The sequence below is a fragment of the Phocoena phocoena genome, chromosome 20 (assembly GCF_963924675.1).
Source record: "Phocoena phocoena chromosome 20, mPhoPho1.1, whole genome shotgun sequence".
In the NCBI taxonomy this organism is placed as follows: Eukaryota; Metazoa; Chordata; class Mammalia; order Artiodactyla; family Phocoenidae; genus Phocoena; species Phocoena phocoena.
In genome coordinates, this window is record NC_089238.1 from 56,171,848 (window position 1) to 56,242,834 (window position 70,987).

Consider the following 70,987-nt stretch of genomic DNA (forward strand, 5'->3'; position numbering starts at 1 on the left):
CACTGCCAACGATCAGGGCAAAACGTCACTGAATTTCTCTACCTAAAATCTGCTTGCTGGCTCTGAAGGTCTAAGGGTTACTACATCTTAACGCTTCCCCCCAGTCCTCCTAACTCCGTAGTAGAAAATGTCTGGATGCCTTTGCTCCTCGGCTCTGGTAGGGGTCCTGGCCAAAAAGCAAAGGGATGAGTAGATCTGATAACGTGCACAGCCCCATCCTGCTACCACCTGAGGGGAGCGCCTGTGTCTGCGGCTGTTTTGCCTTTGGGGAGGAGGACGCGGCACACAGGTTAAAGGGACGCCTGCCCAGGGGTGCAGCTGTGTCACTGAGCTAGAACTGCCTGCCTCCCCCCTGCCCCGCCTCTGAGCTGCTCCATCACTGCTTCCCCATACTCCCACCGACCTGTGAGGGTCTCTGCATATTCTAAGGCTCAAGAAGTAACAGGACAATCAATATAAATACAAACCCATAAGGCACCATGAATAAGAAAAAGGAAACAAAGTGTCTTTTGAAAACAAAAGATTGGGTACTATGTCTCTGCACCACTGAGACATGGTACCCAATCTTGGGGGGTTTTTTGTTCCATTTAGTAATTAGTTTTATAATCTGAAAACACTTATTCTGAAAGAGCATGGTAGCATCAGAGCCTCTTCGGTTTGGGCTTAAAAACTGACAGAGAAGTATGGAATCCCTGAAGCTTTTCGTTCAGCTGTTTCACACTGAGTTTGAAAGACAGAGTTCAGAAGTGCACCACATGTGCCCTAGAACCGATCATGCAACTTCTGTGTCAGTACTTTTGTGAACAGTCCTTCACGACCTGTGTCTTCCCACGGCACCTGGGAGAGACGGCTGCCGTCTGCCCTCTGAAGGGGGTTTCGCTAAACCTGTGCGGGATGGGATCCCTTCCAAAAGTGAGTCGTGTGGTTCTGCGTTTAATCAGATCCTTAGCGACAACCCAGAGCTTTCCCCCAAACTTGGCGCCACATGTATAAACAAGCCACACTGATGTGAAATATCTTAATCCATTATCTCAGATAAGTGACCGAGACAGGCTCTTCAACAGTGTAGTCTACATTCTAAAGGAAACAGAACACTTAACTGGCATTAACGCGCTCGTAGATTATACACCCTCAGGGAAACTCAAAGAACATTAAAAGGAGCCGACACCTTCAGCAAAGTAGCGAAGCATTAAAGTATTCTAACAGGAAGTCTTAAGTTTGTATGTGGGATGGTGTCTCGTCAAGTAGCTCACAATGCTGTCACATCTCCAAAATTAGACTGCATACCCCCCGCCCCTTTCCCTCTGGGCCACGGCTTAAAGCGTAGCAAGTTCCAGGGACCTGCCACCAGATGGAGATGTTCAGCACCGCGATGCTGTTCATCGTACAGCGTGGGTTAGCCACTTTGCAGCAGCCCTGTCCTCTTCCAAGTAACCACAGTATCACCTTTACTACTTGCAGTAGCCCGTCCCCAACTTTCTGATCCAGCGCTTAACCTTAGCTCCTTCGCTCCACCTCGACCCGAGGAAGACCGTGCTCATCCATCAGTCGTGTTACTCTGTATGTACCTATGCTTAACTGCTAGAACAGTCAACCAGTACATGGAAGGAGGAGGACCAGTGCCTCGGTCACTCTGGGGGGCAGTTTAGATGCTGTGAAATCAAACCTGTTCTAAGTGTACTTGTTTGAATTAACTGTATTGTAATATTATTTGTTGAATGTAGTAATTAGGTATTTATGAATATATTGCTGTAATTTCTGACAACATCCAAAAAATAAAATCTTCCTAAATCATCTTAAGCGAAAAATCTTTTCTATGTTATAAGGCCAAAAAATAAAAATGAGAGCTCAACAGTTACACAGCTTTAAGGTAAAGTGTGAAGACACATTCGACTGCGCCTTGGCCAGGTTTTAAGAGAAGGGGATTCGGGGGTGAAATCTGAGATACACAGGACTCCTAAACTGCCACAGCAACATGTGGTTTCATTCTAGAACATTCCCCAGATTAACTCTGAAGGATTCTGCATAAGAGAGATGAAAAGACAAGTCCTGTCATCTCTTAAGTGATGGAGACCAGGTCTTCTGGGTCCTCATCCCTCCACGTGCGGCCCTTCGGTGCTTAAACAATAGCTGCTTGAGCAACCTGAAGTAAGTTTGTATTTTAAACACTGAAGGGTAAAAATACCAGCAGATATTCTTTAGGCCCAGTTGATCACACACATGTACCCTTCGTAACCCTCGAGATGGCACGTGACTGCTTTTGACTGACGGCGCTAGCACTGGAAACCAGCTGGTTACCGAACCTACTCATTACATGACGAGACGATCTCCCCCGCCGCCCCCCGCGTTAATGTACTTTTCCGTAAGGGACTGAGCAATGCTAGCGCTTAAACTTTTCCTCCTAGGGAAAAAAACCAATACCGTTACCTGAGCCACTGCTGCCTAAAACTGTCTTCCCCTCAGTTCATCAAGCACCATGTAATAGGCCCCACTTTTCCCCCTGGGGTCGTGTCTTCAGCTTCACTCACACACTCGATAACATGGAACTGATTTTCTCCCGAGTTTCCTTTTGCTGATAAGCAACCCTTTAGGGCCTTACCCAGAAACAGCCAAGAGAACAAGAGATACCCAGAGTGTCGGTCGGAAGTTGACAGTTGCCTGCTAAACCTCTCAAGTTTGGTCCATCAGATCATTCTAGCCACTTGGGCTGCTCCTTTGCGTGGCAGTTACGCAGGAAAAAAACCCAACAGAGATGTGGGTTGATTCCATCTTTATTGTGTATCAGGGCTTAGATGATAAATATGGGTTGCTGTCACTCGCCACTCATCTGCTGTCCTCCTCCGTGTGAAGAGCCTCTAGCAGACTAAGTTTAGCCCCAGAGATGAGGATCAAGAAGGGAGAAAAATGGCCGCGGCCACGTTACCATCCTGCTACATCTCCATCTTAAAAGCAACACCGGACGGCACCGAACACTCACCTGCACACGACAGTCCCGTGCAGGAGACCCAGAGCTCTGCTAGGGAAATCATTCGTTCTGCCAATGCTTTTCTCATTTCCCCATGAAAGGACAGCTGGCTTCCAGATACAGACATGGAGTTCCAGAACGTCTCGAGGACTAAGCCCAAGCCTGTTGCTTGCCAACAAGGTTATGAACCCATCCCTTGCTTCACTGCAGTTTTTTGCATACATTCAGAAGTAGTTCTAGAACTCTGGAAATGTGAGTACCTCTGTCACGTCTCAAGCACTCAGGCCACCCGGTGAGCCTCCTGCTGGCAGACACGGGCCTCTACAAACCGGTCTCTGCCTACAAGTCCTGAGACTGGGAGCTGTCAGAAGGTTGCAGGTTCGTGCGGAGTTTGTACATGTGATTGAGCGCTTGTGTGAGGAAAGCCCCACTGGTGTTGATCTCCATCAAGGTCAAGTTATCCAGCTAAAACACAAGGGCAAACAGACCGGGTTGGTTGAGTCTTTGATTTCACGAAAGGTTAAATCTACTGGATAAAAATAAGGAACCAATGAGTAATAATTTTCTGAAAGCCCCGCATGGCTAGTTATCCCTTCCCGCGATGCCCTAAGCAGACAAGATGCCACGGGCTGTCCCACAGAGCATCCGGTCTCCGTGGGCGGCCCACCGCATGCCCACCTTGGCGTGTGCCTCCTGCTGTCTCACGAAGCTGTCAGCAGACACCCGGAGCTTGGCCGTGCGAGTGTCCCACACGTCCTTGATCAGGGTCCGGATCTCATCTGCTTTCGGGATGTTGTCTGACGCACTAAAGGAAGCAAAAGGTGAAATAAGTCGCATCAGGAAGCACTCAGTGAACTAAGGCAACTTCCAGGTAGAAGTGGCTTGTATAAATGCTGCTCGGATTTAGGCAAAAATACACAAGCTGTTCTAGACTCAAAATTGGTTTCACTTTTTCAGTTTTTTTAAATGTAAGGATTTCTAGCGGTTAAGCTTGGTGCCAAGAAAATTCAGCCGTGATCCTCACCGAGCTATCTGTGCTCAGTTACCTGTCCCTGGGCAAGCTGTGGTACAAGGACTTCTGTTATTCACCAAAAAACATGAGATCTTGGAGAAGCAGCTCTGAGTCGGTCCTCCCCTGACTCAGGATAACTGAGTGTTCTATGCTACAGAATTTCCATCGAGAATGAATTTCTTTCAAAGGCTGGCTCAGCGGTCATGACCGCTAATGCTAATACCCCATCTGTTATCCAAGGGCTACAACCCACTAGGGAAAGAAGACGAAGGCTCTGTGCCAGGCATTTCTATCCTCAGAAAATCCCTGAAGGATAGGGACTGTCCCACTCTACAGAGAAGACAAAGATACATTTGCAAAACTCACAGAACAAATCGCAAATCAGCATCAACAGCACACGTATACACAGCAAATTCGAGGTAACAGTTTGACTGGAGTCAGCGGGGCCGCACTGAGAGCCTTCCTGTGTGACACATTTCTAAACTAAACTAACCTTTGAAGGAAGAGACAAACTAGAGGACAAAAGCAAAAGTCAGCATCACTCATCACTAGGCATCCTAGGATGAGCTGACAAGGCTCTCTCCACAGGCTAAAATTAGCTCAAGATGAGTAGATAGAGAATCAGTAGTATACAACTGATATAGATTTTAAGATCCAAACATTTGGATCTTATGCTCTGAACAGCAGGTTAAAGAACAAAGGACCCCAGCTCCTCGTGAACTGCACTGCAGAACCGAGGTCCCTTCACTGAATGCATGGCTCTAAGGAATTATAAAACAAGGGTTTCGACAGGAACTGCGTACGTAACACACTGAACTTCAAAAACTGAAGATGAGCCGGCCTCCCCTCTGCTCCCATATTCTCCCTTCTGAGGTCACACTCCCCTACGATAGCAGCCCTCTCATATCCTCCGGATGACGCCCGCCTGCCCGAACACCCTCCTGGGGACGCCGCATCCACCGCCCTGCCCTCACTCAGTCCACGCAGGTCCCAACAGCCCTGCTCCACAAATCCAGGCCCTTTCACCTTCTGTCCTTCTACCTACACTGCCCTCTCCCCTAGTAAATTTCCCCTCAGCCTCCAAGCCAGGGATCCCTTCTCTGGCAGCACCAGGCATGAGGGTCGCACCCCGACATACTCTGAACAGCATCAGCACACACTGCAGGGTTACACCACATCTGTCAACAGGGTCGCATCTCCTCCCCTCGAAACTGGAACTCAAGCCTACATGACCATGTCCACTACCTGGTGGGACGCTTAGCATGTTGAAAATGTTGTGAACTACACAACTGCAGCCACATGTCAACTCAAGGACAAGTCCATGTTGTGCAGATTTTCACTTGAATTCCACAGGTGGGCCCCCAGCCCCTGCTGCTCTTCGGGAGGCAGTAGGGAGCTTCCAACTTTGGTTCTGGTTCTGCTCTTGAATCCATCAATGAAAAGGTGCTCAGGGCTTCAAAAGCTTGACATTGTGCAAATTACATTCTAAGTAGCCATACTTGCCTGCCCCCTGCACTGATGCATTCATTCATTCCACAAACATGCGAGTACCAGGCACTATGCGGGGGCAGGCGAGACAGTCCCTGCCCATGAGACCTGGGGGCGGAGGTGGGGAAGAGCACAGGCACAGCAGTTAGAGCATTACACCTGACAAGTGCTATAGAGGGGTGCAGAGCTGCCACGAGGACTGGTACACGTAACCTGGGAGGGAGGACCTGCTATGCTAAACCCGAGGAGGGAGCAGGGAACAGGTGGACTCACTGGGCAGAAGGACGGTGTACACACACACACACGTGTGTGCCTGTGCACTCTGAGGACCTGGGCATGTGTGAAGAAGTGAAGGAGGCCAACGTGAGCCTGCACCCTAGAGAATCGGAGGGAAGGACTGCCAAGAGTGGTGCGAGACGGGAGAAGGGAACCAGGCCACGCGGTGCTTCGAATACCATGATCAGGACTTCAGACCCTAGAGAGGCTCCGAGGAGCAGGGGACTCACGTGGCAGCTGTATCTTTGCAAGGCCGCTCTGGCTGCAAGGCGGAGAATGAATTAGAAGCCCATGGGGAGCCTGAACTGGGTGAGGGGAAACAGTTTTGCCCCAGTGGACCTGCCTTCTAGCCCAGGGTTGAAGGAAAATGTGACCCCTGGCCCTTTCCTGTGCAAGACATACAAGAACGCAGATGCACAGGCCCAAAGGAGAAAAGGGGTGCAGCTCGACTAATAAAACATTTGCAGTTAAGAAAAAGGCTACTGATGGAGATGATACGCTGATACTAGAGTCCAATATCAAGTGACGGGTAGGACGCAGAATGGAAAGAACCACGGGATTCACCAGGAGAGGGAAGGGTGGAGAAAGGGAAAAAAAAGAAACAGGGAGAGACAGAGCCCGGCCAGTGTGTGCGTGCCCACAAACGACTCCCAGACTACTGACTGAGGACCTGGGGGCCAAAGCTACCACTTCCCTCGGTAATGAGTGTGGAACACGAAAGGAGGTGGGCTGGGAACTGGGGGTTCCATCGTGCATGTGGGTTCGAAGAAGTGAGAGGTACTTACTGATTTAACAGGAGTTTGGTGAGCTCCATGTAGTAAAGGCTGGGCATAGGGGTAAAAGTTTCTTCCTTTCGTTCATGATCCCGAATCTCCTCCAACTTTTCTGAAATTTAGAAGTGTGTACGTTTTACCATGCCCATGAGCAAAATATAGTTTTAAAACCTTCCAAATTTACCAAGTACCTATATTACCTAGTCAATCAACTAAAAAGTACATTTAAAAAAACCCCACTTTTTGAAATAACGTATCAGTAACTAGACATCACTGGGCCGATTTCCTCAAGCACTTCTCTTAGAGAAGGTGGTAGATTTGGGTTATTGTTATTGCTGGGTATATGACTGAAAACAGTATGTCAGAGTCTGAAGTTCTTTTCTTAGGTAAAGAGTGAAGTATTCTACCTCTGATGCAAGCAGTGATGACAGTAACCAGTGACCGGAAAAATTTACTTTTACATTAAACGCTGTTCAGCAGACAGCAAGAGAACTTACAACTAATACAGAGCTGAACGCCCCACGTCTGGAATCAAACCGCTGAGTCCAGTTCCATCCACAGGAACCATCTCCACACGCCTCACCCCTCTCCGCTTCTGTCCTTCCTCCTGGCCTGAGAAAACCCGAGTCCTGAACCCGCCACTGCACGCTATGGCGAAGGGACACGCAGACAGAACTCTGCAGTGGGGCCTCGTTTGAAATGACCGGCCACGCATCTCCAGGGGCCCTCAGTGCTACCCTGCAATCCTTACACTCCCCTGCTCCAGACACCCTCTCACTCTCCATCCTGCCCGCCCTCTCCACGCTTTCTCCCCAACACCTTGCAGGGCTCCGCACACTACCGCCACCGCATCCTTCTAAGGGGCGCGCTGGACCTTCTCTCACCCGCACAGAACACCGCTTCGGCATCTGTCCCCACTCCTGAGTGATCCCTCTTGCCCTCGCTATCGGAGCCGTCCATCAAACTCGGTGCAACATCTTCCAGCTTAAAAAGAAAACTCTCCCCTGACACCAAGTCCTTCTCCAGCTACCAATCCATTTCTCATGCCCTTCACAACAAAACTTCAAGAGTTCCCTGACGTCGGCATTAACTGTTCGGGTGGGCGACTATCCCACCCTCTGACACGGCTCACCGAGGCCACCACCTCTGCTCAGCCAAACCCAACGGCCACATCTCAGGCCTCGTCACGTCTGACAAGGGCCAGTCCCCGGGGTGCGTTTATCACTTGGCTTCTGGGATACCACTCTCCCCAAGTTCTCCTCTCATCTCCCCGACTCCTCCAGGCCTTCCTGACCTCAACACACTGGAGGACAGACCTCCTTCCCTCACCCCTTCTCCACCGCCTACACCCATATCCCACGTGTTCTCATCCCACTTCATTTAAACGCCACCTATGCTCTCATGACCCCTTCCACACCTAGAATCCCAGCTCAGCCCCTCCCCTGACCTCCTGACTCAGATGCCCCACTGCCCACAATATTGCCACTCGGATGTCTAACAGGCACCTCCAGTGTCGCATGTCCAAACCCCCTCCCGGCTCCCACCCTGGTCCACACTGTCCCTGCGATGTGCCCAGTCTCAGGAAAGGGCAGCCCCACCAGCAACCCCAGTGGGCACCCTTACCTCCTCTCTTTGATCCCATGGTCTGTCCTTCAGCAAATCCTGCTGACCCTTTTCTTCAAAATACGCCTAGATGCCAACCACATCTGCCTGCTTCCATCAACTCAATGGGCAAGCCACCCTGAGCTCTTGCCGGGCTAACCCCCTACCGCCCCCTCCCCACACTCATCTCCACACCGCAGACTGAGTCTCTTTCTTTTCCACATCTGAATCAGAGTATGAAACACCTCTGTTCAAACCCTGCAACGAATCAAAAAGACCGACCATACCCAGTGACGGCCCGGAGTGCAACAACAGGAGCTCATACGTTTCTGCTGGGGTTACAGGAGTGGCTCAACCACTCTGCAGGGCTCCTGGGCAGCTTCTAACAGAGCGAAGCACAGTCTGCCCTACGAGCTGCCAGTTCCACGACTCCAGGTGTTTATTTACCCGAGAGAAATAAAAATACATATCCGCAAAAAGACTTAGACACGACTGCTCAAAGCAGCCTTCTTCACAGTAGCCTAAAATGGGAAACGACGCAAATATGCACCAACAGAAGGATGGGGGATCAAGCTGCGGAATCCTCACGCAACGGAGGAAACACTACTCAGCGGTAACAGCGATAACAGCATGACGTAATGACACGTGCAACAAGGGCGAATCTCAAAGACACTGGTGAATAAGAGAAGTCAGAAGAAAACTGACATGCCAGACGATTCCATTCCCACGCCGTCCAAGAACAGGTGGACCCAATCTGCAGGGGCAGGAGCAGCAGCTGGCTCCTGGGCGGGACCCACAGGCGACTAGTGATTTCCACGCCTCGTCACCGCACGACTGCCCAGGCGTACGAGGCCTCAGGCGGACTGTCTCCGCACCTTCTCTCTGACTCTGGCCCTCCCGCGACACAGGCTCTTGCCCTCTATCACCTGGGTTAGAATAGGCCAAAAGTGACAGAAAGGGATGCAGTGCCAACAGAACCAGGGCCTGGTGGGAGGGCGGGGAGGTCCCTGCTTAATAAAACGCCCTTCAGAGCAGAAGGGACTGGAGTTTCCTGTCACGTTTCAGGACCACCAGATTCACACACCCCTTTGGGACAGGAAGTAAAGACAAAACGCGCGAGCAATCTTTCTTAAACTGTATTTGAGTGCACCTGGCTCCAAGTGTCCTAGCTTCTAGGAGGCAGGTCCCCCCGGGTGATTTCCAAAGGGAAGGGGATAATCAAAATCTCTCAGAGGCTTTTCAAATTTCATATGCCCCCCAACCCCGACCCCAAATAAATGTGACATTCATTCTTTACTAGTAATGAGCCATTCACAGCTCCGAGGTGAGAAAAAGACCGCGACGGTTCAGGAGGAAGACCGTGTGCCTCTGATGCGGTATTTTCTTCTCGGTTTTTTGCCAACAGCTTTACTGAGGCGTAATCAACACACCACGCCACTCGCCCATTCAATGGTTTTCCAGTATATTCACAGAGCTGCGCACCCATCACCTCAATCAACCTCGGAACATTTTCATCACCCCAAAAGGATCCCCATAATGGTTCCATCACCTGCTCAAACACTCCCCCTTAGGCAACCACTCATCTTCTTTGTCTCCGTGGATCTGCCTGCTCGGAACAATTCACATAAATAGAAGAATACAATAGTTGGCCTTTGCGTCTGGTTCTTCTCCCTCTTAACGTAACGTTTTACAGGTTCATCGGGACTTCCCTGGTGGCGCAGTGGGTAAGAATCTGCCTGCCAATGCAGGAGACACGGGTTTGAGCCCTGGTCTGGGAAGATCCCACATGCCACGGAGCAACTAAGCCCGTGCGCCACAACTACTGAGCCTCCGCTCCAGAGGCCTGTGAGGCCGTCGTGCCTAGAGCCCGTGCTCTGCAACAAGAGAAGCCACTGCAATGAGAAGCCCACGCACCACAACGAAGAGTAGCCCCCGCTCACCATAACTAGAGAAAGCCCACGCGTGCAGCAATGAACACCCAACGCAGCCAAAAATATAAATAATAAATAAAGGCTCATCTATGTTTGCACCCTGTGTCACAACCTCATCCACTTAGGTGGCCAAAAACAATATTGCCTTGGATGGACGATGCCTTATTGTCATGCACTCTCTCTAAGGTAAGGTAACTACTCTGCTCCTCATGCTGGTCTATGGGTTTAAAAACAATTTTTGGATATCTTTACTTTTATTTATTTATCTTTGGCGCACTGGGTCTTCGTTGCTGTGCGCGGTCTTTCTCTAGGCGCGGCGAGCGGGGGCTGCTCTTCGTTGTGCTGCGCGGTCTTCTCATTGCGGTGGCTTCTCTTGTGGAGCGTGGGCTCTAGGCATGCGGGCTTCAGGAGTGGTGGCACACGGGCTCAGTACTCATGCCTTGCAGGTTCTAGAGCGCAGGCTCAGTAGTTGTGGCGCATGGGCTTAGTTGCTCTGTGGCATGTGGCATCTTCCCGGATCAGCGCTCAAACCTGTGTCCCCTGCACTGGCAGGTAGATTCTTAACCGCTGCACCACCAAGGATGTCCCTAGACTTTAAAATAAAGACTGTTACAAGAGACAAAGAAGGACACTACATAATGATCAAAGGATCAATGAAAGAAGAAGACATAACAATTGTAAATGTACATGCACCCAACATAGGAGCACCTCAATATATAAGGCAGATACTAATAACATCTGTAAAGGGAGAAATTGACAGTAACACAATAATAGTAGGGGGATTTAACACCCCACTTTCATCACAGACAGATCATCCAGACAGAAGATCAATAAGGAAACACGAGCCTTAAATGACAAATTAGACCAGATGGACTTAATCGATATTTACAGAGCATTCCACGCAAAAGCCACAGAATACACATTCTTTTCCAGTGCACATGGAACATTCTCCAGGATTGATCACATGCTAGGCTACAAAGCAAGGCTCAGCAAATTTAAGAAAACTGAAATCATATCAGGCATCTTCTCCGACCACAACACTAGGAGATTAGAATCAGCTAGAAGAAAAAAACTGTGAAAACACAAATATGTGGAGGCTAAACAATATGTTACTAAACAACCAATGGATCACTGATGAAACCAAAGAGGAAATTAAAAAATACCTAGAGACAAATGAAAACAAAATCATGACCATCCAAAATGTATAGGATACAGAAAAAGCAGTTCTAAGAGGGAAGTGTATAGCAATACAATCTTACCTCAGAAAACAAGAAAAATCTCAAATAAACAACCTAACCTTAGACCTAAAGCAACTAGAGAAAGAAGAAAAAAACAAAACCCAGACAGTACACTGAAATAATAAATATCAGAGCAGAAATAAATAAAATAGAGACAAAGAAAAAATAGAAAACAACAATAAAACTAAAAGCTGGTTTTTTGAAAGGATAAACAAAATTGATAAATCTTTAGCCAGACACATCAAGAAAAAAAGGGAGGGGGCTAAAATAAATAAAATTACACATGAAACAGGAGAAGTTACAACAGAAATACAAAGGACCGTAAGAGCCTACTACAAGCAACCCTATGCCAGTATAATGGACACAACCTGGAACGGACAAATGCTTAGAAAGGTACAACCCTCCAAGATGGAACCAGGAAGAAACAGAAAACATGAACAGACAAATCACAAGTACTAAAACTGAAACTGTGATTAAAAAACTCCCAACAAACAAAATTCCAGGACCTGATGGCTTCACAGCTAAATTCTATCAAACATTCAGAAGAGTTTAACACCTATCCTTCTGAAACTATTCCCAAAAATTGCAAAGGAAAGAACACGCCCAAACTCATTCTATAAGGCCACCATCACTTTAATATCAAAACCAGACAAAGATACCATAAAAAAAAAAAAGAAAATTACAGGCTAATATCACTGATGAACAGATGCAAAAATCCTCAACAAAATACTGGCAAACTGAATTGAACAATACTCTAAAAGGACCATACACCATGATCAAGTGGGATTATCCCAAAGTTGGAAGGATTTTTCAATATCTGCAAATCAATCAGTGTAATACACCACATTAACAAGCTGAAGAATAAAAACCATATGATCAGACTTTCCTGGTGGCGCAGTGGTTAAGAATCCGCCTGCCAATGCAGGGGACACGGGTTCGAGCCCTGTTCTGGGAAGACCCCACATGCCGTGGAGCAACTAAGCCTGCACGCCACAACTACTGAGCCTGCGCTCTAGAGCCCACGAGCCGCAACTACTAAAGCCCACGTGCCTAGAGCCTGTGCTTTGCAACAAAAGAAGCCACCACAATGAGAAGCCTGCATACCACAACGAAGAGTAGCCCCTGCTCGCCGCAACTAGAGAAAGCCCATGCGCAGCAACGAAGAACCAAGTCAGCCACAAATGAATAAACAAAACAAAAACAAACAAAACCATATGATGATCTCAATAGATGCAAAAAAGGCTTTTGACAAAATTCAACACCAATTTATAATAAAAACTCTCCAGAAAGTGGGCATAGAGGGAACCTACCTCAACATAATAAAAGCCATATATGACAAACCTACAGCTAACATCATACTCAACGGTGAAAACCTGAAAGCATTTCCTATGAGATCAAGAACAAGATAAGGGGCTTCCCTGGTGGCGCAGTGGTTGAGAATCTGCTTGCTAATGCAGGGGACACGGGTTCGAGCCCTGGTCTGGGAAGATCCCGCATGCCGCGGAGCAACTGGGCCCGTGAGCCGTGGCCGCTGAGCCTGCGCGTCCGGAGCCTGTGCTCCACAACAAGAGAGGCTGCGATAGTGAGAGGCCCGTGCACCGCGATGAAGAGTGGCCCCCACTTGCCACAACTAGAGAAAGCCCTTGCCCAGAAACGAAGACCCAACACAGCAAAAATAAATAAGTAAATTAATAAACTCCTACCCCCAACATCTTCAAAAACAAAAACAAACAACAAAAAAAAAACAAGGATGTCCACCCTCTCCACTTTTATTCAACATAGTTTGGAAGTCCTAGTCATGGCAGTCAGAGAAGAAAAAGAAATAAAAGGAATCCAAATTGGAAAAGAAGTAAAACTGTCACTGTTTGAAGATGACAGGATACTATACAAAGAAAATCCTAAAGATGCCACCAGGAAACTGCAAGAGCTGATCAATGAATTCAGCAAAGTGGCAGGATACAGAATACACACACAGAAATCTGTTGCTTCTATACGCTAACAACGAAAGATCAGAAACAGAAATGAAAGAAACAATCCCATTTACCAGCATATCAAAAAGAATAAAAGTCCCAGGAATAAGCCTACCTAAGGAGACAAAAGACCTGTACTCTGAAAACTTTAACACACTAATGAAAGAAATCCAAGATCATACAAACAGATGCAAAGATATACCATGTTCTTCAACTGGAAGATCAACGTTGTCAAAATCACTATACTACCCAAGTCAATCTACAGAATCAGTGCAATCCCTATCAAATGAACAGTGGGATTTTTCACAGAACTAGAACAAAACATTTAAAAATGCGTATGGAAACAAAAAAGATGCGGAAGAGCCCAAGGAATCCTGACAAGAGAAAACGAAACTTGAGCAATCAGGCTCCCTGACTTCAGACTATACTACAAAAAAGCTACAGTAATCAAAAAAGTATGCTACAGGCAAACACAAAAAATACAGATCAAAGAAAGCTCAGAAACATACACACAAACTTATGGCCAATTAATCTACGACTAAGGAGGCAAGCCTATACAATGGAGAAAAGACATTCTCTTAAATAAATGGTGCTACACTGGTGCACAGTGTACCAGTGTGTACAGGACAGCTACATGCAAAAGACTGAAACTAGAACACTGTCTAACAGCATACACAAAGATAAACTCAAACACAATTAAAGACCTAAGTGTAAGGCTGGGATACGAAAAACTCTTGGAAACATAGGCAGAACACTCTGACATAAATCACAGCGAGATCTTTTTGATCTGTCTCAAATAATGGAAATAAAAACAAAAATAAACAAATGAGACCTCATTAAACTCAAAAGCTCTTGCAAGCAAACAAAACCATAAACAAAACGACAAGACAACCCACAGAATGAGAGAAAATACTTGCAAACGTTGTGACTGACAAAAGCTCAACCTCCAAAATTTACAAAGAGCTCATGCAGCTCAATATCCAAAAAAACCCCAAACAACCCGATATAAAAATGGGGGAAGACCTAAATAGACTTTTCTCCAAAGAAGACATACAGAGGGCCAAGAGGCACATGAAAAGATGCTCAACATCGCTAATTATAAGAGAAATGCAAATCAAAACTACAGTGAGGTATCACCTCACGCCGGTCAGAATGGCTAACATCAAAAAGTCTACAAACAATAAATACTGGAGAGGGTGTGGAGAGAAGGGAACCCTCCTATGCTGTTGGTGGGAATGTAAATTGGTGCAGTAACTATGGAGAACACTATGGACATTCTTTAAAAAACTAAAAACAGAGCTACCATAAGATGCAGCAATCCCACTCCTGGTCATATATCTGGAGAAAACCACGGTTCGAAAGGATACATGCACCCCAACGTTCACTGCAGTGCTGCTTACAATAGCCAAGACAGGGAAGCAACCTAAATGTTCACCGACAGATGAATGGATAAAGAAGATGTGGTACATATATACACTGGAGTATTACTCAGCCATCAAAAGGAATGACATAATGCCATTTGCAGCAACACAGACAGACCTGGAGATTATCATACTAAGTGAAGTAAACCAGACAGAGAAAGACAAATATCATACAATACAGCTTATATGCAGAATCTAAAACAAAATATGCAAACTGACTTATTTACAAAACAGAAACAGGCTCACAGACTTAGCAAATAAACTTACAAAGGAGAAAAGTGGAAAGATAAATTGGGAGTATGGGACTGACATACACACACTACTGGATTTCAAATAAATAACCAACAAGGACCTACTGTATAACACAGGGAACTCTGCTCACTATCCTGTAATAACCGAAATGTGAAAAGAATCTGAGAAAGAGTAGATACATGTATATGTAAAACTGAATCACTATACTGTATACCTGAAACTAACACAACATTATTAATCAACGAAACCCCAATATAAAATAAAAATTAAAACCAAAACAAAAATAAATGGGACCTCATTAAACTCAAAAGCTTTTCACAGCAAAGGAAACCATAAACAAAACGAAACAACCACCTACAGAATGGGAGAAAATACTGGCAAAGGATGTGACCAACATGAAATCAATCTCCAAAATTTACAGAGCTCGTGCAACTCACTATCAAAAAAGCAAACAACCCTATCAAAAAATGGGCAGAAGACCCAAACAGACACTTCTCCAGAGAAGACATAGAGATGGCCAACAGGCACATGGAAAGATGCCCAACATCACTGATTATTAGAGAAATGCAAATCAAAACTACCATGAGGTACAACCTCACACGCGTCAGAATGGCCATCGTTATACAGTCTACAAACAACAAATGCTGGAGAGAGTGTGGAGAAAAGAGAACCCTCCTACACTGTTGGTGGGAATGTTAAGGTGGTGCAGCCACTGTGGAGAACAGTATGGAGGTTCCTGAGAAACTAAAACTAGAGCTACCATATGATCCAACAATCCAACTCCTGGGCATATATCTGGACAAAACTATAACTGAAAAAGATACACGCACCGCTGTGGTCATGGTAGCACTGCTTACAATAGCTGAGACATGGAAGAAACCTAAATGTCCATCTTCATAAAGAAGATGTGGTACGTATATACAATCAAATACTACTTGTCAGAAAGAGAAATAAAAATACCATGTGATATCACTTACACGTGGAATCTAAAATATGGCACAAATGAACTTATCTACAAAACAGAAACAGACTCACAGACACAGGGATCAGATTGGTGGCTGCCAAACAGGACGGGTGAAGGGAGAGAGAGATGGACTGGGAGTTTGGGGTTGGTAGACGCAAACTATCATACTTAGAACAGATAAAAAACAAGGTCCTAGGGCTTCCCTGGTGGCGCAGTGGTTAAGAATCCGCCTGCCAATGCAGGGGACACGGGGTCGAGCCCTGGTCTGGGAAGATCCCACATGCCACGGAGTAACTAAGCCCGTGTGCCACAACTACTGAGCCTGCGCTCTAGAGCCTGCGTGCCACGACTACTGAAGCCTGTGCACCTAGAGCCCGTGCTCCGCAACAAGAGAAGCCACCGCCATGAGAAGCCCGCGCACCACGACAAAGAGTAGCCCCGCTCGCTGCAACCAGAGAAAGCCAGTGCGCAGCAACGAAGACCCAATGCAGCCAAAAATAAATAAATAAATTTATTTAAAAAAAAAACAACAAGGTCCTACTGTTTAGCACTGGGAACTACATCCAACCTCCTGGGATAAACCATAATGGAAAAGAATATGTTTTAAAAAGAATGTATGTATGTGAATCACCGAATCACTTTGCTGTACAGCAGAGATGCACACAACATTATACATCAGCGATACTTCTATTAAAAAAACAAATAAAATAATTCCATTTGCAGCAACGTAGATGGACTTGGAGATTATCATACTAAGTGAAGTAAGCCAGACACAGAAAGACAAATATCACATGATATCACTTATATGCAGAATCTAAAACAAAATATACTTAGAAAACAAAGTTACAATTACCAAAGGGGAAAGGTGGAGGAGAAGGATAAATTGGGAGTATGGGACTGACATATACACACTACTATATTTCAAATAAATAACCAACAGGACCTACAGTGTAACACAGGGAACTCTGCTCACTATTCTGTAATAACCGAAATGGGAAAAGAATTTGAAGAAGAGGAGAGACATGTATATGTATAACTAAATCACTTTGCTGTACACCTGAAAATAAACAACGCTGTTAATCAATTAAACTCCAAAGTAAAAGAAAATTAAAACAAAAACAAACAAATGGGACCTCATTAAACTCAAAAGCTTCTGCAAGCAAAGGAAACCATAAAAACGAGAAGACAACCCACAGAATGGGAGAAAATACTTGCAAATGATGCCACTGACAAGGGATCACTCTCCAAAATTTACAAACAACTCATGCAGATTGATAAACAAATAACCCCATCAAAAAATGGACACAAGGGCTTCCCTGGCGGCGCAGCGGTTGAGAGTCCGCCTGCCGATGCAGGGGACACGGGTTCGTGCCCCGGTCTGGGAGGATCCCACATGCCGCGGAGCGGCTGGGCCCGTGAGCCATGGCCGCTGAGCCTGCGCGTCCAGAGCCTGTGCTCTGCAACGGGAGAGGCCGTAACAGTGAGAGGCCCGCATACCGCCAAAAAAAAAAAAAAAAAAAAAAAAATCAAAACATACAGATGGCCCCAGGCACATGAGAAGATGCTCAACGTCGCTAATTATTAGAGAAATGCAAATCAAAACTACAATGAGGGCTTCCCTGGTGGTGCAGTGGTTGAGAGTCCGCCTGCCGATGCAGGGGACACGGGTTCGTGCCCCAGTCCGGGAAGATCCCACATGCCGCGGAGAGGCTAGGCCCCTGAGCCATGGCCGCTGAGCCTACGCATCCGGGGCCTGTGCTCCGCAGCGGGAGAGGCCACAACTGTGAGAGGCCCGCGTACCGCAAAAAAAAAAAAAAAAACAAAAAAAACAAAAAAAAACTACAATGAGATATCACCTCACACTGGTCACAATGGCCATCACCAAAGAGTCTACAAACAATAAATACTGGTGAGGGTGTGGAGAAAAGGGAACCTTCCTACACTGTTGTTGGGAATGTAAACTGGTACAGCCACCATGGAAAACAGTATGGAGGCTCCTTAAAAAAACCAAAAATAGAGCTACCATATGACCCAGGAATCCCACTTCTGGGCATGTATCTGGGAAAAAAACATGATTCGAAAGGATACATGCACCCCAATGTTCATTGCAGCGCTGCTTACAATAGCCAGGACATGGAAGCAACCTAAATGTCCTTTGACAGAGGAATGGATAAAGAAGAGGTGGTACATATATACAAAGGGGTATTACTCAGCCATTAAAAGGAATGATATAGGGCTTCCCTGGTGGCGCAGTGGTCGGGCGTCCGCCTGCCGATGCAGGGGACACGGGTTCGTGCCCCGGTCTGGGAGGATCCCACATGCCGCGGAGCGGCTGGGCCCGTGAGCATGGCCGCTGGGCCTGCGCGTCCGGACCCTGTGCTCTGCAACGGGAGAGGCCACGACAGTGGGGGGGTCCGCGTACGGCAAAAAAAAAAAAAAAAAGGAATGATATAATGCCATTTGCAGCAACACAGACAAACCTGGACATTATCAGACTAAGCGAAGTAAGCCACACAGAGAAAGGCAAATATCATATGATACAGCTTCTATGCGGAATCTAAAACAAAATATACAAATGGACTTATTTACAAAACAGAAATGGACGCAGAGACTTAGAAAACAAACTTACGGTTACCAAAGGAAAAAGATGTAGGGGAAGGATGAATCGGGGAGTGTGGGATTGACATATACAGTTAAGTTTCCCACATACAAACGAGTTCCGTTCCACGAGGGCATTCGTAGCCCCATTTGTTCACAAGTCCAACAAAGTCAGCGTAGGTACCCAACTAACACAACGGGCTATATAGTGCTGTACTGTAATTGGTTTATAATACTTTTCACACAAATAATACATAAAAACAAACACAAAAAATAAACATTTTTAATCTTACAGGGCAGTACCCTGAAAAGTACAGTAGTCCAGTACAACAGCTGGCACAGAGCTGGCATCGAGTGAACAGGCAAGGAGAGTTACTGACAGGAGGAGGGAGGGGAGGTGGGACATGGTAGAGCTGAAGGACCGTCAGCAACAGGAGACGGAGGGCGAGCCGCAACGTCACTCACGCCTGACGTTCACGGCACAGGTTCTGGTTCTTTGCTGGATCTATTCTATCTACCCTCTTGAAAAAACGATCCAGTGATGTCTTGGTAGTGGCTCTTCTTATCTCCTCACAGATGACACGGTAGCACTGGATTGCATTCTGATCGGCTGCTGCAACCTTCGTGTACCGTTCTGTGTTAGGGTCCTGTGCCTCAAAAACCAACAGTGCCCCCTCAAATAAAGAAAATCCCCTTGCAATTTCCTGTGTTGTGAATCTCTTCGATTCTTCAGTTACTTCTCCTCTTGTCTGTCTTTGTCCTTTCTCTGGGCCTCCAATTCCTTCAGGTCTTCATTAGTGAGCGCCTCGTGTTGCACAGCAACGAGTTCAATGGAGTCGTCCTCTTGCAGATCTAGCTCCAGCTTCTCGCTGAGGGTCACTACGTTGCTGAAGACCTCTTTGGACTCCTCATCCACCTTCTCAGATCCAAGAAAATCGTAAACAAACTGCGGGCAAAGGTTCTTCCAAACCCCATTCGTGATGACGGCCATAACGTCATGCCAAGAAAAGTCAATCTTTTTTACGGCTGTGTAGATGTTACAGTTCTTCCAAAACTGTCACAAGTTGTTCCTGCTTGGTCACTTGCCTTTACTGCCTGATGAAAGTGTGACGTAAAGAATATTTCGTAGAAGTCGCTATAACCCCCTGGTCCATATGTTGGATGAACGACATGGTATTCAGTGGCAGATGCGCTACTTTGAGGTTGGGATGAAAGTCGTCCATGAATGAGGGGTAGCCCGGATCAGTGTCGAGCAGCACAAGAATGTTGAACGGGATGTCCTTCTCCAAGCAATGTTTCTCTACCTCTGGGATAAAGTGGTGGAAAAACCAATCCTGGAAAATGGCCTGTATAACCCAGGCTTTGGGGTTACTCTTCCACACAACAGGAAGAGAGAGCCCTTGGCTACGTTTTTAAGGGCTCTTGGGTTCTCTGAATGATAAACTAATAGAGGCTTCAGCTTCATAGCACCAGAAGCATTGCCACCAAACAACAGAGTTAGCCTGTCCTTTGCTGCCCTATAGCCTGGCATCAACTTGCCCTCCTTGCTGATGTAACTTCCGTCCGGCATCCTCCTCCAGTACAGTTCTGTCTCACCCACAATTAAAAACCTGCTCGGGTAAATACGCGCCTTCATCAATAATTTCTCAAAGCGTTTCAGGAAATTCCCGGGCAGCTATCATATCTGCACTCACTGCCTTGTCACTTACTTTTACCTTGTGAAGTTGGCTCCAGCCTTGAACCGATGAAACCAGCCGTGGCTGGCATTAGAAGATGTGCCCTCTGATTCTTCACCATGTTTCTTCTTCAAGGCTTTTGGCTTTCTCTTGAATCAGCATTAAACTGAGCGGGACTCGACAGTGATGCTGATCTATCATCCACATACTGAGAAGTTTCTGCATCTCCTCCATCACTTTTCCACGCTTCTTTGATATTACTGTCAACATCATCGGCACAGCAGACTTACATGTTCCATGATCTCGTCCTTCTTCTTTAGGATCGTGCTGGTGGTTAATGATTCTTGTTATGAGAACGAGCGATGTCTGCCATCTTTTCGCCTCACTCCACTCTCTCAATTATTTTCACTTTTGTTTCCACTATTATTGCTTGGCACTTCTTAGCAGTACCAGCTACATCACTGCTGCTTTTATTCTTGCTTCTGGACATCCTGAGCTTGAAATAAAGATACTGTACTACTGTACTCTGTAAAGTACACCAAAGCACAACCACTTGTAGAGGATGCACGCCCATGGCAATGTACGCCAGACACGTGAACTAACAGACGTGACTGGACATGTGAACGCACGTTCCCATCTTTGAAAGTTCGCAACTTGAAGGTTCATATGTAGGGACTTACTGTACACACTACTGTATTTAAAATACATAACCAACAAGGACCTACTGTACAGCACAGGGAACTCTGATTAACATTCTCTAATAACGTAAATGAAAAAAGAATTTGAAAAAGAGTTCATACATGTATAACCAAATCACTTCATTGTACACCTGAAAGTAACACAACATTGTTAATCAACTATACTCCAATATAAAATAAAAATTAAAAATAAAAAACAAAAAGGGACTTACCTGGTGATCCAGTGGGAAAGACTCTGAGCTCCCAATGCAGGGCACCCTGGTTTGATCCCTGAACAGGGAACTAGATCCTGCATGCATGCCAAAACTAAGAAGCCTGCAGGCCACAACTAAGAAGCCCACATGTCAAAACTTAGAAGCCTGTATGCCACCACAAAGACCTGGCACAGCCAAAACAAATAAATAAAAAATAATATTAAATAAATTTTAAAAAATTAAAACAAAAACAAAAAAAACAAATGGTACCTCACTGAACTCAAAAGCTTCTGCAAGCAAAGGAAACCATAAGCAAAATGACAAGACAACCCACAGAACGGGAGAAAGTATTTGCAAACGATGTGACCAACAAAAGATTAATCTCCAAAATTTACAAACAGGTCGTGTAGCTCAATATCGAAAAAACAAACAACCCAATAAAAAAATGGGCAAAGACCTAAATACACCTTCCTCCAAAGAAGACATATAGACGTCCACAGGCACATGAAAAAATGCTCAACATCGCTAATTCTTAGAGAAATGCAAATTGAAACTACAATGAGATATCACCTCATACCAGTCGGAATGGCCATCATCAAAAACTCTACAAACCATAAGTACTGGAGAGGGTGTGGAGAAAAGGGAACCCTCCTACCCTGCTGGTGGGAATGTAAATTGGTACAACCACTATGGAGAACAGTATGGAGGTTCCTTAAAAAACTAAAAATAGAATTACCATATGACCCAGCAATCTCACTACTGGTCATATATCTGGAGAAAACCACGGTTTGAAAGGATACACGCACCCCAATGTTCACTGCAGTGCTTACAATTAGCCCAGACATGTCAGCCACCCAAATGTCCATCAACATATGGATGCATAAAGATGATGTGGTACATATACACAATGGAGTATTACTCAGCCATTAAGAAGAATGAAATAATGCCATTTGCAGCAACACAGATAGACCTGGAGATTATCATACTAAATGAAATAAGCCAGAAAGGGAAATACAAATACCATATGAGTTATACGTGGAATCTAAAATATGGCACAAATGAACCTACCTACAAAACAGAAACAGACTCACAGACATAAGAGATCATACTTGTGGTTGCCAAGGGGGAGGGCGGTGGGGGAGACGGATGAAATCGGAGTTTGAGGTTAGCAGATGTAAACTATTATATAGAGAATGGATAAACAGCAAGGTCCTACTATACAGCACAGTGAACTATATTCAATATCCTGGGATAAAGCATAATTGAAAAGAATATAAAAAATGAGTGGGGCTTCCCTGGTGGCACAGTGGTTGAGAGTCCACCTGGCGATGCAGGGGACACGGGTTTGTGCCCCAGTCCAGGAAGACCCCACATGCTGCGGAGTGGCTGGACCCGTGAGCCATGGCCGCTGAGCCTGCGTGTCCGGAGCCTGTGCTCCACAACGGGAGAGGCCACAACAGTGAGAGGCCCGCATACAGCAAAAAAAAAAAAAAAAAAAAAATGAGTGTATGTGTATAAATGAGTCACTTTGCTGTACAGCAGTGACACAACACTGTAAATCAAATATACTTCAATAAAAATAAAAAATTTTTTTAAAATCTTGAAAAACCTAGTCCATTTCCAGCAAAAATCAAATTTCTAAGGGAAATAAGGGAATATTTAAAGCTTCTATTATGGGAATAAATGCACTATGGAAATGTCTGTCTTGCCACAAATAAATGATCTAATGTACCACTCTTTAGGAAAAAAAGAAAAAAAATGGAATGTATATATGTGTACATACGTGAGTCACTTTGCTGTACAGCAGAGATTAGTACAACATTGTAAATCACCCATGCTAGCACAGGGAGATTACCTCGGTGCTTTGTGACCACCTAGAGGGGTGGGATAGGGAGGGTGGGAGGGAGATGCAAGAGGGAGGAGATATGGGGATATATGTATATGTATTGCTAATTCACTTATATAGAGCAGAAAGTAACACACCATTGTAAAACAATTCTACTCCAATAAAGATGTTAAAAAAATCACCTATGCTTCAATAAAAAAAATTAAAAAATAAAACAAGAATGAAATAATGCCATTTGCAGCAACATGGATGAACCTGGTGATTAACATACTAAGCAAAGCCAGCCAGACAGAAAGACAAATATCATATGATATCACTTATATGAAGAATCTAAAAAAAGAGAGAAATGAACTTATTTACAAAACAGAAACAGACTCACAGACTTAGAAAACAAACTTATGGTTACTAAAGGGGAGAAATAGAGAGAAGGGATAAATTTGGAGTTTGGAACTGACATATACATACTACCATATCTAAAACAGATACCCAACAAGCACCTACTGTATAGCACATGGAACTCTGCTCAATATCCTAGTAATCTAAATGGGAGAAGAATTTGAAAAAGAATAGATACATGTATACGTATGAATCACTTTTCTGTACACCTGGAATTAACACAACATTGTTTTGTTTTGTTTATTTATTTATTTATTTGGCTGCGTTGGGTCTTTCTTACTGAGCACCGGCTTCTCATCGCAGTGGTTTCTCTTGTTGCAGAGCACGGGCTCTAGGCGCGTGGGCTTCAGTAGTTGTGGCACGCAGGCTCAGTAGTTGTGGCTTGTGGGCTCTAGAATGCAGGCTCAGTAGTTGTGGCACACAGGCTTAGGTGCTCCGCGGCATGTGGGATCTTCCCGGACCAGGGCTCGAACCCGTGTCCCCTGCACTGGCAGGCGGATTCTTAACCACTGTGCCACCAGCAAAGTCCCAAACACAACATTGTTAATCAACTATACTCCAATATAAAATAAAACTTAAAAACAAAAATAAAAATAAACAAATGGGACCTCTTTAAACTCAAAAGCTTTTGCACAGCGAAGAAAACCATACACAAAACGAAAAAACAACCCACAGAATGGGAGGAAATATTTGCAAATGATGTGACCAACAAAAAATTAATCTCCCAAATTTAGAAAGATCTCATGCAGGTCAATATCAAAAAAAAAAAAAAAAAAAAACCCATCAAAAAACAGACAGGAGACCTAAATAGCCTTTCTTCCAAAGAAAACATACACATGTCCACAGGCACATGAGAAGATGCTCAACATCTCTAATCATTAGAGAAATGCAAATCAAAACTACAATGAGGTGTCACCTCACACCAGTCAGAATGGCCACCATCAAAAAACCTACAAACAATGAATACTAAACAATAAAGACGGTGTGGAGAAAAGGGAACCCTCTTGCACTGCTGGTGGGAATGTAAACTGATACAGCCACTATGGAGAACAGTGTGGAGGTTCCTCAGAAAACTAAAAATAGCATTACCACATGGTCCAGCAATTCCACTCCCCGGCATCTACCAGGACAAAACTTAATTCGAAAAGATCCATGCACCCCAATGCTCACTGCAGCCCTGTTTACAATAGCCCAGACACGGAAGCCACCTAAATGTCCATCGACGGAGGAATGGATAAAGAAGATGTGGTACATATACACAATGGAATATTACTCAGCCATTAAAAAAAGAAAGAAAGAATGCCACTTGGAGCAACATGGATGGACCTGGAGGTTATCATACTAAGTGAGGTAAGTGAGACAGAGAAAGACAAATACATGATAACATTTATATGCGGAATCTTAAAAAAATGATACAAATGAACTTATTTACAAAACGTAAACAGACTCACAGACTTAGAAAACAAACTTACGGTGACCAAAGGGGAAAGGTGGAGGGGAGGGATAAACTGGTAGTTTGGGGTTGACATATACATACTACGATATTTAAAACAGATAACTGGGGGGGGGGGGAAAAAAGATAATCAATAAGGACCTACTGTACAACACAGGGAACTCTGCTCACTATTCTGTAATAACCAAAGTGGGAAAAGAATTTGAAAAAGAACAGATACATGCATATGTACCTGAATCACTTTGAGGGACACCTGAAACTACCACAACACTGGTAATCAACTCTACTGCAAAATAAAACTAGAATTAAAATAAAAAAGTTTGTGGAAATATCTTAAAATCAAAACCTGAACTAGAGTTTGTACGCACGCCCCGAACGACCATTACTAACAGTGGTCCGCGGCCTCTCGCAGCTGAGGCTGGGAAGCATTCATTGATTTCACCTGATGAGCGACGCCGCGTCCCTGGAAGGACCGCTTGCCTCCACCCGCGGGAGGGCGACCCCAGCCCCCACGGCCCGCCCCCATCACCACCACACCCCGCTCCCCCTCCACGTCCTCACCCACGTCCATCCACTCGGGGGGGAGCAGCCGACACTTCTGTCTCTGTTTCAGGTTGATCGCCAGCCACAGAGGCACCTGCACTGGTAAGCCGGGGTTGAAAGGCCCCAGGTCGCCCTGCAAGCAAACACACACAAACACCGTCCCTCAAAACTGCATCGCTGGACCTCTGCTGTCCACGGGCTGGAGCCCGAGCGCGCTCTCGGCCACACCGCGCCCCACCGCTCCTCTGCGCTGGGTCCCCAACGCCGCCAGACGACACCTGTGGGCGCTGGACCCGCCGCCCAGCCCCCCTCCCGGAAGCGGGAACCGACCAGGGAGAGCCGGAGGCCCGGCGGGTCTCACCCCGATGAGGTAGATCTTGTCCAGACTGAAGTTCGGGATAATGGTGACCAGCTCCTTCTCGGCCAGGAACTCCACCTCGGCCGCGTCCATGGTGGGGCCTGCGGCTAGCCCGGGACTCGCCGCCGCCTCCGGCCCCTCAGCGTCCGGGAAGACGCGCTGCAACCGCCGCTTTCCCGCCACCGAGCAATGCCCAGCCTCTGGCCGGAAAGAGCCTCGGCCGGCCTATAGAAACGCGGCGTTCTCCGCGGGGCGGCGGAAGGCGGGGACCGCGGATGCTACGAGCCCGCGGATTGGCGAGCCTGAACGAGGCTGCGAGCGGACCCCGCCCCTCTCGTGGGCAGGCCCCGCCCCCTCCCGTGGGCAGCACGCCCGGCGCCGCCGGCCCACCTGCAGCTAGTACAGCCTTCGGTGTCCCTTCACCTGCCCCGGGCGCCCGCCCAACAACACTGCGAGTCAAACTGCGGGTGGGCTTCGGGGCCAGGAGTAAATGCATGTCACGGCTTGACCTGGCTACACAGACGCGGCCCCGGGCCGCTGTACACGGGGTTAATATCTATAAAAATGAAGATTCCTGGGAATTCCCTGGCGGTCCAGTAGTTAGGACTCCGCGCTTTGGGCCCGGGTTGATCCCTGGTTGGGGAACTGAGATCCCACAAGCAGCGCGGTGCGGCCAAAGGAAAAAAAAAACGCAGATTCCTCCACTGCACCCACATATTCCAATTCGGAAACCGCGGGGAATTGGCTCACAATTTGCACTTTGGCAGACTCCCCAGGTGAGACTTGTGAAGGGGCAAGTTTGCCCAACTGGGGCAAATAACGTATTGATTGATGAGCTCATCTGTTGGCCAGTCCGGGTGCCCTCTATACCGTGGGCTCATGTGAACCTTTACAACAGGGGTTCTAAGACCCTCCTCTGTCAGCATCCCCTGGGAGGTTCCGATTGTTCACACACACCTGCAGACTTGTGATTCAGGGGTCTGGGTGAGGACAGAGTGTTGATTTTAATCAGGGATTTTGATGGGGTGATAATAGGCCAGGAAAACTTCCCGGGAGGTGAAGCAGCTAGAAGAAAACTGGGGTGGGGTGGGGGTGGGGGGTCAGGAAGGGGCGGGGGGCAGGGGGGAGCTGAGTTTAACACCATGATCATTAGGCTCTAAGAAAAAACATATGTGACAGGAGGATTTCAGGGTCCTAGATCCCAGCAGGAAAGCTGCCTCCCCCCAGAAAACGGCACGCTTTCCTCTCTAACCACCCTGAAACCTGCCCCATGTCAGGTTGTCGGGAAGATGAAATAAGGCCATACTTCAGTTCTGCTCACTCGCATGGCCTGGAAAGGTTGTCTGTTGTTTATCTGCATTGGAAGCTGTCATTGCAGGCCTGGAGATTTCCTTCCTTGTGTCATTTATGAAGACAAATACTTTCAAAGAAAATAAAAGATCCCTCGGGAGGCTGTGTGAGTGAGAGCACGTGACCACTCTGAACTTCAGTCTCTTCATCTGCAAGCAAGGTAGGAAGAGGAGTACCCAGGGGGGTTGGGGGGGAGGGGAAGCTGTAGGCCACCTGGCCCCTCCTAAAATAGAAGCTCCCTCAGTCATCTGCAGAGAGTGTGTGCCAGCCTGTCTGGGTTTTGACTGATGGGGGAATGTTTTCCTGACTGGCAAATATCTGCGTTTCAAATTTGGTGAGGCTTCCCTCGCTGATTTTCGCAAAAATTTTTGTAAAAGAGCAAAGGAAAAAAGCTGGCTGGAAAGCCGAGGTTCAGAGAGGCCTCAGCAGAATGGGCAGCAGAGCTAGCAGAGCCCGGTACCTTGGTGTCCTTATGGGTAAGGTGGGGACTGTGCCGCTGCTCACCTTGCAGGGCTGTTGGGAGAACGAGACAAGGGGGCTGCAGCTTTACACACTGCAAAATGGTGGCGTCCCGGAATCGCAAACTTGAGCAGAGACACCAAGGTCCTTAGGGGGCTTATTAAAGCAGCACAGATCACAATAGCCAGCAGGTGGAAATACCAAATGTCCATCAGCTGAGGGTTGGATACACAACATGTGGTCCATACTTAGTACGGAATATTCTTCGGCCACAGACAGGAGTGAAGCACTGGTTCGTGCTACCATGTGGAGGACCCTTGAAAACGTTATACTACATGAAAGAGGCCAGACGCAAAAACCATATATGATTCCATTTACGTGAACTGTGCAGAAGAGGTAAATCCATAGAGACAGGAACTAGATCAGTGGTTACCAGGGTTGAGGGAGAGGGGGATGGAGTTTCTTTTGAGGTTGATGGAAATGTTCTGGAATTAGACAATGGTGGTGGTTGTTCAACTCTAAACATACTAAAAACTACTGACTGAACTGTTAACTTTGAAAGGGTGAATTTTACAATATGTGAATTATTCCTCAAGAAAACTGTGATTTAAATGCCCCTCCCTAAGCTCCAGACCCAGGCTTCCTGACTCAGTAATCACACACTTTACACGCTCCCCAGGAAGTTCTTATCATTGCAAAACTGGGAAGGGAAGTGATTTGTCCCAATCCAGTCTGGCTCTGAGCCGCTCCCAGGATCCAGAGAGGACTCCTGAGAGCCCATCCTCAGGACTGGCCTCTGAAAGTCGGGGAAAGAGAGAGGGAAACAGACAAGAGGAAAAGTCGAGCGGGAGGGAGGTTGGGGCGCTACTTTAGACGGGGTAGTCGGGGCCCTTGCACCATCATCTCCTGTTGTGAACAGTGCCTCCCCAGGAAGCTAGATGACCCCTGTGGTAAGGAATTAAGAGGTAGGGACAAAATAAATCGGGATGAAGGGGCACATCTCCTGGGCAGAATTCCAGATGGTGTAGATAAAGCTCATGGCTCCTGAAGTGTGGGCCGCCCATGGCCACTTCCTTCTAAAGAAAACAGGATAGAAACAGGGAAAAACAGAGAAACCTGACCAACAAGCCCTCAGCCAAGTGATCAAGATCAACACGAGGGCTTCCCTGGTGGCGCAGTGGTTGAGAGTCCGCCTGCCGATGCAGGGGACACGGGTTCGTGCCCCGGTCCGGGAAGATCCCACATGCCGTGGAGCGGCTGGGCCCGTGAGCCATGGCCGCTGAGCCTGTGCGTCCGGAGCCTGTGCTCCGCAACGGGAGAGGCCGCAGCAGTGAGAGGCCCGCGTACCGGAAAAAAAAAACCAAAAAAACACATAAAATTAAAAAGTCTCCCCTCTAGGTTCCCCCGGGGCACCTAACCGAGTGTCCCCCTCAGCGTCGTCAGCACTGCAATACCTTTTGGTCACATTTGAATTTAGGCCACAGAACATTGCTCCCCAAATGAGTCAGCAACCCGGCCTTCTGATTTTAAAGCAGTGGATCTTTCTGAAATGCTGGAAATGTCCTGTAGCTGTCCGATCCAGGACAGTAGCCACTAGCCCCACATAGAAACTGGGCACTTTCGGGGGACTGGCGTCCTCTGAAGGGGCGGGGCCCTGGACACGGGACCAGTCGCCACCAATGCACCTCGATGATCGTGGGGTTGAGCACATTGGGAAGGGCCCGTGGTCCCCCTGCACAGAGCATCTGCGTTCAGTCCCAGGTCAGTCTACCTCAGAGGTCTGAACCTCTGCCACGGGGGAGCAATATTCTTACAGCGAGGAGACAGTGGTCCGGGAAAACAAAGAATTAATTACAGCGAAGAATCGAGGAGGTGGGCGAGACCTTCCAGGGACTCTCGGCCCTGCCTGTGCAGGAGAATCTGCTGGATCCCCGGCCACACCTGGACGGAGGGAATCGGAACCTCCGGGTGGGGCTCAGGCCTCGGCCGCGGCTGGGAGGCCAGCCACTCTCCTGTGGTCTCCAGGGGACTTGAGGGGAAGCAGTGACTTGCCACTGGTGGTACCTCCCATCTAAAGAGGGGGCTAGAATTACAGTCACAGCAGCAAAAGGGAAATGCAGAATGGAAAACACCTCCTCCAGAAAGTCTCCCTTCCTGGCCCCAGCTGAAAGGGGCAATGCGGTGGTACCTACCGAGCAGGGCCCTGATCATAGCACAGGGCTGCTTCCCTACCTGGGCTCTCACCAGAGAGTACGGCTCCTTCTGGGACGTGGACACCGCCTGCCCCTCTGAGGTCTCCGAGGCAAGGCGACAGCGTGAACCCCGCAGGCCTGACCTCACCTGCTGTTTCTGGCCCTTGGCGGCTCCCATTGGTGGGGGCCCAGCCACTTCAACGGGTACCCGTTCCATCCTTCATCTCCTAGAGCCCTTGAGCCCTTGAGAGGTGGGCCGGGACCGACACAGGTGAGTCCTCAGCTGTGTCTGATGCAGCCGTGTAGACAGCGGGGGCTCCTGCACGCAGCGGCAGTGTTTTCTTCTCACGACAGCCCTCAAGGTGTTCTCTCTGTTGAGTGTGGTGACAAGTGCAGCAGGAAAGACAGGCGGCGGCCAGTTCTCCAGGGCTGCTGTGTAAGCTGCTACCAGAACCTGGACCAGATCCCGCGCCCAGTGGCAGGCTGTGTGAGGGATGCAGGTCGGGGAGTGACATGCGCCTATTTGCAGTTTAGAAAGAGAACTCTGGGGGATGGAGTGGGGGTGGGACTCGGCCTGGCAGCAGGAGACTCACCCGGAGGCTGGGAGCAGACGTCTAGCAGAGCTGTGGCACCTAGGGCACAGCCATGGGGATCTAGAGGAGGGACGGTCTGAAACCAGAGCCCATGGACTGTCTGCCAGTGTCCAGAAAAGCCAGGTCCGGGGACGCCTCCGGACCCCACCCAGGTGACCACAGCTACCTGTGGCTCCATACAGCCTGGCAGTGTCCCCGCCGCCAGCCCCACCCCTGGGCCTGCGAGTCCCTCCCTGCCGCTCCCCGGCCACCAGGGTCTGGCGAGGGAGCCATCCCGCCAGTCGCACGGTGCACATCACGGCTGAGCCAGGGGCTCTCAAATGCCTCCGACATGGTGCGAATACACTCTTGTGTCTTTTTGCCATCTGCCGCTGTCATTAAAAACTTACATTTCCATCTGTTTTCACACTTTTCTCGCCTCCCAGCTTCCCTTCCCGGAGGCATGTAGCACGAATCCCACGCCGAGGACCCGAACGTTCCCTCGCCTCTTGGAATCTGGGAGCTTCTCCGCGACGCACAGGGGTTAGGGGTAACGGCCTTTGTGGGTGACCAGAGCTGTTAATTCCTCTTAGGTCGCCACTGACAGTGACCTCTGCCCCTCCCCCCACTCCTCCACACACACTTTGCGGGGAGCCACTTACAAAACTTTTGTTGGTCGTTTTCATCTGTATGTGTGGCTTTGGCATTAAAAATACATGAAAAATAAACTGCAGGGCTTCCCTGGTGGCGCAGTGGTTGAGAGTCCGCCTGCCGATGCAGGGGACACGGGTTCGTGCCCCGGTCCGGGAAGATCCCACATGCCGCGGAGCGGCTGAGCCCGTGAGCCGTGGCCGCTGAGCCTGCGCGTCCGGGGCTGTGCTCCGCAACGGGAGAGGCCACAGCAGTGAGAGGCCCACGTACCGCAAAAAAAAAAAAAAAAAAAAAAAAAAATATATATATATATATATATATATATATATATATATATATATAAACTGCAGACATTAGTAACCATTCCCCCAGAATGTATTTCAGGAAGAACAGACTAGAGAAATAAGGATCAGGGAGCCACGTTTTGAGTTCAAAACAAGTTGTCATTCTAGACCAGCCCCAAAGAGACACCCACCCCCAGCTACATGGCATCCCTGACCTTTCATGAAGGGTCAAGTCCACGTAGAACCCAACAACCCCACAAGGTCGTGACCACAAACTACTCCTGGTAGACCTTCTCAAATACAGCTTTGCACGCGTCAGCATAGTCACTAACATTCTAGAGGGCTTTTTAGACCCTGTGCCAGGCGTTATTCGAGGTTCTTCCCTGGTGGCGCAGTGGTTAAGAATCCGCCTGCCAATGCAGGGGACGCGGGTTCCAGCCCTAGGCTGGGAGGATCCCAAATGCCGCGGAGCAACTAAGCCCGCGCGCCACAACTACTGAGCCCACGCGCCACAGCTACTGAAGCCCGCAAGCCAAAACTACTGAGCCCACGCGCCACAACTACAGAGCCTGCACTCTAGAGCCCGTGCTCCACAACTAATGAGCCCGTGCTCCACAACTACTGAGCCTGTGCTCTAGAGCCTGCAAGCCACAGCTACTGAGCCCGTGCAGCACAACTATGGAGCCTGCACTCTAGAGACCGTGAGCCACAACTACTGAGCCCATGCTCTACAACTACTGAGCCTGTGCTCTAGAGCCTGCAAGCCACAACTACTGAGCCCATGCTCTACAACTACGGAGCCTGTGCTCTAGAGCCCGCGAGCCACAAGTACTGAGCCCATGCTCTACAACTACGGAGCCTGTGCTCTACAGCCCGCGAGCCACAAGTACTGAGCCCGTGTGCCACAACTACTGAAGCCCGCGCGCCTAGAGCCCGTGCCCTACAACAAGAGAATCCACCGCAATGAGAAGCCCGTGCACCGCAACGAAGAGTAGCCCCTACTCGCCGCAACTAGAGAAAGCCCTTGTGCAGCCATGAAGACCCAAACGCAGCCAAAAATAAATAAATTTATATTGAAAAAAGAAAAGAGTATGGGCTCTGGGTTCAAATTCTTACTATCTGATGGCCTTGGGCAAGGGATCTAAGCCTCTAAGTTCCTCAAGTGCCCCATCTGTAAAATGGGGATAATAATAGTGTCTATGCCGGGAGACTGGATTATTATTCCCAGCCCGTCTCTCACTCCCTTTAATAGACATGTCCATCCCTTCCTGTGCCACGGGACCGCCCAGCTCACCCACGTGGGGTTTGGCCGTGTGACTTGCTTGGCCCACACACCAAAGCTGCGAATGCTCTCGCACGGCCTGGCTTGTGCTCTGTGCGTCTGTCACGAGAACGCACTCCAGTAGCTGCTGGCCACAGAATGAGGCGGCACAGGACACTCTGCAAATCAAGAGGCCAAGACCATCCAAAGACCCATCACCAGCCGGACCAGCCCCTCCATGATAAGCGATTCTCTGGAGCCTACCTGTGTACCCGGGGGTGCACCACCTTCCCTGCCCGCCCAAGAAGCAGGGTCCACTGCTCGTTACATGGGATCTTTACTTACAGTACAGAAAAGAAATTATAAATCACTTTTTGGACTGTTTCAGTGTCTGTAAGACAACTTGTAAAAAATGAAGCCAGCCCTTTGCAAGAAGTCCTTATATGTGCAGACCTCCTGGGCACCCGTCTGCATGGCCCAGGCCGCTGGGAGTCTGTCTCGAAGAGAGCCTCTCCCTGGTACCCAGATGGCCATCACTGTGCCTCGGGGTCGGCAAGAATATGTAGGCATCAGAGGTCCGGTCCACTCAACGGGGCCTGGGAAATGTCGTTCTGGACGAGGGCAGGGCCGATTCCTCGCTCCTCTCGCCACGCCTCTGCTGGTCCAGTGCCGGAATCCCTCTGTCTTCCCAGCCAGCGTCCTCAGCACATCTGTCCCAGGCACCCCGGGACGCGCCAAGCGAAGGGCAGCCAGGGAAGGATCCAGTGCAGGTAAATCCCCGACCCACGCGTGCCTTCTCCTCAGGCCTCAGGGTCTGCTTCTCCATCCTCCGGGCCCGACCCTGACTCCTCCAGCCAGACTAGGAGACAGAGGGGGGCGTCAACATCTGGATGGACCCCACCACCACAGCCAGGCCCCTTTCCCTGGCAGCTCCATGGCCAGTGCCTCTGGGCACCTTGCTTTGTACCAACGCCCCAGCTCCCTGTGCATACGGCACTGGTGTCAGCCGCTTCTGAGAGGGGACCCCAGTGATGCTGGGGCTCACCTGGGTCCCACGGGATTTCCCACCCATCCTCTGCCCACACCCAGCACCGAGCTCCCCCAGATCTCTGGCTGAGGTCCCTGGGATTGTACCCCTGGCCCCATCCTTGGCTTGGCCTCTTCTGAGTGCCTGTCTGGAGATGCCTTCAGGCCGGAGGCTGGGCGGGAGGTCCCCGCTTCCAGACGGGGAGTTGAGACCCACAGAGGGGTGACCTTCCCCCAATGAGCAGGGTAGTCTGGGCAGGGCAGGGTTCTCTCCAGTCCCTTGCTGTGGGGGGAGCCCCAGGTATCTGATCACCACTCAGAGCCCACAGCCCTGGAGGAAGTGCTGCCCTAAATATCGCTGGTGAGAAGACCAAGGACACAGGCCGCATGCGGGCTGTGAAGTCAGGCCCTTGACCTTCCTTGTCACGAATGCTCACGGCCTCTCTGAGGCACGGCTGTTCTCTGTGAGACAGGGGAGCCGAGGCCTCGTTCCCAAAATCACACGCTAATGCGTGGCAGAGCCGGGATCCAAATTCAGGGTTTTGTGCCTCCAAGGCCTGTGCCCTTTCTCCTACACCTCCCTCTCTACATGGGGAAAAGCAGAGGGTCAGGCCTGAGCTCTGCCACCAGACAGGACAGGAGGGGCCCCCTGTGCTGGTCCCTCGGCACTAATCCACCCTGGGACTCCGTGGGCTCTCAGGGCCTCTGGGCTCTCACCCCGCGGACCCTGAGGAGTAACCATGAGTCTCCCCGGCACTCACACTGGCCCTAGGAGCAGGGAAGGCGGTTATGATCCCATCTTACAGACGAGAACACTGAGGCACTGAGAGAGAAGGGAGCGTAGTGGCAGAGCCAAGGACCAGGGCCTCGGCTGCCCACACTCAGCTCTCTGACTATACGCTGAAGCAGAAACCCAGCTCTTCTCCCACCCTGCTGTGTGCCCTTGGGTGAGTTGCTGTCCCTCTCTGAACCTCAGTTTCCCCAGCTATAAGCTAGAGATAAGGGCGGTACTCACAGCCCACAGGGTTGGAGCGAGAATTAAATAAGATTTGTGGAAAGCATTCAGCCCAGTGCCGGGCACTTGAAAAGGTGACACAGGACTGTGACCAATGGCTATCACTACTCTGCATGGCCCAGCTCCAGTAACCACACGGGGCCTGGCCCGAGCCCGACGGCTTCTCCAGCTCATTCCCCCTGGCGGGCAAGCTGACATCCAAACTGAGAACTTCTGGAAAAGCCTCCCCAAGTCCCCCACTGACTCCCACCACTCCCACATCAGCCTTGAAGGCCCGTGTCCTCTGCAGGAGCCAGGCAGGGCTCGCGTCACGACCGTTGATTGGCTGAATGACGGTAGCCACCGAGACGGGGTCTAGCCTGGCAGCCCAGAGCGCAAGCTCCAGATCTCACGGCCTGGGTCTGAATCCCAACTCTGCCACGTACCAGCGGTACGGCGAGTGTCTCAACCTCTCTGAACGTCAGTTTACCCATCTACAGAATGGGGATGATGAAAACGGGACCTAACTCAGAGTTACTGTGAGACCTCAAGGAAAAATAATCATAATCAGTAAGTCCCCTACACACGAACCTTCAAGTTGCAAACTTTCAAAGATGCAAACGTGCGTTCGCACGTCCAATCACGTAAGTTAGTTCACGTGTCTGGTGTACATCGTCACGTGTGTGCGTCCTCTACAAGTGGTTGTGCGCTTGTGTACTTTACTGTACAGAACTGTCTAGAGTACAGCAGTACAGTATCCTTACTTCAAGCCCAGGATGTCCGGAAGCAAGTGTAAAAAGCAGCGGTGATGTAGCTGGTACTGCCCTACCCAGACATCCCTGGACCGTCTTTTCAAGAGAGTAGCTAGACTCGAGTCCAGCAAGAAACCAGAACCTGTGCCGTCAACGTCAGGCACGAGTGAAACTGCAGCTGGCCCTCCGTCTCCTGTTGCTGACGGTCCTTGCCAGCCCCTGGCTGCCAGGTGTTGTGCTCTACTACTGTACTTTTCAAGGGACTGTACTGTAAGATTAAAAACGGTGTCTTTATTTTGTGTTTGTTTATGTATTATTTGTGAAAGGTATTATAAACCTATTACAGCACGGTACTATCTAGCCAACTGTGTTAGCTGGGTACCTAGGCTAGCTCTGCTGGACTTAAGAAGGTGCTCTCGGAATGGAACCCTTTCGTGTGTAGGGGACTGACCATATTATTTGCAACAGCAGCAATAAATGTGTTCATGAAAAATGTCCCACTGGCTCCCACAGTGTCCGGAAAGGGGCCGGGGGTGGGGACACAGCAGTTTGGGCGGCTCCCTCTCACCCTCTCTCTGGGAACGGTCCCATCCCTTCTCTCCTCCCTGCAGTGAGCTGCCACGGAAGGCGCGGAGAGCAGCCACAGCCTGGGCACGGGGGAGTTTCCAAGCCTGTCCTGTCCAGCTGAACCGCGGCGGCCGGTAGGACGGAGGCCCAGTTCCCCAGCTGCAGGGGAAGGCGCCTCCATCCGTCACCTCCGTGGGCCCGCCCAGCCCCATCCATCACTCGCCCGGCTGCCGGCGGGGGCTGTCTAGCTCATTACTTAACGTGCCACACCTTGCCGAGGCTGGTGCCACGGCGAGGGGCCCACGGTGGAGTGTACGCAGAGCCGAGTGTAAATTTTTAATAAACTGGGGGTGGGGGCAGACCCACAGCCCGGAAGGGGGCCCCCGCGAGCCGTGCCCAGCCAGGCCCCCCAGACCCCCTGGCTCAGCATGGTGGCAGGGTGGCCTCACCTGCCCTCCGGGAGTCCCTCGGCAGGATCACGCCCGTGGGCGTCGGCGGGGTGACGATGATGTTGGGTACATCCAGGTGCCTGTCGCTCAGGACGGGGGCCTCATCATGGCTGCTGCTGACACACATTTTTAAGCCTGAGAGGGCAGGCCGTGGAACACACACGTACACACACGACAGAGAGACAAGCATCAGTGGAGGCCGGGGACTGCCCACCACTCCTGCCGGCCGCCCTTCTCCAGCACAGTGTGTCCCTACGCCACACGTGAGGAAACTGAGCCTCAGGACGGCGAAATGACCCGTCCGACCCTGCGCAACTTGGCGAGGGCGTGAATTTTCTTTGCTTTGTTCACTAATGTGACCTGGGTGTGTGACACGCAGTAGGTATTCAAAACACGACTCTGAATGGATGAAACCAACCGGGCTTGAACCGGAACCCAGACCTGTCCGAATTATAGCCATGTGTGAAGTGAGCTCTCCCACAAATTATTTTCTGAGAGAGTTTGTGTGAGATCAGTATTGTTTCTTCCTTAAGAGTGATTGAACTCACCGGAGAAGCTGTCTGGGCCTGGAATTTTCTTTGGGCAATTTGGTTTCTTTAATAGAGACGGGGCTATTCAGATTTTCTGTTTCCTCTTGCGTCCATTTGGCTACGTTGCATTAATCAAGGAATCTGTCTATTTCTTCTAAGTTGTTGAATTCCTTCTCTTCTCTCTCCCGGAAACTCAGTACAGGCAATCCAGCCCAGCCCAGTTTTTGTCTCCATCCTCTCCCCCTCTCATGCCCCTAGCTAGCCTCTCCGCCCCCCCTCACGCCCCTAGCTAGCCTCTCCGCCCCCTGGCTTACCCCTCGGCAGCCCACCCTCCAAACAGCAGCCAGAAACGGCAAACCTGATCATACCTCGCGGCTGCTCAGAATTCTCACCAGCTCTTGGCAACTAGCTACAGGCAGCATTTTTCCAAAAATGTGTCCCCTGCAACACTGGCCTCCTCAGACTCCCTCAGGAAGGGGGTTCCATGATCAAATGAGTCTGCGAATCCCATCTACTCTGTCCTCTTGGAGAGTCCCATGCATGTTAGAGAATTAAAGGCTCTGAGAAGTCCTGCACTAAGGAAGCTGCTTTCACTGTGCTTCAACCCGGGCTTCCCGAACTTAAATAACCTTGATGTCTGTTTTTGGAGGGACACCTGTTACCATCTCACAAGACCATGAGTCATGAGGTACATTTTGGGAAATGCTGATCATAAATTAGAGTCAGCCTGTTAGCCCAGCCTTCAGCCTTCACGGTCTGGCCCAAACTCGTTTTGAAGCTTCATTCCCTGCCACCTGCCCACACGCCCCGAAATGCCCACAGTCCCCCAAATGCCCTGGGCTCCCCAGCCCTTTCGTGCCTTTGCACAGGCCGCCGCGCCTGCCTGGAGCGCTCCTCGTTGCTTTGGCAGGGTGGTGACCTCCTACTGATCCTGCAAAAGCCAGCACAGTAGGCTCTTCTGTGGGGGAAGATGTCCCGGGTATCTGACCCCGCTCCTTCAGTCTGAGGTCTTCCAGGGCTCATCTCACTGTATGGCAACGCCTAGTTCTGTCTCCTTTACTGTGCGCGTCTGGAGGACAGCCTCTACTCGCTCAGCCATGTGTCCCTTGAAGCTAGCATTCTGCCTGGGACAGAGCAAGTAGGGGTGCTTTCAATTTTAAATAAAAAACAACTTCAGGGGCTTCCCTGGCGGCGCAGTGGTTGAGAGTCCGCCTGCCGATGCAGGGGACACGGGTTCGAGCCCTGGTCTGGGAAGATCCCACATGCTGCGGAGCAACTGGGCCCGTGAGCCGTGGCCGCTGAGCCTGCGCGTCTGGAGCCTGTGCTCTGCAACGGGAGAGGCTGCGATAGTAAGAGGCCCGTGCACCGCGATGAAGAGTGGCCCCCGCTCGCCGCAACTAGAGAAAGCCCTCGGACAGAAACGAAGACCCGACACAGCCATAAATACATAAATAAAATTTAAAAAAAAAACAACAACTTCAGGCACTGCTGAACCGGGTAGTCACATCTTTGTCTCTATGTCCCATCACTGCGTTTTTTCTCCCCCCCAAACAGCCCCAGACTGGACTGCATCAGCTCAAGTATCTGAGCCCCTAGCCAACATCAGGAACCGAGCAGTGGGGTGGCCTTCCCTGACCCCCACTGGGACAGTGCTCCTTAAATGACCACTGTAGGGTTGGGGTGGTGGTTCTCAAGTATGTCCCCAACAGGTGGAATCTAATTCCCCTCCTCTCCAGCACGGGATGGACTGAGGATGAATTCTAATGCCTAGAAAAAGAGGGAAGGGATGGCGTGTGACTTCAGGAGAGGTCATAAAAGACACTGCACTTCCTTCGTGCTCTCGCTCTGGGGAAGCCAGCCGCCACGTTGTAAGGATGCTCAAGCAGCCTGAGGAGAAGCCCAGGTGGTGAGCCAACAGCCGTGGGAGGGAGCCACTTAGGAAGTGAGTCCGCCAGCCCAGGCAAGCCTACAGACGAGACCACAGGCCCAGCCGACAGCTTGACTGTAACCTCACGAGACCCTCTGCGATGGAACCTCCAAGCTAAATCATCCCTGAATTCCCAACCCCCAGAAACTGTGAGATAATAAATATTTAAGCCACTAAGTTTGGGGGTGATTTGTTATGCAGCAGTAGGTAACTGATACAGTCAGCACAGCTTGCCTGTCCTTGAAACTCCATTCCTGTTTCCCCGCTAGGGAGCCCCTGTGGCCCCCTGAATCTAACAGGCTGGTTAGTTTTGTAGAAAGAGGCCACGTCCCCTGCATCAGACTACAAGCCCCTCAGGAGTACCCACCAAGGCTGCTGCCGACCTTCTTGAAAGTCTTAGTATGCTGTTTCTTCCTGCCATCTTACACAGAAGCCCAGAATGTAAAACACATAAAAAGAAGCCACTTGGAGGAAGCCCTCCTGTTATCACTGCACCAGTCAGCCTTTAAGGATCATTGGCCACGTGCCAGAAACTTCCTCCTTCAGTCTTCATGGCTACCCCGTGAGACGCAAACTCACAGACTGAGGACCAGAGAGGGTAAGAGCTTGCACAGCGGTGAACACCCAGTGCACAGGCAGGGGCAGGATCTGAACCCAAACTCCGGTCTGCCTGACTCCAAAGGCTTCTGCTTCTTGTAACCACGATCCTATAACAGAGCCAGGAAACGATCTGAAAGGTGCCTGAGAGTAAATATGTTTTACTCTGGGGGCTATGCAGTCTCCGTTGCAACTTCTCAGCTCTGCCACTGAGGGCAAACACAGCCACAGACGACATGTGAATGAGTGGGCGGGGCTGTGTGCCAATAAAGCTTTATTTACTCAAATAGGAGGAGCAGCCAGCTTTGGCGCAAGGGCTGTGGTTTGCCACTGCCAGCTCTATAACATCCAGGGGTCGGGGAGTTTGGATCAGGGACATGCCTGACGTCCTAACAGGCAACAAAGGAACCTCAAAAGCCCGAGGCTCGTTAATGCCAAAACCAAAACCCAAATCCCAGACCTGGCTGCCGCTGCTGCCAAGTGACAGGTGCTGGGCGTGAGGAAATGAACGGAATGAATGAATGGGAAGTACTTGCCCAGTGAGCTGGGGCCAAGAGGGTGTTCGGTCCCTGCTAGCTTCCTCGAGAATCATCCATAAAGTGCGTCTCGGGGAGCACCGGCCACAAAAGAAAGGTCTGACTATTATTATCTGTAACCGAAGGGAGTCTCCCTGCTCAGTCTCCAAGGCTCCTTCCTCGGCGAATATTCCAAAGTTCTAAAATAAAAGGCTAATGGAGAAAAACCACACTCCTCCCAGGGCCACCATTTGCATTTTAACATGTTCTGGGAGCTCGGTGACAAAGCCCACATTCTTTTTTTTTTTTTTGAGGTACGCGGCCTCTCACTGTTGTGGCCTCTCCCGTTGCGGAGCACAGGCTCCGGACGCGCAGGCTCAGCGGCCATGCGCGGCATGTGGGGCCTTCCCGGATGAACCCGCGTCCCCTGCATCGGCAGGCGGACTCTCAACCACTGCGCCACCAGGGAAACCCCAAAACCCACATTTTTAATCAGGAAGCATCAGGTCGCTTGGTGGGCCCTGGAGAGATGCTGGAGGCTGAGAGGAGAGAGGGGAGGAGGGAGGGGAGGGGAGGGGAAGGGGGGAGATGGGAGGGAAGGGGGAAGGGGAGGGGGAAGGGAGAGGAAGGGGGAGGGGAGGGGAGGGAGGAGAGAGAGAGGAGGAGATGGGGGAGGAGAGGAAGGAGGGAGAAGGGAGGGAGGGAGAGAAGGGGGGAGGGAGGAGGGAGGAGCGGGCGGGAAAGGAGGGGGCCAGGACTCCAGCCCCTCTCAACCCCCCAGGCCCCCCAGCCTCAGAGCAGAGGCGGCTGAGCACGACGGAGCAGCTCTCAGGAGATAAAGCCGACTTTAGGGATTAAAAACAAAAGCCAGCCTTGCCCCAGACAAGAAGCTCATTTGTGCTAATAAAGCCAGAATGGTTATTTGTTAATTATGTGCCCGCCTCGGGCCAGTGAGAGCCCATTTCCGGAGGGGAAGGGCTTGGCTGGGATCCCAGGGGGCGGGGCCCCACGAGGGAGGGAGCAGGGCCCCAGAGCCGCTGAAGATTTTGACTGGGCATGTGATGGGGGGCTTGCGCAGGAAGCCTTCCGGGCTGGCAGCTGTCACCCGCCTCAACCAGGCCCTGCTCTGGGGCACACGCCGTCTCAGTTGTGGAGACGGAACAAGCTGGGCCTGAGCTCTCTGGCCTCCTGGCGCCCACTTTCCCACAGGGGAAACGCGGAGGCTGTGATGGGAGGCCAGGCCGACTGCCTCTGAAAACCTGGCTCGGCCTTGCCCATGCCCCGCTCCTGGGCAGTGGTTTTCCATCTTGGCTGCCTACTGCGGCCACCTGGAAAGTTTAAAAAATATCCCGGCGTGGGGGTGGGGGACCCTGCCCCCAGGGGGCCAGATTTCACCGTGCTACACAGGCCACCAGGACTTTAAAACGTTCCTGGGTGACTCTGACAGCAGGGCTGGGACCCCCTGAGCTAGGGCACCTGGGAACACACGGCTTTCCTCGTATCCACGGCTGGAAAAATGGAGCTCTGATACCAATCTTGTAGGAATGAAATACAAGGTATGGGGCGTGGGGCTGCCCAGTGTGGGAGAAGTGGCCTGGGGTCAAACACTGGGGGAGGTGAGCACTGCTGCCGCCTCCCACAGAGATGAGCCACCCCTTCTTAAGCACCCCCGTGCCAGGCTCTGGGCGGAGTCCACGTTAATCCTCACACCATCCCTGGGATTGCACGCTAGGGTCATGGCCATTCTCCAGCGAGAAAACCAAGGCTTGGAGAAGGAAGGTGACGTGTCTGAGGACACGCAGAGGCCAGGTGGCTCCCAGGCCTGAGCCCCCACCTCACTCCTTCCGGTATCAGCCACCACTTCTCATCCTTCAGAAGCCCTGAGCCAGGCCTATCCTCTGTTCAGGATGCCCCAGGCACGGGGGACACCGCACCACCATTCCTGGCCCCCGAGCCACCCAGAGGCCGCCAAGAGCCGGCATCGTGGCTTAAGGGCGCCCTCTGCTGGCTCTTTTTTAAATGGCGCTCGATCAGCACCCTGGTGCCGGCTCGCAGACCCTGCCCGGGACCACGTCCCTGGCACCATATCCACTCTTCCCCAAGGCACCATCACACAGTGGCCCTGCCGGACCCACAGTGCAGTGGGAGGCCAGAACGTACACCTGGGTTCCTCCACTGGCGGGGCTCCACCTCTGGGCCTCCTTTCCTCACCTGCAAAAATGGGGGTACTTCATATTCTCCACCTCCAGGGGGCGCTGAGAAGATTAAGAGCCACACTGAAGCTTTCACTCCAGCCTAGGGGTCTGTTACACGCATTTCGCAGGTGAGGAAACCACAGAACCCGCCTTGCAGTGCGCACTCAAGAAACACAAGCTGTTATTATTAACACGATATTCTAATCTTAGCACGTATTCACCGATGCAGCCAGTTCTGAGCACCACCCACCCTCCGCGTGCAGGTCAGGGACCGTGTCTCATCCCTGCAGTCACACAGCTGTCTGTGGAGTGACTCTGAACAGATATTCCTGGTTCCAACTTAACACTCAAAGGAGACCCTTCCTCCTCATTGGGTTGGAAGGGCCACGGGCTCGGGAAGGAGGAAAAACCGAATCTGAGTCTCAGTCCTCCTGCTTCCCTTCTGTCACTTCCCCGAGCCCGGCCTGCTCACCTGCAGGGTGAGGGGATGCTTCCTTTCCCCTGCAGCGCACGGATAAAGCCCGCAGCACAGAGCCAGGCCCAGGGGAGATGCTCAGTCCACAGGCACCTACTGTGCACCTACTGGGCATTGTTCCAGGTGCTGGGGACACAGCAGAGAACAAGACCGTCTCAGCAGGTGCTTCTCTGCTTCTCCCGTCACACACTGACTTCCTCTGCCCCTTGCTTCAGGCCCCAGCAGCAAACCAGGACCCCAAAGAGTTCAGAGGAGGCTGGAAAAAATAACGAGGGTCCCCTCTGATCCAAGCCATTGTCGGGAGGGGCCCACATGGGTGATCTATGACAACAGGGCTCCCGGGAGGCCGGGGTCTGTGTGAGCATTTCGCAGGGATTCATTATTTGGTCCTTCCAACGAGGCCCATCTTCCAGATGGACACCCTGGGGCACAGAGAACTCACAGGGGATTTGACACACAGCCTGTCCTCCTGGGGGCCAGGAAGCAAAGAAACACGTTGCAGAGCTTGGGTCAGTGATAGGAGCAAGCAGCAGATGATGGCAGGGAGGGCTCTCGGGTCGGCAGCAGCACGCACAAAGGCCCTGGGGCCAGGCGGAGACTGGGGCTGGCACTAATTCCTCAGAGATGACCGGGTGTCTGGATTTAGTGCAGGTCTTTCAAAAAAAACAAATGGACAAATGCCTCCGAGGGTTCCAGATGCACTTAATCTTTTTCTTCTTTTTTTTTAAAATTCCAATTAAGGGGAAAGCCTTGCATTATTACGAATGAGGCCAGGGCGGATGGATGGGGGTTTTACCATTTCTCGGCAGCCCGGGCCCAACGGAGATGGCAGTGGATGTTTTAAATCTCTTTTTAATTAAGGGAAAAGCCCCAGCTTGCGTCAGGGATGAGCTACTGAAGAGAGAAGCTGGGAGGAGGAGACAGAGAGGAAGAAGCTTCGCCACGGCCAAGTGGGAAGTGTGTTCACCGCCCCGACAGCAACCAACCGCCTCCCTGCCTCTGCTGGACTCCGCAGTCCCTCCCTCCCCGCCAGCCCTGCCCGGTCCGGGTGGCGGGTCTCTCTCCTCCTCACACCAGCCCCTTGGGAAGGCTTCTCGGGGTCTCGGCCTGCAGAGTGAGGGCTCAGATGGCGGGGCCAGCCCGGCTCCATCACGTCTCCAACGTGTGATGGGCAAGCAGCCCCGGCCCCGGCCCTCAGTCTTCTGGCCTCTAAAATGGACTCAAGAGTAGGCCTGCCCTCAGAGGATGACGGAGAACTGAAGGCAAAGAAAATCCACAAAGCCCTTGATGCCTGCCTGAGCCGTGGGAAATGCGTGACGTGTGTAGCTCTGGGTCCTCAGCCTCGGCGCTGCTGACGTCTGGGGCCAGGTTATTCTTTGTGGTGGGGCCGTCCTGTGCTTTGAAGGGGGCTGATCAGCATCCTGGCCTCCAGATGCTGTAGCTCCCGCACTGGTGACAACAAAAAGTGTCTCCAGACATTGCCAAGTATCCCCTGGGGGCAGGGTTGTCAGATGAGATTCAGGACAAATCATTTGTTTTAGTATATGTCCCATGCTACATGTGGGACGTACGTACGTATCCTAGGCAATCAGTCCTCATTTATCTGAACTCAAATGTAACTGGGCATCCCATTTTATGTTTTTTTTCCCTCCTAAATCTGGCAACTCTACCTGGTGGGGGGCAAGATACCCCAGAGCTGAGAACCACCGTCAGAGCTGTTACTGAGACGTTACTTGGGTATTTCAGAGCAGGTGCCTGGTTTCCTTTGTCCCGAGTGGCTCCACTGCACATCTGCGTGGCTGGAGCCACGGGAAGTGGCTCGAGGATGGCCTGAGCCAGAGGACTGGCCTCCCCGGTTCGCCCTTCACCGGCTGTGCGGGCTGAGCAAGCTTCTTAACTTCTCTGAGCCTGTGTTTCCTCAGCTGCAAAGAGGCTGCGAGTGGTGGGCCCCTTGGTGGAATAAAGATTTGAACCTTCGCCCTAGATACTAACCCATAACCTGCAGGGCTCTCGTCAGGACATGTGACATCAGGCAGAAGGTGTCTGAGGCAGCCTGGCCAACAGCAGGGGGCCAATCGTCATTAATGCTATTAATAGTTATTATTAATGCTATTAATAGTTATTAATGCTATTAATAGTTATTAATTAGTGCTATTAATACTTACTAATGTGGTTATTACTGTGCAAATAGGCAAGGAGATCCCAGTTAGTCCCAGAGGAAGGACGTGACTGGCGTTGTCCAGGGCAAACCAGGGAGCACCTGGGGGAGTCCGGGCCCCGAGGATAGGGACGTGTCCGCCAGCTGAGGCCTGAGAGGGGTGCAGATGGGCAGCCAGACAGCAGAACCCTCCAAAGATGGGGAGGCAACAACGGTTGCCTCCGAGCAGGTGGCTGGGAGGGAGGTGAGAGGAGCCTGACTTATTACTACATGTTCTTTGCACAGTTTACATGATGTTTTACACATTCAAAAAAATAAAAGAATTTAAAAGAGAAATAAAACATCTTCTGAGGAGGGGTGGACATAGACAGATTTAGGAGGTGGCATGGGGAAAAGGGGGTGGCGGGGCATTCCTGCTGCAGGAAAGGTCTGATCAAGTTGAGGAGGTGAGACAGTAAAAAGGCAGTGAAAGGGCCGGGGGGAGAATTCGGAGTACAGGCCTGGAAAGGCAAGGAGGGGGATGGGAACGCCACCAGCAACACTCCTTCTCCCTTGAATCACTGAGGAGCGTGGCCCAGCGTGTGGTCGCAGGAGCCCAAGAAGCTGGGAGTCGACCTCACAGAGTCTTGGGCAATGGGGTCCAGCCGGTCTCCCCAGGCCAGAGACACGGGCAGCTGGAAGAGACTCTGGAAGGTCCATCTGAGTCCTGCTCTCACCTCACTCCCCAGCCGCCCAGCTCTTTTTCACCTCTTCACTTGGAGACAGCCATGATTACTGTTTTCTTGTGTCTCCTTCCAGAATATTCTATGTATATACGTGCAAATATGTTCCCGGGCATATGCCTCTTCTTTTTCCAATACAGGTGGTGGCAACAGAGCCACTGTTTTGCACCTTGCTCTTTTCACTTCACTGCAAGCGTTGGAAATGGCTCTCTATCCGTTCAGACAGAGCTGCCGGTCCTTTTTCACAGCGGTAGAGTATTCCCCGGCACGGCTCACCCTTCTGACCCACAGGTGGGAAGCCCACGGCTGGGCCCTCAGAGTGTGTCTCACGGAGCCGAGGCCGGCTGTGGCGGGTGGCTGTGACAGGGGGCTCCGGCTAAAAGGACAGGTGTCCTCGGCGCCAGGCCCTTCCTGTCCCACAGCGCCTGGTCTGAGCCTTCGGCCCATGTAGATGCTGGGCTGTGCGGCCCAGACCCACCCCCCAGGGCCAGGCTAGTCCCCAGCGGCCCAGATGCTGCCCGCGGCTGGTTCACAGTTCAGCCCCTCCCAGGGCCTACCCTCAGCCCAGGAAAGGTGTTCACCCAGCTGGGTGGAGCTGGGGTGAGGCAAGCAGGGCGCTTAGGGTGCACAGCTTAAGGAGGCACCTGCTCTCAGGGCCAGCCCTCCCCAGTAGGTGGCCAGGTAAAAGGCCTGTCCCCCTCCATCCAGGACAGCTCTGCAGGGCCACTCAGCTCCCAAACTCCCATGGGACGGGCGGAAGCCCAGCCCCGCCCTCAGCCGGCCTGGCTGCGCACGGTGGGCGTTGATGCCACAGGCGCTCGCCAGGCCGCAGGTCTGTCCTGCCCCCTGGAACAGACTGAGGACAGCTGTCCATTTGTGTGCTGGACTCCCGGGCACGTCAGTGATCTCTCAGGGTGGACACCAGGATCACTTACTCTTGCTTTGGTCGTGGAAGGCCTGGCCCACGGTCATAAATAAAATTTCAAAGCCATTCCAAAAGGGAAGAAAGCGTATGGGCGCATCTTAGCACGTCTGCGTGCGCACCGCACCCCGGGCCCCAGTCCCAGCTCCTGGCACGCCTCTTCCCCTCCAGCAGCAGCCCTGACCCGGGTGGGGTCTATCTCTGCCTGTTTCACAGTTAAAAACAAAAAGCACTGATTCAGGGAGTGCTTGAAGACCCTCAGCCAGGTCACACGAGTCAGCTTCACACCCACCTGTCTCGGGCCCCGCGAAGCCCGTGAGGCAGAAGCATTAGGATGGGCGGGGGGGATGGGGGGTAGGGACGGCCAGAGGTGGACGTGGGGCAGCTCCGTCCTGGCCCAGAATCACGTCTACACCCCAACCGTGAGGCTGAGGAACCACGGCCCAGGAGGTAGGGAGGAATTCCACAGGCCCGGGCCAGCCGCATAGCAGCAGCTGATAACCGGTGAACACGGCCCTCGCCCGGGAGTCCTAAGCAGCGCCAGGTCCCTGTCCACTGAGAGCAGCAGAGCCAGGCGGCGGGTCCAGCCCCACCTCCCCCCACTCCGTGTCCCATCCCCGCCTTGCTCCGTCTTGCCTTCATTCCACAAACACTTCCGCAGCACCTCGCCCAGGCCAGGCCCGGAGGGAACTGAGGGCACGGCACCGGGTGGCAGGGGCTCCTCGTGTCCGGGGTGCCCGGTCAGTTCCCGAGGCCCTCAGGGCCCCAGCACGGCCACATTCTAGCCGTGTGACCTGGGGCGCGGAGCTTCACCACCTTGTGCCTCGGTTTCCCCCTCCGTACCTGGGGGGCCATGAGCAATCGTCCTCAGAGCCTTGCTGAGCGGATGGCAGGAGATGTGGGAAGGCAAGAGTGGACCTCCCTACTGGGCCGAGGGGCTGAGAGGGCACAGCGGCCCCAGCCATCCAGGGACAGGCCTGGGAGGGTCCCACATCTTAAAGTCGAGAGAGAGTTCATTCCGCAAACATTTATTGTGTCCCTACTGTGCGCTGACCCACAGCCGGGAACAGGGCTCCAGGGACGAGTAAGGCTGCGTGACTCCTGACCCCGTGGAGCCCCGAGAATAAGGAGGAGACAAAGGTTAACCCCGGGTGGGCCCCAGTCAGGGACCGAGCCGCGGGCCCTCCCTCCCTCCTCTGGAAGGAGGCAGGTGCTGGGTTTAATAAATCCCTGCTGTGAGCCAGGAGGGCCGACAGCTCTCCCCGGGGAAGGGGCGGGGCCAAACTAAGCCCCATCTGCTTCAGCGTTTAGAACAGGCTTTGACTGCCCACCCCTCCTCTGAGTAGGCTGGGGGTCTCCCAGCCCCCCGAGCCCTTCTCCCGGTCAGAGATCTGTTCAGAAGGTTCCAGAACAAGCCCTGGATTGGAGCCTGCATCCCTGAAGCCCAGCCAAGCTAGTCTGGCCCTTGTCACCTTTGGGTGTCAGTCTCTACCCCAGGCCCACCAGAAAAGCAAGGGCACGGGCCCCAGACAGCGGTTCTCACCCCAGGCTGCACGGGACAATCACCTGGGGAGCTTCTTCCAAACTAAATCCCGGCGCTGGGGAGCACACCAGGGCTGCCCCCTCCTGTAGGCGCCGTCAGTGATCCAGATGTGCAGTGGAGGACGAGACCGCTGCTCTGCAGTGATTCCAGTGCCTCCGATTACTCGGAAAAGACATTCTTGATACAACGCTCAGCTCCCATGGCCCTGCCTGTCCCAGGGACCTCCGTTCCTCCTGCTTGGCCCCCGCCCCTGCCCCTGCCCCCAGTTCCAACCACATTTGACTCCTCACTGCTCATCAGCTCACCAAGCCTGTTCCCGTCTCAGGGCCTTTGTTGCTGTTCCCTCTGCCTAGACACTGTTCCCTGCGTTGTGTGGCTGGCTCCAGTGTCGGCACTACAGAGAGGTCTTCACTTACCTCAAGCCCCTCTATTGCACCTCTTTGTTGAACCCCCTTTGCAGCTCTCACCACAAAGTCTACCAGCCCGGGTCCCGTGTCCACACATTCATTTCTGTCCCCTGTACGTGGAGGCAGGGGAGCCGTGCTTGTCGCTGCCGTGTCCTTGGACCCAGTGCAGGGCCCGGCATGTGGCAGGCGCTCAAGGACCGTTTGCCGAACAAATGAAAAGTCACACGGGAGCACACCTCTGGCCTGGGCCTCTCCTCCAGGGGAAGAGAGCACCTGCTGTGCGCCCGGTTCTGTTCCAGGGTACGCAGGGGTGGCAAGGTTAGGGACACCCCAGGATCTCCACAGGCCCATTTCACAGGTGGGAACACTAAACCTCAGTAAATTAAGATATTGAGCCTTGGCCATACTCTACCTCGGGGTGGATCCCACTGTGTGACCTTCCCTTTAAAAGTATGGAGCCAGCACGGTTCTGAAAACTGCTCAAGGTGCATTAGCCAAACGAATGCCTTTGTCTCCTACCCTTGTGTTGCACTCCTGGCCCCGAAGATGACTAAACCCCAGCTTCCTCCAGCCCCATCCGGCCAGAGCAGTCCTCGGCCTGCCCACCCACCGTCCCCCTTCAATCCCTCTGACACCTTCCTGCTTCCGGCGTTTGCCCAGAGAGTGCGTGTGGCCTGGGACACGGTCCCGTCCCACTCTTTCGCAGGCCAGCTCCGCCAGGCGTGCGGCTTCCTCAGCGGTGCCGCCCCCGGGCTGGGTGGGCTGGGTGGTGGTCTCTGTCCTGGCACAGGGCAGCTTGCGCTCGGACGTCCGTTCCAAGTAACGTGCATCTCCCCCTTACTTTCTAGGCTCCAGGGGTTCAGTGACCGTGGCCGCCTTGCTCAGTCCTGAAGCCCTGTACACCCGGCTGCGGGTTGGCACACAGTAGGGACACAATCAATGTTTGTGTGATGAGCAACCCCTCGACCAACTCTGGAGCCCGCTGCGGGACAGCTGGAAGCACGTGCTTGCACTAGAATGGGGCAGTGCGGGGTGACTCTCACTTGTGCTGTGATCCGGGGCTGGTCTCGGGCCTCCAAACGCCAATCAGAAAAATCGGCATCGTAACTGCCACCTCCCAACCACCTAAACCTGGATTACAGGGAGCGGAGGCTCTGAGCCCCAGAAGGGAGCCAGGAAAGATGCCCGAGCGGTCAGGGCCCCCAGTGCCCAGTGTCCTGGGGAATGCACCTGTGCCCTCCTCAGTCCCCACCCTCAACGTGATCATATACTCCACAAAAGAGACTCTGCAGAAGCCCCGACGTCAGCCGAATCTCTACAGGGGGGCACGCTACAAAGCACCTGACCTGTCCTCCTCAGGACAGTCAAGGTCACCGAGACAAGGAACTTCTGAGACACTGGCCCAGCCCAGAGGGGCCTAAATGTAAGGTGGGTCCCAGATGGGATCCGGGGACAGAATAGGGACGTTCGGTAAAAACTAGGAAATTAGGATAAAGCATGGACTCTAGTTAAAATAATGTATCTGTATCGATTCACTGACTGTAATGAACGTACCATACTAAGGCAAGATGTTAAGTCCAGGCTTCAGGTCGGGGACGCCCCGCTGAGAGCCACACGGCCCCATCATGTTTCCTGGCAGTGCCACCTGAGGCCGACCGGGACAGAACACGCTTGGCCAGCAGGAAAGGCACTCCCCCCTCCCCACCGCCTGCTGAGCCGAGCCCCTCCTGACCGGCCCTGGGGCCTCGAGCCTCGGTCCCTGTGCCTCGGTCTCCCCATCTGTAATGTTACCTACGTTGTCCAGCTGTAGTGAGGACGAGATGAGCAAACTGGGGGAAGACACTCAGGGAACAGGGCCCGGATCACGGGGACAGACACAGCAGCCCTTACGTGAGAAGGTGCGAGGGAGGTGCTCTCTGGACGGCGGACCGTCCCCACGGGTCACAGCTGCTACAGCCAGGCCCTCGAGCACAAGGCCCCCACTCAACGTGTCCCGCTGTGCCCACCCTCCTTTGGAACCAGAAACAAAAGGACTTGGGCCCAGCTGTGCTGCTGTCTCCCATGTCACACTCTCGTGATCGCCCACCTTGGGCTGAGTCTTTATTGCCAGACAGGCAATGAGCACGTTCTAAAAATAAGACAGAGAGCTACGTGCTTGTCCCACACGCGGGAGGCTCAGAGGTGAAGTGACTTGTGGTGGGCGGAGTAGAGTTCCCTCCAAATGCACATCTACCCAGAACTTCAAAATATGACCTTATTTGGAAATAAGGCCTTTGCAGATGTAATTCCTTAAGGATCTTGTGACGCAATCATCCTGTATTTAAGACTGGCTTTAAGTCCAAAGATGGGTGTCTTCATAAGACAAAGGGGAGGACAATGTCTTTCTAAGAGAAAGGACACAGGGAAACACAGGGGAGGAGGCCGGGTGAAGACGGAGGCAGACACAGGAGGGATGCGGCCACAAGCCAAGGATGCCTGGAGCCCCCAGGAGCCAGAAGAGGCAGGAAGGATTCTCCCCTCCAGCCCCCAGAGGGAGCACGGCCCTGCTGACACTCTGATTTCACACTTCTGGCCTCTAGAACTGTGAGAAAACAGATTTCTGTGGTTTTAAGCCCCCCAGTTTGCGGTAATTTGTTACAATGGCCCCAGGAAACTAAAACACCGTCCTATAGGGTTAATGTGAAGATTTAAGAGAGCGTGTGGATAAAGCCTCTAGCTACAGTGGTCACTTCAAGTGTTGAATTAAAATGTTTTCCTCTGAAGAGACCATACCAGCGGAGGCTAAAGCTAGGCTTCAGGGACAGCCCGCCTGGGTTCCAATCCCACCTGGGTCCCAGCTGTGTGGCCCCGGGCAACTACATGACCTCTCTGTTCCTCAGCTTCCTCACCTGGAAACTGGGAATCCTAGAAGTACTCACTTCGTGGTGGGAGGAGGGATGGATGACTTGAGCCACTCAGAATGAACAAAAAAGGGCCTTGCCTGGGCCAAGGCCCCAGGAAGAAGCCACCATTTATCCATATTACTTGACCAGGTCATTCTGATTTCTGGAATTTACCTCAAACAAATACTAATTTTAAAAAGTTAGAAAGCAACGATGATCAAAATGACATGATCCACGAAAGCAACACGCTGGAAACAACCCAAAGACCCACTCTTGGCAGAACTGGACAGACACAGGCATTAAAGAATTGTGAAAGTGATACTGGCTGGAGACATGCAGCACTCGCACCCAACATTAAATAAAATATAAACAGAAGACAGTGTGCAAACTGCACGTCCCAGCACCAACAACTAGGCGAAAGCACACCTGTGGGCAGCGAGGGAAGGGACACCGGCGCAGGCATCCAGCCCTCTGCAGTTTCCCGTAAGAAAGAGGTTCCCAAGAGGGAGAGGACCCAGGGCTCCTGGGCTGGGGGGCCTGGTCATCCTGGTGAAGCACAGGGAGAGGGGTTCTGCGCTCCCCCCAACCCCTGTGCCCTGAGTCACACCTAACCCTGTGTGGGCCTCGTCACCTCCAGAGACCAAGGCTGGGGGGTTGGGGCTGGGGGAGGGAGAAGGCGGTGGGCCAGCTCCAGAGCGCCAGCGAGGAAAGATGCATGAGCGCCCCTCGCTCGGCGCCACCAGCTCCCGTACCCCTCCCAGCACTCAGCTCCGCCAGGGCCCTTTTAAAAGCTCCCAGTCCAGGGGCACCCGGCCTGCTGCCCGGGCTTCAGTCCTGCAGGTGGGGGGCTCTCCCAGGGATCCTCAGCAGCTGTAGCTCCTGGGTCTCCTCCCCTGGCCGACCCCCAGCCTCGGGCTGGAAGGCAAGTGGTCCCCAGAGGCCCCTCCAGGATCTCGGTTTGTCAAAGATGTCCTGACACACAGCCAAGTGTGGAAGCAGCCCAGTCTCCATCAAGGGATAAATGGATAAACCAAACGTGGTCTACACACACCACGGAATATTATTCAACCACGGAATATTATTCAGCCACGGAAAGGAAGGGTATTCTGACACACCTGCTACAACATGGACGAAGCTTCCCCATTATGCTGAGTGAAGTTAAGCCAGACACAAAAGGACAGTGGCCGTATGATTCCACTTATGTGAGGCACCCGGAGGGGGCAAATTCAGAGACGGAAAGTAGGCTGTAGGTGTCAGGGCTGGGGGAGGGGAAGGGTGAGTCAGGGTTTAATGCGGGCCGAGTTTCAGCTGGAGAAGATGGAGAAGTTCTGGAGACGGATGGTGGGTGATGGTTGCACAACACTTGTGAATGTACTTAATGCCTCTGAGCTGTATGCCTAAAAATGGTTAAGATGGCAAATTTTATCTAATGCTTATTTTACCACAATCAAAAACCAAAACAAAACGCTTGTCCTGAACGCCTGCACTGTGCCCGGCACTGGGGAGACCCACAGCAAAATCTAAGGGAAAAGGGTCCTCGAGCGCCAAGCGTTCGGAGCTAACCCTCCCGGATGCCCGCTCAACAAACACCTCCCCCCGCTCGTCCAGGGGGACCACTGCTCCCCACTGGCCCACAGTCTTGGAGAAGCTGTCCATCAAGATGCCCTGCCTCCCTCCGAGGGCCAACCAGAGGCTCACTGGAGCTCACTCATCCCAGCTGCAGGACTCGAAGGCTGCTCCCTCATCCTGGGGCGGGGTGGGGGGGGGCCCTCCCATACCTCCTGACTTCCTGTGGCAGAGGAAGGAGCTGGGGAAAGGCCTGAGACAGGCAGGAGGGGAGTCAGGGGCTGGTGGGCGTGCTGTACGTGGGCGAGGGGCCACCAGGGAGACTCCCAGATTTCAGGCTGGGGAGACTGGGGTGGGAGCATTTGTCACCCCATAATGAGCTTCGCGTGGGCCGTGTGGGTCTGAGGTGCCCTTGAGACATCCAGACGCTGGACGGGAGGGTCCAGAGCACGAGACAGAGGTCTGGGCTGCCTCTGCCGGCGCCCGTATCACCCCTCAATGACTCAGTGTCCTAGAACTTTCTCCCCGCTGGCCTTTCCCCTCTCCCAGCCCTCCTTCCCCGGCACCCGGCAGGTGGGACCACCTATCTCAGTGATAACAGGCCCCTCGGGCTGGACAGCAGACACCCCCGTGCGGGCGTGGCACCTTCCTCTAGGACCTCTTACCCCCTGACTCTGCACAGTCTGGGATTCATCCCTCCGAGGGGCCAACCAAAGCGTGGGGGCGCCCTGGGACGTTCCCCCATCACTCAGCTCCAGGGAAACGGAAGGCCTGGAGGAGCGCTCAGCGCACTCACACGGCGCCTACTACGTACAGGTGCTCCTTTAGTGGGCGCGCACCTTCCGTCTCAGGGATGGCAACACTGGGGTCTCGGGGTCTACTCTCTCTCCTGCCTCACCCCACCTCCCCCGCCCCGCCCCTCCCTTAAGAGCTGGAGGGGGGGCCACCCGCTTACCTTTCAGGCAGGTCAGCTTCAGCCCCATGTCGGTGCCTCTGCAGCCTGAGGAGAGGAGAGGCTTGTTTGTATCGGCCACGCGTGTCCAGGCCCCGCCCCCGGCCTGATGGGTGCACAACAGGAAGTAGCGGCGGAGAGAAACGGCGGCCGAGGCCGCGGCGCTTGCCCGCTACAGCTGGGCTGAGTTTGCTCGGAGACCAGGGTGTGCTGGTGGAAAAAACTTTCAGGCGCCTCAAAGCTAAATATACTGGAGGAGGCCCAGAGCGGCGCAGGAGCCCGTGAAGGTGCCGGTGAGGCCTGGCCCGGGGCGATGCGGCAGAACCAGCTGAGCGTGGCTGGCTCTGGGGACAAGGGGGCCCTGGGTGGGGCTGCCGGGGGGCCCTGAGCTCGCAAAGTGGGTGTGCCTTTTGTTACAATGCTGCCCCTCTTCTAAAATGCAAATTCTTCAGAGATCTAACAGGTGAAGGGACCCCAGTCCCCAGTGTTAAAATTCCCCAGCCCGTTCCCACGGTCTCCCTGCAAGGTGGTGGTCCTGAGCATCCCGACTAGTTGATGGGTGAACAGAGGCAGCGGCTTGACACGCAAGCCTCGGGTGCGCCCCTGGGAGGTGCTATTACTGCCCCCGTTTTACGGATGTGGAAATCAAGGCTCAGAGAGGTGTCAGCAGCTGCCTGAGGCCACCCAGCTTACTAGAAGGAGTGGAGCTGGGATTCCAAGCTGCTACTGCCCTGACCCCTGGCTGGGGCCGCCCCACAGGGGTCTGTGAGGCTCTTGCAGGCTCTCTGACACCCCCGTGCGGGCGTGGCACCTTCCTCCAGGACCTCTTACCCCCTGACTCTGCACAGCCTGGGATTCATCCCTCCTTGGGACTTCATCCCAAGTCGGGGATCCCTTGCCTCCCGGGGCACCTGTGTGCTAGGCTGGCAGCGGCGGGAGGTGGCCGCGAGCAGCGCCCACACATCTCTGACGGGCCCTTGTGCTGGCAAGCCCGTCATCTCTGTCCTGCACGAGGCCGAGACCCAAGGCAGGCGCCCCTGACGGCCACCTCTGGCTTTGCCAGCTGTCCCTGGATGCACCCCAGCCCCTCCTTGCTTTCTCTGCCCCGCTTCGCTATTCTTTGGGCTCAGACCTCCCAGCCCCCTTCCCTATTTCCCTTACTGATACATTTCTTGCACATTTCCCATCCTGGCATCTGGTCTCAGAAGACCCAACACAAGTGGATTCAAGGCCACGTGGGACCCCGCACCTCAATGTAGGCAAACTGGCACCAACAGAGGTGTGTTGCAGGGACGGAATGTGCCACGGCCCAGAGGACAAGAGGGGCGTGGCCCACGGGAGGAAACGGGGGGGGGGGGGGGGCAGGTACAGGCCACAGAAGGGCCAAAGCTGAGCCGGACCGTGGGGTCTCTGGAGGCTGGTTACACAGTTCAGAGGTTATTCTGAGCGCTCCTAGGAGCCTCCACATTCTAGGGGGCTGTGCAGGCCGGTCTCCTCCCCCCAGGCCCTCGCTACCAGCAGCCTTGGCACCAAGAGCTTGTTAACAATGCAGCATCTCAGCTCTACCTGGGTGCACTGAGCCAGAATCAGCATTTTAACAAGGCCCCTCGAGATCCACGTGCTTGTCGAGGTCAGAGCAGCTCGGCTCTGGGCCAGACGCTGTGGAGCCTGAGTGGTGAAGACAGCGGGGCAGTGAGGGTACGGAGGGAGAAGCAGCTGGAAGTTGGGTTGACGCACAGGCTCAGGCTTGTGAGAGGGCTCAGTCGGCAGGAGGGGCCGAGATAAAGGCTTCAATTTAGCCAGGTTGAACTTGTGGGCCGGTAGGAGGTGGACAGGAGACGTCCACTAGGGGATGGACTGGGGGACTAGGACGGAGGGAAGGGGGGAGGGGGAGGGAGAGAGAGGGAGAGAAGGGGAGGGCGGACAGACAGACACCTTTGGGAACAGATTCAGGGCAGCTGTGTGCTGAGGGAAACGTTTCCCTGACTGGGACCCGAGCCTGGCTCAGCCATGTGACCGCAGGCAGGTTTCTTAACCTGCCAAGACTCCACTCTCCTTATCTGTAAAACGGGGCTGACGCGCGTGCGGTGGTGTCAACTGCGTGTCGGGAGGGGGTGACTGCGAAAGGGCTTTGCTCCTCGCGGCGCACAGCAAAGGTCCCAGAAGCGTGGGCCGCCATTATTTCTGACAGTGATGGAGGGGAGGGAGGTGGTGTTTTCCCGCTGGAGCCTCTTCTCCAGGGCCGCACCGCTCAGAGCTGCTCCCGGTCAGGTCGGGTCGGGTCGGGTCGGCAGCTCCAGCACCCCCACGGGGAGGCTGTGAAAAGTGTAGGCTCTCAGACCCCGCCCGCCCGCAGGCTCAGGAGCTGCATCCCAGCAAGAACCAGGTGATGTTCTGAGCAGCCTGAGAGTCGGTCGCCAGGCGCTTTCCAAAAACACAGATGCCTGGGTCCCTCCCCCAGAGATTCCTGGTAATTGGCCTGCGGTGCGGCCTGGCGCTGGGATTTTCAAAAGCTCCCGGGGTGGGGGGCAGTGGGGGCACTCTAGTGTGCAAGATGAGATGCCAGGCAGAGTGCATCCTTCCTTAGGAGAAAGGGGGACTGGGGCTGGAGGAGAGAGAGCCCCAGAGCAGACCTATGGGAATACTGGGCACCTTTCTGAGCATCTGCTATGTGCCCAGCACCCTCCAGAGAAACTTGACAGAGATTCACGGTCAGTTAAGCCTCACAACAGCCCGGTGAGATTGGGACCGTTCCTACCCTCACTTTGCCGATGGGGAAACTGAGGCACCAAGAGGTTATTAGTTAACCTGCAAAAAGGTCATACGGGGAGCAGATGGTGGGATCGGAATTTCAAGCCAACCGCAGAGCTTACCTCCGTCGTCTCTGCCCACCCCACCACTCTCCCCCAAGCTGGGTCTCCTGCCCAGCGGTCTGCCCCTGAGGTCAGGACCCCCGCTAGGCACACTTAACATCACAACTGTACAGACGCTGTGCGCAGCTCTCTGATCCCACAGTCTACGGCTCTCCCGTTCTGCCTCAGCTAAGTGCTGGTCACAACCCACCCGATAGAGTTTACAACACATCCCAGCGCAGGGTTTATAAAACAGTGATTCGCGCTGAAGTCCTCATTGATAAAGTGATGTCAGGACTTTGCTGTCAAATACAACAGAAAAACAGCGGCAGTGCTGTGGGGGGGGGGGGGGGGGGCTGGGGACGCCATCTGCTGTTGAAGCTGGGACATGGGAGTTCGTGACATACTTTTGTGTCTGTTTGAAAAGTAATAAAATGGTCAAAAGAAAGACAACTGCCTAGGAGGTGACAGTATGAGGCCAATGTCGAGTCTTCTGATTTTGATCATTGGGCTGTGTTTTGCAAGAGACAGTCCTTGTTCTCAGGAAACACACACTGAAGTGTTCAGGTTCCAGGGCCATCATTTCTGCAGCTTCACTCACAGAGTTCGGCCAGAAATCTTAACGGGCCTCAAGCCCATAAAGCAACGGTGCCCAAACGGCGAAGGATACACGGTAGCACCTCCTGTTCCCGCAAGTTGTCTGCAAGCTTGAAACTATTTCAAGAGAAGCATTCAACAAAGGAAAGGAAAGCAGAGCGCTGCTCAACTAGAGTTACCCAGCCCCCGCAGCTGGAGCATCAGATCCACAGTTGGAGCGTCAGATCGGGCTTTCCTACAACTTCTCTGATGTGGCTGGAGGGGCAGCCAGGGACTGCAGCTCTGGCTGGGGGAAGGCGCTGTGTCACACTGTTCCTCCCAGAAAATAGTCCTGAATTGATGGGTTTTATCCCCAAAGTTGTCTTGTGACCTTAAAAATACCTATCTCTGCAGGCTTCCCTGTGGCGCAGTGGTTAAGAATCCGCCTGCAGTGCAGGGGACACGGGTTCGAGCCCTGGTCCGGGAAGATCCCACATGCTGCGGAGCAACTAAGCCCGTGCGCCACAACTACTGAGCCTGCGCCCTAGAGCCCGCGAGCCACAACTACTGAGCCCGCGTGCCACAACTACTGAAGCCCACGCGCCTAGAGCCCGCGCTCTGCAACGAGAAGCCACCGCAATGAGAAGCCCGCGCACCGCAACGAAGAGCAGCCCCCGCTCACCACAACTAGAGGAAAGCCCGCGCGCAGCAACCAAGACCCAACGCAGCCAAAAATAGATAAATAAATAAATGAATAAATGCCTATCTCAAAACACTCAGGGAAAGAAAGAAGAAAGCAGGAGGGAGAGGACCTGGCAGCCTGGATTCAGGGGACACTGGGGGACAGGAAGCTGTGCCAGGGTCAGGTAAATGTCGCATCAAGAGGTCTTGTCTACGTGTAGTGATTCTATTTCTGCTTTCTAGAACTCCCCAATGGAGTTTTCACTAACCGACTTTTCTTATCCCAGTGCACGTTGCTGTAACGCCCGACAGGGGCAGAAGGAAGGTGGGAGTGGCTGAGAGGAACTGAGAGTCTGTGCAAGCTGTGTGATCTTGGGCCAGTCATTTCCCTCTCTGAGCCTGAGACGCTGATGCTCTGCCTCCCAGGCTGTGTGTCCTCATCAGGCATCCGGGCCCAGCCTCCAGGACAGGGCCTGGGACAGGTGTCACCGTCATCATCACCTCACTGTCAAGCATACATGTCATTATGTCACCATTCAGCACCCTCTGAGGGTACTGTGTGGGAACAGAACCAAGGGCACCCTGCCACGTGGTCCCGGATTCCGAGGTGTGGCCTGTTGCAGCAGAAGGAATCGTTCCCCAGGGTGATTTATGTAGGACTGTGGGCAGAGCCCCATCCACTCTGCTCCCTTCGTGAGTGGGCTGGGGGGGCAGCCCCCTGCAGAGATGGAAGATGCTTTTGTGGGAGACACCCCCTGTACGTGGGATGGGATGGGATGTCTGGCAATAAGGAAGGCAAGCTTGATGCCTCATCTGTCCAAACGGTAGCCATACCGACGCCTAACTGTGGGGAGTGGGGCTACATCCCCCCAAACGCCACCATCACAGCTGACAGATGTCAGGCTAATGCTTTCAAGAGGCCGAGCCCATTACAAAAGTTCCTAACCCTGACAACACCGGACGAGATAACATCATGCCCATCCCCGATGTACCCAGGAGGGAACGGAGCTCCAAGCGGTCAAGCGGGCAGGGAGCCGCAGCCCCTAGCCCGGCTGATCTCGCCACACCACAGCCCCTAGCCCGGCTGATCTCGCCACACCACTTAAGTGTCTATCATTCTACTCGCGGAGGTCTACACCGTCTGAATTTGTTACAAAGATACACTTTTTTGTAATTAGAAAATAAAGATTTAATGGGCGGAAAGGAAAGATTTCACGAGAGGGGGCGCCCTTAGCTTGGCACGATGGTAGGGAAGCAGTCGGACCCAAGAGAACTGCTAGTTTAGGTATAAATGTTCTCTCCTTTCACACATTCGCAGGAATGTGAAAAACCTCCCTTTCATATTGAATCGGGGTCTGTTTATGTTCCATTCAAAATATCAGATTGTTACTTATTTGCACAACAGCCTGAGTTAGAACAGGTTCTTTCTTGCACCCAGGCATAAAAATCTCCCTACCGCCAAATGGCCACGACAGGATCCTCTCTGGTGACAGGGATGGGCAGCGCGTGATAAAAACTTACGTCCTCCTGCAGGGGTCTGCCCCTCCCCTGAGAGGTGGAGAGATAGATGGGATATCTGCTGCTTTGCACCCCACACGGCCCCTCTAAAGCCATGGGGAAAGGACACACCTGGCCAAGGTGTCCGTTGCTGTCTTTATAGCCGCCTTGCAGGTAAGAGCCACAAACGACCAGCTCGCAGCCGTGGGTGCTGGCCAGCTCACCCCCTGCAGGTTTGCAATGCGAAGAGAACAGTCAACAAATGTGTTCTCTGCACAGAGTAAAAAGTAAAGAAGATGTAGCACTGTGTACCGGAGACACAAGAAGCACCCAAGGGCCAAAGGCACCCAGCTTGTAGAATTCTGGCCAAGGTCGGCTGATTCCCTTCAGTTTCTGCTTTGGTGGATCATGGAGGTTGGGCTGTAGAGGATGAAATAAAACCCCTCCTGGCATGAATCCTGCAGATCTGGAACTGGAACTGGTCAAATAAAATACAGGATGCCCGACTACTGCATGGGACATACCCCCACTAATCATCATCCATCATTTATCTGCAATTCACATCGAACTGGGCATTTAATTTGCTAAACCTGGCAACCCTACACAAAGGTTGTCACCTGGGTTTCCCAGATGAGGCCATGTAGAGAGGGAAAGTCAGTGAAAGGCAGCAGCGGGCTAGAAGCCCGAACTTGGTCTCTGGAGAGTCAACCTCCCAGATGAAATCAGAGTAGCTCCGTGGAGGTCATGACTCAGCCCAGGCACCAGGGCCTCACACCCTGAACCAAGATCTCACTTGAGGACCAAGGAGAGGCCAGGTGTGAAGAATCATAGCTGAGGAATGTGACCCTTTGCCTAGGTGGGTGGACCCACCAGACCAGATGGAATCAGGTTCCCCTCCCAGCTGGCGGAGTCTGGGCAAGCTCTCCGTGCCTGTTTCCTTACTGCAAACACAGGGGAGACGTACTAACAGACTGGCCAATCAGGGCTCCCAGCAGGCACGCGACACATCTTGGTTTTCTTCCTTTTTTAAGAAAGGCACTTTCCTTTTGCAACAGGATTAGAATTCCTGCAACACCAGCCAAAGGGACTGTGCTGGGAACAGATGCCACGAGCGCTAACATGCTTCCCATCCTGGTACACAGAGTGCAAACACGAGCCTCTCCCTGGCTTTTAGCCCACACACCTGCAGGAGGCACTCGCCTGGCCCACAGCCGCTTGCCGACAGGAAGCGAAAGAGGATGGGCCTGGGGGCGGGGGCAAGGTGCCCACCAAAATCCCCACCCTCTTCGCTGTCACCGGGCAGGGTCTTGGGCCACCTGGGGTCTGGCCGTGGCCTTCCGCTGACTGACCATGTAAGTCTGAGCACAATACTGGCCCACTGCCACCTCGGGGCCTCTGGGAGACTACACTCAACACTTAGGGTCTGTGCAACTTTCCCTGTGTTATACATCAATAAAAATGTTTCAGAATAAGGGGTATTGTACTAGAAGTTAGGCTAATGGTTAATTAATCATGGGGTTAAGTAGAAAACGTGTCATTGTTTTCACAGCAACCTTGAAGTTAGGAGTCACAAACTCCTCATCACCCCCTGCAGGTTTGCAGAGCAAAGAGACAAGTAAACGATTGTGTTCTTTGCGCCAAATAAAAAGTAACTACGACGTGGCACTGCCTGTGGTACACACAGAACCACCCACGGCTCCCAGGGGAGACTGCGGCTCCATGGGGTACGAGTGGGTTCCTGTGGAATTTCTGTCTCTTGATCTGGGTGTACACTTTTACTGTGTACACATTATTGTGTGTATATTATACATTGACAATATTTTCATGGGGGAAGGCTTGTACTTGGCGGTCCTACGCTGTGAGGGCTAGGGGTCCAAGGCCCGGCCTTGCCACTTACCGGCCCGTGCGTGACCTTGGATCAGTCACTTTATCTTTACAAGCCTCTGTGTCCTCATCTGTAAAACGGAGATAACAGTATTAGGTCAGAGAATGAAAACAGAAAACGCAGGTGATGGGTACCATCATTTAGTGCTCAATACACATTAAATAGCACCGCTGTCTTTCCGTGGCCACTGAGGGGAAGTCCAGAGGTGTTCTCAACCTCAGGCTCAGGGCCCATGGAGGGCACCCCACTGGCCAAGAGAAAGGCTTCCAGGGAGAGGAGATTAGCCTGGTGGAGGTTTCAGCCTCCTTGGGGCGGGCAGAGGGATTAAGTCTTTCCATAAATACATGGCCTCCCTCCCATCCAGGGTGGGGACACAGAACCCAAGGTGGGTGTGGCCTGGACAGGTAACAGGGTGCTTTCTGGAGTTAACCTGGCCTGGGACAAGGGCTCCCCAAGCGCCCCTGGGGGCTGTGCAGGAAACCCTGGCGCCTGCCAATCCAGGTGGGCCACTCCGAGCCTCAGTTTCCTCATCTGTAAGATGGGGTGTTTTTTCACAAAGGCTGTACAATCGCAGGAGCGCTTCCACCGGGCTGCCTTCACCTCCTCGTCCCCCACCCCCATCCTCGGTGAGACAAGGAGGCTCAGCTTGCACAGACTTTTCTGAGCCGGGGGCAGTCTGAGAGAGGTCCCAGCCGCCCTGACCCCGCCCACCAGGCTGGCCACGCCGGGCTACAGGTCAACCTTTGTAAGGAGTGCCTCCCCCCAGGTCCGCTGAGCTCAGCAGGCCGGGAGAGTCGCGAGTGCGTTCACACTCACATCGCCCTTCGAGATTGCAAACCTGCTTTGATGCTCTGGGAGCGAAGGGGGCCCCTAAGTGAGGCGGTTCATAAATAATATATTCTGAAATGATAGAGGGGAAATGGTTCCTCTCGAGGCCTCCTGCCCCCACCCCCCGCCGGGCTCCTTTTCAGCTTTCAGGAGTGGCGGTCTGGTCCGTCCCCCAGGAGCTCGTGACAGCGCGGGGTGGCAGGTGGGGAGTGGGGGGCCGGAGGCTTCCACGCGCGGGGACACACCCCTCCCCCGACCCGCCCAGTCTTAAGCTGCAACACGGCCGGAGGAGGCCCAACTCTCCCCCAACCCGCGTATCCGCAGAAAAGTCTGCAAGAAGTTGGAGGGGCACGCCCGAGCCCGCGAGGGTCCCCCGCCGCCCCCCGAGGCCCCCGCCCGCCCGCCCGCCCCAGGGACGCCACTCCCGCCGCGGGGGCTGGCTGGGCGTGGACGCTGCTCGGCGGGGCTGCGGCTCTCGGTAAGAGCTGCGTCTTCTAGAAGGGCGGGGTGGGCAGCGCCGTGCCAGGCACCGGGGCGCGCGGCGCAGGGCACTCACCGCTTCCTGGTGGGCTCACTGTAGGGCCCGCCCCGGCGCCGCTGGCGGCGGCGGCCGGGCTCGAGGGGCCGCGGCGACAAGCCTTCAAGAGAGAGCAGCGGGGCTCCTGGCCCGGGCCGGGTAGCGCGCTGGAGCCCCGCTCCGCCCCGGCCGGCGCTCGGGGCAGCCGCCGCCGCCGCCGTCGCCGCCGCAGCGCGCACACCTCCCACCGCCCCCTCCCTGGCCCCCGAGGGCGGTGCTGACGGCGGCCCCGCCTCGCCCGCGGGCGCCGGATCTCACCAGCCCGGCGCGGGGGCAGAGCGGGTGCCGCCCGCCGCCTCCTTAGGGAGCGGGCCAGGGGTGCGCCGGGCGCCCGCGCCTCCGGCCTCGCGGACTCCCCTGCCCTCCTTAGTTTCCTCTCGCCCCGGCCCGAGGGTGAGGTCCAAGGGGGTCAACCCGGGGAAGGTCTGGGCCGCGGCCCGGGGGACGCTCTCGGCCGCGCGCCCCTTCCGAGGCTGGGTGCCGGGTCCCCTGCGGCTGTGCCCCCCCAGCCCTGGGTGGTGGAAGTTGAGCCTCGGGGTTCCCTCCACACCGGACGCCTGTGCTGGAGCAGGCCCCGCCGCCAGGCTGCGGAGAGGGGAGGGGGGAAGTGTGGGGCTCCAGCATCTCGCCACCCCCGCCCTGGGCCCTGGGGACACGTTGACAGTACGCACCCTCCCCCCACCCCGCTAGTCGCTGGCCTGTGGGGCTTCAGATGGCCCTCGTGATCAGAGGGCAGCTTCCCCGGTGTCAGCGTCTGGCCCTTTGGCTCGCCACACATGCTTTTGCACCCCACTTCTGGGGGTGTACCAGGGGGCGCGGCCCAGCTGGAGGGTGTTAGGACTTGCCTCCTGGCCGCTGGGCCGCCTTCGGGTTTCTGAGGATGCGCAGCTGGTAGTCATTCCCCAGTTCCCAGAGGTGTGGGTGCAGAGGCCTTTTATCCAAGTGGGTTTCTCAGGAGGCCTCCCACAGAGGGGAGACCTCTGCAGGCACCTACCCAGCATGCCAGGAAGAACAAAGCCAACCCCTAGCAAGTGTTTTCCATGTCACTGTCACAAGCCTGTCCGGCCAGCTCCGTCTTACAAGCCCAAGATCCCCACACCCCGTGCTCTGTGTCCTTCTGGAGGCTTCGAAAGGGAAACTGAGTCTCAGAGCAGGACAATGACACCCCTTCCGTGAATGCAGGGAAGCATGGGTTGCAGGAAATAAGAGTCAGCGCCCTAGCCGTGTTCTCCCTTTGAGTCATTCCTAAATAAGAGTCAGCGCCCTAGCCGTGTTCTCCTTTTGAGTCATTCCTAAAGTATTACAATCTTTTGGTTCCCCTGAGCGTATCCAGTCCAGAGGGACAGGCAGGAAATGTATCATGTCCCCCCCCCCAAAATGGACAGAGGTGGGGGGCAGGGTTAGGGGCCGGATGTCCCCCCACCCATCCCCGTCCCAGCGTTCCGCCCCGGGAGGGAAGGTGGCCTGCGAGGGTCCTGTGCCCTGGGTCCTCCCCAGGGAGCTGTGGGGCAGCGCTGCTTCGCATCGTCTCCTGTGATGGTGGCAACAAAGGGGTGGGGAGGCCTCCAGAGACGGCGGGCACAGCCAACCACGCTCTTGTCACGGGAGCGAGGCCCCTTCTGCCGACCGAGAAGCCCTGAGCAGGCCGAATGCTGGGCACCGGTTGTGAGATCAGCCTGTCTCTGGGCCCCAGTTCCCACAAGGAGAAATGGGGCCCCATTGATTTCCTTTTTTTTTTTTTATACAGCAGGTTCTTATTAGTTATCTATTTTATGCATATCAGTGTACAGACCATTCATTTCTGTAAGCACTTTTTGAGCATCTATTCTGCGCCAGGCACCGGGTACCGCAGTAAACAGCATAACTGGCACTGACTGAGCGCTCCTTAGGCACGTGGCCTGCTGTCACCGCCTGCTCGGGACAGCCCTGCTCTCTCCATTTCCCAGGTGTGGGGCCCGCAGCAGAGGGAGGCCACGGGTCATCCCGCCGCTGAGTGGTGCGTTCCGACCTGCGCCCTGCTCTGCTGCCCCAAGCAGAGAGAGGAGCGGCCAGGCTCAGCACTGAGGGAGGGGATGCGGGGCTAATGTGAGGAGGTCCAGGCGGATGAGCTTCGTGGACTGTATGGGGTTGAGATAAGGAATGCAAAGAATCCAGTTTCATTTGCCTCCTCCCTCAGGAGGCCTGAGAACAGCGGGGTTTGTGCCTCAGGATCGGGAATTCTCGATGTCAGCACTTGGTCGTTGGGGCTGGATGATTAGATCTGCCATTGGGGGGCTGCCCTGGGCACTGTAGGATGTTGGGCCGCGTCCCTGGCTTCCACCCACTAAAGGTCAGTAGCATAGCCCCCTCCCCAAGTGGTGACAACCAAAAACCTCCCCAGAGGTTGCCAGGGGACACCCTGGGGGGCACGACTGCTAGTGCCTTGAGAACCCCTGAGAGTATTCCAGTGGGTTCCAGCCCTGGCAGCATGCCAGGATCCCCGAGGGTGGCGCTTAACCAGTAAATAAATACAAATGAATGAAGCAAACACCCAGGCTCGGGTTCACCCCAGGGACCCTGACCTAATTGGTCCAGTTAGGGCCAAGGTATAGGTGTTTGTTCCGTAAAAACTCCCACGCACGTTAATCGGCTGATACCACGGAGAACCTCGATTTGAGGGTCAGAGCCCACTTGGAAGGATAGAGACTTCAGACACAGATCTACCTAATGCAAATCTGTGTGGTCTGGACGGGTCCTGATTTGAACAAACCAACTAGAAAAATATATTTGTGAGATACTAGAAAATTAAACATAGTCTGGGTATTAGATCATATTAAGAAATTACTGGGACTTCCCTGGTGGTGCAGTGGTTGAGAGTCCGCCTGCCGATGCAGGGCACGCGGGTTCGTGCCCCGGTCCGGGAGGATCCCACATGCCGCAGAGCGGCTGGGCCCCTGAGCCATGGCCGCTGAGCCTGCGCGTCCGGAGCCTGTGCTCCACAACGGGAGAGGCCACAACGGTGAGAAGCCCGTGTACCACAAAAAAAAAAAAAAAAAAGAAAGAAAAAGAAATTACTGGGACTTCCCTGGTGGTCCAGTGGATAGGACACCATACTCCCAGGGCAGGGGGCCTGGGTTCGATCCCTGGTCGGGGAGCTACGTCCCACATGCATGCCGCGACTGGGAGTTCGCACGCCACAACTAAGAAGATCCCGAGCGCCGCAACTGGGACCCAACGCAGCCAAATAAATAAATAATCTTAAAAAAGAAATTACTACTAATGTTAATAGTCGTGATAGTGATATCACTGTGTTTTCTAAAGCCCTTATCTGTTAGTGATCCATGTGGAAAAGTATTTATGAGTGAATTAGTATGAAGATGAGGTTTGCTTTAAAAGACATGGAAAATAAAAAGGCGGCAGAGTGAGGGTGGGAGGGGTAGAGGGAGGTGAAAACAATGGCAAATGTTGACAATAGTTGAAGTTAAGTGGTGGGTACGTGGAGGCTTATTACACTATTCTCTTTACTTTTGTATGTGTTTGAAATTTTCTGAAATAAAGTGGGTTTTCTTTTTAAAGAGAGAGCGCCCACTTGGACACCATTTTCCTGGCAGCCAGGTGAGGTGCCCAGGAAGTTGGTCCTGTTTTGGGGTGGGGGGGGTAGAGGAAGCTGGTGGTGGGGACCCCACGGGCTCTGGAGGAGAGTTGGGCTCAGTGGGCTTACCTTGCACCGCGCACCTGGAAGCGGCTGCAGTGACTGAAGAGGAGGGGTCAGCCTTGAACCCACAGACCCCGGAGATCAAGGCAGCAGCCCACACCTGTCTGTGATCAGAATCACCTGGAGCTTTGGGAAAAGGCAGGTGCTAGAGGCGGGGATTCCTCAGGCGTGGCCCCCGAGGGGTGGTGATTTGGGAAGTTGGGACCCTGATGCTTGTCCCCCAAAGCCCTCCCTTCTCAGCCCCTTGGTCTGCAGGGAACGCAGGAGAAGGGTAATTAGAGCAATTCCACCCTCTCCTCCCCTTGGGGACCCACTTCCTGTGCATGATTCTATAAGGATTCCAACGTGCACTGAGCACCTGCCGTGTGTCAGAAACAGTTCCAGGCTCTGAGGATACAGGGGGTGAACGAGACAGTCCTTGCCCCCTGTGGATGTCAGAGTCTAAGTGCTAAGGAGGGAAAATAAAACAGAGGAGCTAAAACTTTAGACGAGGTAGATGAGAACTCGCAGAAGGTGGCCTTTGAGAAGCCCCCAAAGGGAGCTGGTCCCGTGTGAGTAACAGGAGGAAACGCTTGCTGTGACGGTTCTGGGTCCACGGCGTGGCCCATGGAGGGCAAAAAAGGACCATGTTTGTAGGACAGCTCCTCCTCCTGAGATGTCCTTCCCCCCTGCCCTTGTCCATTTAGCTCCCCCCCGGCACCCCCCCCGCCCCCCCCGCTTTCACGGATCTGGGCAAGTGTCCCTTTGCCTGGCAGACCGCAGGCTGCCGTGGGTTCATCAATGCGATGACCGAAGGTCTGGGTCTCACTAGCAGGGAAACCCCCGGAGGACAGGGACCAGGTCCGCAGCACTGGCCTCACAGCCTCAGCCTGGGGCGCAGGGCCGAGCACAGGGCAGGCACTCCGGACACACGTGTGGAACGCATTGGGGGTTTGAACAAACCAATAAAGAACGGCAAGTCCTCGGAAGGTTTCCGGGGACTGGAGAGCCAGACGCATCGCAAGGAGAGCAGCAGGTGGACAGCCCATTCCCAAAGGGAACCATCTGCTTGAATGCCAAGCCAGGGGAGCTGCCCGGGGCAGATGCTGGGGAGGGAGCGGCTGTAAGGTTGCCCAGCCCAGAACAGGGAGGAGGCAGTTCTGTCTGCACAGCCCCGCCCACCTGTGCCCCTTCTAGTTGCCAGCAAGGGGCAGCGTGGATGATGACGGTGGAGGCCAGGCGGCAGCGGAGCCACACCAGGGAGGGGACCAGAGGGAGCCGAGGGGAGGGGCAGGGCTGAGACGATAGTGCTCGCCCCGGACATTTTCTGAGCCTGGAAGGACATCAGGGTAGGCCCAAGGCTCAGCAGGGGCCGTCTCTGGCTAAAGACCATCCCAGCCCAGGACGCCTGTGAATAGGGGCGCTTGGGAGCCCCCAGCCGAGGCAGCAGGGTGGGAGAGTGGGTGTCCTGCACCCACTGGACTGCCAGCAGACCGTGCAAGGGTCTGAGAAGCTGGGCCTTCCTGGTCACCACAGCATGACCTCCCGAGGCCCTGAGAGCGCTACCCAGTCACACGTGGCATTGGAGGATTTCGGGCCCAGAGGGGCTCCACAAACTGTCGAGGAGGGTGGGGAGCAGGGCTGGTGGGGGGGGAGGGGGGAGATCGGTCCATTCACAACCCCCCAGGCCTCACCTGCAGCTAATTCCCTATTTGAGGCACGTCTGTGAAGTTCAGTTTCATATTCAACAATCATTTGTTGATCATAGTGGTAGGTTAAAGACGGCTGCAGGCTGCAAATTCTTCCTCCCTCCCCCACTGAAAGGTGACATTTATTTCCCCTCCTTGACTCTATGGCCCTGAGACTGCACGGCCAACAGAATGCAAGAGAAGCAATGATGTGCCTTTTCCGGGACTAAGCCCTACGGAGACCCAGGGGCTTCTGCTTTCTCCATCTGGGAAGATTTGCTCTCGGGAAGGCTCCCTCTCGGAGCCCCACCGCCATGCCGAGACGCCCAAGCCACAGGGAGAGCACGGGTGTAGACTGCCTGTCAGAGCTCCGGCTGAGCCCCCAGCTGACGCCCAGTCCCCCACACCCGCCATGTGTGTGAGCCAGGTTGGACATCCAGCCCAGGCAAGTCCCCACCAGGTGACAGCAGCCCCCAGCCGGTGCCATGAGATGCCCAAGAACCACCTGGACGAGCCCAGGCAATCCACAGAGTTGGGAGAAAATACACAATGGTGGCTGTTTTAAGTTACTGCTGTCTTACGTTTGGGGATGTTTGTTACAGAGCAATAGGTCGCTGAGCCAGGCTCCTACTAAGTGTCAAGCAGCGACGTGATCTACCTGCAGCTTTAATTTGCTGCAGTTAGATTTACGAACTGTTCCAATGTCCAAAAAAGCAGAGAGCATGGGAAAGTATACACCTATAACTTGCTACCTTTGCTTGAGGCTTCTCCCCCCTAAGAATTCGTTGTTGCAGGTATTTGAAGATCTGCGTGTCACTCCCCATCCCATTCTCTCCCCTCCCTCCCATCCTGACGTTGGGGTTAGCCTTCTCCGCTGTGCTGTTACTGTTCTACTGCCCACCTGTGCACCCACAGACAGTCTGCAGTCTTGGCTAATCTCCACAGCCATCTTGCCAGGCAGTAGGCACCGGTATCCCATTGTACAGATGAGGAAACTGGGGCTCAGAGAGGTGAAACGGCCTGGACTGAGGACGTCCGGCTGCAAAGGGGCAGGGCCGGCCTCTCTCACCAGGACCCACCGGTACGGAGCGGGCGGCAGGTAGATCCTCTCTTTCTGGGGAAACCCTTGTGTGCATGTGTGTGCCTGCGCTTGTACTGCGGGGTTTTGGAATGCAATGATAGGATGCCTGGAACTTATTCAGAGGATGGGAGAGCAGGCGAGAATGGCCCTGGAAAGGCCAGTGTTGGATCCGGGTGATGGGTATGTGCGGACTGGTTGTGCTGTCTCCTCTCCACATGCAAGTTTGAAAATTCCTGAAGTTAGAAAAGCAACGCAGGTCCTGGGGAGACAGGTCCCAGGTGAAGGGTAGGCGGGCCACGCGGGCGGGGACACCCCAGTCTGCAGGTCTGTCTGCCCGAAAGCATCACCGGAGAGCCACAGACTTGCATGTAGCTCCGGAGGCCAGGCCGTCAGAAGGGGCCCAGGGCTTAACCCCACCCCAGAAGAGGCTGAGAGGCGCCCTTCCACACCCCAGGCTGGGTCTGACCCCTCCTCAGTGCTCCCAACTCCGCCCAGGGCCCTCCAATCTCACTTCGTCTCCCCCCAGAGCACAGGCTTGGCTTGGGGCAGTGGTGATGAGTCCCTCGTCTCTGCATCCCCTGCTGGCTGGTGCCTGGCCCGTGCTGGTTTAGTGTCCCCGGGGGACAGCTTCTGCCTGGCCTTGCTGGGTCCAGGGAGGGAGCCTCACTTTGCCTCCGGGGGTCAGCCATTGGGAGGCGAGGCAGCAGGTCTGGAACCCTCACTTGGGGTGACACCTCTGTGGCCCCTCGCAGTCTGTGGGACCTCAAGCAAGTAACTCAGCTGTTTGAGTCTCTGTTTTTCACCCTAAAATGGAGTAAGGAGCATCAGCTCCAAGGGCTGCAGTAAGGATCCAAAGTAAGAGTGAATGTAAATTCCCTGAAGGACCCACAATCCATAGTTAAGGTTTGTTTTGAGCTAACCGGGCACGAGGCACTGTTTTAAGTACAGCTTTGCACAGCTTTCTGAGGTGGGCACTATCCTTGTCCCCCTTTTGCACACGAGGTGACTGATGCCCAGAGAGGTGCTGTCACTTGCCCTGGGTCTTGGGCTAGTGAGGACAGAGCCTGGTTTCTGCGCTACGCCTGGCGCCAAAGCAGCGTCCACCAATAGAGGGAAAGTCACACATATCAATGGCCACTTCATCAAAATTAAAAACTTCAAAAGACACCTTTAAGGAAATGACAAGCCAAGCTGCAGACGGGGAGAATACGTTGGCACATCATATACCTGATCAGGGACTAAATACATAAAGGACTCTCAGAACTCAACAGCAAGACGGCAAGTAACCCAATTAACAACTGATATTTAAATTAAAAAAATTTTTAGGGGCTTCCCTGGTGGCGCAGTGGTTGAGAGTCCGCCTGCCGATGCAGGGGACGCAGGTTCGCGCCCCGGTCCGGGAAGATCCCACATGCCGCAGAGCGGCTGGGCCCGTGAGCCACGGCCACTGAGCCTGCGCGTCCGGAGCCTGTGCTCCGCAACGGGAGAGGCCACGACAGTGAGAGGCCCGCGCACCACAAAAAAAAAAAAAAAAAAAAAAAGATACCATAAATTAAAAAAATTTTTTTAAAGATTACAATAGATATTTCACCAAAGAAGATCTACAAATGGTCAAGAAGCACATGAAAAGAAGCACAATGTCATTAGTCTTAAGGGTTTTGCAAGTCAAAAAAAATCACAATGAGATGACACTTCGCGTGCACTCGGATGACTTTCATCAAAAAAATAAGAGGAAAATAACAAATGTTGGTGAGAATGTGGAGAAACTCTTAAATTACTGCTGGGAGTGTAAAGTGATGCAGTCGCTTTGGAGTCCAGCTTGGCAGATTCTTAGAAAGTGAAACGTTTAGTTACCAATCTATCAATTCCACTTCTGGGTATCTACCCAAGAGAAACGAAAACACATGTCTACACAAAGACTTCTACACAGATGTTCACAGCAGGACTATTCGCAAGAACCAGAAGGTGCAGACAATCCAGCTGTCCGTCAACTAACGTACGGAGAAGTAGATTGTGGTCCACCCACACCATGGAATATTACTCAGCC

General features: G+C 53.1%; 2 protein-coding genes across 2 annotated transcripts; both read right to left on the reverse strand.

Annotated features, from left to right (window-relative positions):
- Positions 1–3,304: 3,304 nt before the first annotated feature.
- On the reverse strand, positions 3,305–25,747 carry GINS2 (GINS complex subunit 2). Its single transcript, XM_065898413.1, has 5 exons — positions 25,658–25,747; positions 25,315–25,429; positions 6,527–6,626; positions 3,644–3,770; positions 3,305–3,430 (listed from the first exon to the last, which is right to left on the reverse strand). The coding sequence occupies exons 1-5, from the start codon at positions 25,745–25,747 to the stop codon at positions 3,305–3,307; spliced, it is 558 nt and encodes a 185-aa protein (XP_065754485.1).
- A 7,476-nt stretch (positions 25,748–33,223) lies between these two features.
- Positions 33,224–36,338, reverse strand: C20H16orf74 (chromosome 20 C16orf74 homolog). Its single transcript, XM_065899693.1, has 2 exons — positions 36,212–36,338; positions 33,224–33,282 (listed from the first exon to the last, which is right to left on the reverse strand). The coding sequence occupies exons 1-2, from the start codon at positions 36,336–36,338 to the stop codon at positions 33,224–33,226; spliced, it is 186 nt and encodes a 61-aa protein (XP_065755765.1).
- Positions 36,339–70,987: the final 34,649 nt, after the last annotated feature.

Coding starts and splice junctions, on each gene's coding strand:
- GINS2 (XM_065898413.1), bottom strand. CDS start 25,747: ATGGACGCGGCCGAGGTGGAGTTCCTGGCCGAGAAGGAGCTGGTCACC. Junction 25,430..25,657: donor ACAAGATCTACCTCATCGGG/GTGAGACCCGCC, acceptor GTTTGCTTGCAG/GGCGACCTGGGGCCTTTCAA. Junction 3,431..3,643: donor AGCAGGAGGCACACGCCAAG/GTGGGCATGCGG, acceptor CTTGTGTTTTAG/CTGGATAACTTGACCTTGAT.
- C20H16orf74 (XM_065899693.1), bottom strand. CDS start 36,338: ATGTGTGTCAGCAGCAGCCATGATGAGGCCCCCGTCCTGAGCGACAGG. Junction 33,283..36,211: donor GAGGGACTCCCGGAGGGCAG/GTGAGGCCACCC, acceptor TCTGTCTCCTAG/TCTGGCTGGAGGAGTCAGGG.